Genomic DNA, 72,089 nt, shown 5'->3' with positions numbered 1-72,089 from the left:
TCAGATGAGGATGACAGCAGTGGGGATATCAGAATAAATTTTACACTCAAGAAAATGGAATTATTGCTGTTTAGTTCAGAAAGCATGAACCAGGAGACCAGAGGATGAAAAAATACCAGACTTCTGTTACCTCCAGACGCACACATACAGTGAAAAAGCGAAAGTCACCTAAATCACCTTCAAAGAGAAAGCTGGGTGAGTGTATGACTTACTCAGTGGTTTCTAAGTGAAGAACATGGAGTAAACAAGAAAACAGAATGATTTCTAATCATGCAGCAGCCAGTCTGGTATTCAAAACGTTATTTACATTTCAGGAATTTTTTTCCTCCAAGTGTCTTATGTTTGTTTGTCCTAAAGAAATCACCATCATCAAAAATCTGGGGGGTCTGTCTACAGTTAGGGAATTGCATGTCTGAGGAGTACATGCATGCCTGTTGTTTGCATGGACGTGTTGAGTCTTTGACAGAGTCAGTAAAACTGGGAAAAAAGAACAGAGGCTAATGAGAGATGCCAATTTTATATCCCTGTGCTGGCGTTCAAAAGTCTTGATATTTCCACGTGTATTTGAATCTCCTGCTTGTTTTAATTATGTTCATTCAGTTCTAAGTGATGCATGGTATCAAGCATGACCAGGAATGGAAATATTTCTCTGTGGAATTTTTTAAATCTTGATTGCTGCAAGGGAAAGTCCTTTAAGAAAACAATTTTTCCAAACACAGATGAGATCCCTGTAACTAAGACCATTCTCAAATGGAATCATATGAAGTTTGTGGCCTATCTGCCCAACTCCTGTTAGTCTCAATGATATGCTCCCCAAAAAGGCAGAAATCTGAGATAATGCAAGAAAGGGGTGCAGAAAACAGAATCTGGCAAGCAGTGAGTAGGACCCCAGAAGTGTTTTTCATGTCTTGGTTTGTGAGAAGAAAGAGCTGTTTATTCAAAGTGCTGCTTCAGGGGACAGGAAAACACAGAGGAGGACGCCAACCTAGTGACCTCCATGAATTGCTGGCTGCAGCTCAGCCTCCCAGCCTCGCCTGCAGGAAGCCAGCATCCAGACTCCCAACTTCCAGCACTAATCAGGGTGGGTGATGGGGCCGGCCTCTGGTGAGCAAGTCATGAGAATGCTATTAGCCACATTCAAAGTTCAGGGCAACTGTTTCCTCCTCAAGCATTCTGAGAGCAGCAGGCAGAAGTTCAGAGGCCAAGGGGCCAGGCTGCTGCTCAGAGGGCTGGGAGGCGGTGACATTGCTTTTCTCCCCGCGGAAGTTTGATGACAGTGGGTGGTCAGCTTTGGCCCAGAGTCCTGGCTTAACAGGAAATCCTCCTTTCTTCAAGGTCACAGCGTCTCTGTCTTAGAATCACTACTTTATAGTCTCTGCATCCATCCTTTAAGCCTCAGGTAAGGCCACCTTAACCAACCTATGATGTTAGCATAATGCAATGCCCTGTTATGCTGCATTGCCCCTGGCTGACCATCCAGGTGACTCACTGGGGAAAATGGCTTTGACACACACAAATTGTCCTGACCTCAGTATAATGAAGTACCAATCGACTGTTAGGAGGACATGTGTTTCATTAGACATTTCCTGCGGCTGAGACTGCTTCACTCACATCCACTTGTCACCCTCTTTTAACGCCCAGGATGACTTGCCCATGAGAACTTGTCTGGGTTATATGGCACCAGTTATAATCTGGGAACTAAATTCATATCTCACCCAGCCATGCCTTTAGCTATAGCATGGTTGATGTTGTGGGAGCAGTGGATGCCAAAAGAATTGGGTTTACAAGGCACCACCCTGGCTGGGTCCAGGAAATAAAGAGAGAGGGTGAATGTTTGGGCCACAGAATAATTAGGGTTGTGCTTTAGGAAGACTAAGTCTGGTCACCTCTATAGGAGACATAAAGAGGAGACCTCAAACATTAACTGCAAATGATCAGCCTGAAACAGAAAAGGCTGAACCTGGAGAGAGGCAGTGTCAGCCTCTCAATGGGAAGAGTGTCACAGAACACGCAGATATGTTTCAAAACCACCCTAACTTCTTTTTGTTTCATTTCTCCTCTCCACATCTTCCTCTCTTTGATTTCTCTGTTCATATCCCCCCCTTCCTCCTTTCCTCCAGAGGATTCCCTTAACTTCCATTAGCCAAACAAACTATTTAATCATTCTATGCACATTCCTGCACGCTCAGATATGTCTGACTTTTTGTGACCCTATGGATTGTAGCCTACCAGGCTCCTCTGTCCATGGGATTCTCTAGGCAAGAATACTGAAGTGGGTTGCCATTTCCTCCTCCAGGGGATCTTCCCAACCCAGGGATCAAACCCATCATTTTTGCTGCTGAGCCATCAGGGAAGTCTTACGAGACATGGCCTTTCCCTCAAATAGTTTTCATGAGCTCCTGGAGCCCTTGCAGAGGTCTTCCTTCAATCAGGGGTAACCAGGATTGCAGGGCTTTGGCCAGACCACTGTGTGGAAATTTCAGACATCGGTTCATTATTTCACAGACACCATTTTAAATATTGGGTTAGCCAAAAATCTCATTTGCATTTTCCTGTCTTATATAAAAACCTGCACAAATTTTTGGCTAACCCAATAGTTCATCTTTCAGAAGAGGAGCAAGGAGTTCATCAGATTCAGGTGAGTCTCTTAAGAACTTCAAATTTAAAGGTTAAGTGACTTTTAGGGAAATAAAATCACAGAAAATGCATTGGCTATCCATATAACCATTGCTTGATGAAGGAAATTACAGTTAGGGAGGCTTCTTTTATAAAATACAGAATTATGAACTTCCTTAATTTTAACAAATATAAACTAAGTGGCCTTGTGGACTCCAGACATAATCTCTCATCTGATCTCACACGACTTACTTCTGTTGACATTAGGATCCCTCACAAAATGAAGGCTTGTTCAGTCCTAACATGGAAAGTGACATAAAAAAGTATGTTAAGAAATGATAAAGAAAATTCTTTTTAGTTAAATGAACATAGGGAAATGTCACCCTTAATGAGGTCAATCACAAACTTTATAATGCAAATTAATTGGAGTGGAAAGGAACTAAGGAAAAATTCACAGTTAATCTCAAAATGTTCTTCCATCCCTAATACTGTGTGGTTCTCTGGTGGCTTGCCCTTGAGCCTGTGATTATAACCTGAGGAGTATTCCAAACACTTGCTTTGATACGAGGCACCAGCTGAGCCCTATGTTAAATGAAACTCTTCTTTCCTACTCTTCACATTTCTGTGTAGAGGGGCCTCCATCAGAGGACACTCCTGCTCTCTCTGCATATTATGTTAATTCTTTTCCAGAGGACAAGTGTGCATAGTTATGTGTGACAAATATTGGTCCTCATTTCCCAACTAGGCAGAGAACATAAACACATAGGATCCTATCTCTTTTCTTCTCTCATGCCTCACTCTTTTCACCTGCATGACATATCTTACCAGTGTATTTTGAAGAAGGAACTCAACATTCTACCACAGGTCCTTCATTTTCTTCCTAAAGACTTCTGTTCTGACCTACTCTCTGCTAAGAGGAAGCAGTCTACCTTGTGAGGGAGGTCTATGGTTTTGGAGTTGTGCCAGTAGCCTTGTAAAGTACCCTGAATTTCAGATGAAAATTTAGCAATCCCATTAGGCTACATACCCCAAGCTACCTTTCCCCAATAATCCTCCCCCCACAGCAAAGAGGAATTATTTCCTATACATCCACCTGACTTCTGAGTCTATCTTCCAACCGAGTTTCATCACCAATAAAGTGTTCATATTTGGAACAATAGTAGGATTCTAGATGTTTTTCTTCTGAAAGCAACCATTGCAAATGAAATGAGTCTTTACAAACCCAGGCATATATAAAAAAGTAGATTGGTCTATATTCCCTTCTATTGCTTTATTAGATATTATTTAAAGTTAAACTGTAAACACAACTAATCATATATGTGTGTCAAGATTTCTTCCACCAATGCTATTATTTACTAATCTTTACTCTCCTGGTTCTTGACTCTATAAACCATGGGCTGTATCAACTGCTTTCCAATCCTTAGTAATCTCCAGGAAATCTAGTAAGTGTTTTGAGAGTGCAGTCAATATACATTGTATATTTAAATATACATTGTAACTTGCACAATATAAATTGTAACTTGCACAATAGAAGTCTAGTTGAATCATAGTTGTATCTAGTTGATCATGCCCATATTCTTACAGCCACTTTCACCCTATCACACTTTATACAACAATAACTTTAACCCCAGAATTGTCTAGGACTGTGTGCTTTACAAAGTGCCTTTCCACTCATCTTCCCATTGAATTCTCACCATAACTCTAGAAAGTAGGCACAACAGTACCAATCTTCCCATTTTACAGAGGAAAAAAATAAATCTCAGGAAGTCACAGTGTTTTGCCCAAGGCCACACAGCCAAATGGCAGACCCATGACTGTAACTTCAGTTTCCTAACCTTTAGACAGTCGTTTGGCAAGGCTCCAGCCAGACCTCATTTCCTAGGTTGAGCTCTCTCCATGAGACATTCAATCTGGCCATTCCCAGACTGGCTGGTCAAGAAAGTGGCTATGATTAGACTCACACATCACAGATGGCAGAATAACTGCTTCAGTCTGTCTACAGTCAAATTCCCTTAAAACGTCCAATATACAATTCAACCTGAAATCAAAAGGCCCTGAAGAGCTCCAGCCAGCAGACAGGAGCTCAGTGGTGAGAGAGGAGAGCATAGACCACTTTGGACCCTGGAAAATGATGCTCTTTGAGCATCCCTGTTTTGTAACCACAAAAGTTCCATGGCAATAAAATATCTTTTAAAAAATGAAAGACAAACAAAACAAAGGAAAACAATTATGTCAATACAATGATAGTGCACTGAGAGAAAGTATGAAAACTTCAACTCTTTTATTTCTTTAAATTATTCAGACAAATTTCACAAATACCTTAAAATTTCTGGAAAATTTCTTTTTAAAGTGCCAAATCTGTAGAGTAGAGTGAATTTCTATTTTTCATCCAGATAATTTAACTTTGTTTAAAATAAAGCAATCTAAAAAGGGAGATGTATATATAAAAAATTGTTTAATGTATAAAACAGCTTGATAAAATGTTTCATTTTCTGCTGTCTTTTTGGAGGAAAAAAGACAAAGAAGATTTTTCCCAGCTGGGGAACACTTTAGAGAGGTGACAGCTCTGATAACAGAATAAGCTACAAACTATTCCACTGCACTGAAACAAACCACCCAGAAGCTAAATACCATGTTGCTCATATGAGTAAGAAAAAGTAACTAATGACTACACTCTCAAAACACTTACTAGATTTCCTGGAGATTACTAAGGATTGGAAAGCAGTTGATACAGCCCATGGTTTATAGAGTCAAGAACCAGGAGAGTAAAGATTAGTAAATAATAGCATTGGTGAAAGAAATCTTGACACACATGTATGATTAGTTGTGTTTACAGTTTAACTTTAAATAATATCTAATAAAGCAATAGAAGGGAATATAGACCAATCTACTAGAACATAGGTATTCCATCACATGACTTTCAGTTCAGTTCAGTCGCTCAGTCATGTCTGACTCTTTGTGACCCCATGAATGACAACACGCCAGGCCTCCCTGTCCATCACCAACTCCCGGAGTTCACTCAGACTCACATCCATTGAGTTGGTGATGCCATCCAGCCATCTCATCCTCTGTCGTCCCCTTTTCCCCCTGCCTCCAATCCCTCCCAGCATCAGAGTCTTTTCCAATGAGTCAACTCTTCGCATGAGGTGGCCAAAGTCCTGGAGTTTCAGCTTTAGCATCACTCCTTCCAAAGAACACCCAGGGCTGATCTCCTTCAGAATGGACTGGTTGGATATCCTTGCAGTTCAAGGGACTCTCAAGAGTCTTCTCCAACACCACAGTTCAAAAGCATCAATTCTTTGGCGCTCAGCTTTCTTCACAGTCCAACTCTCACATCCATACAGGACCACTGGAAAAACCATCACATGACTTTATGCAACCCATAATTACCAAAATGTTCTTGAAAATTAAAGAATAATTAAAAAGCACTATAAGGTTATGAAAATAATAGGACACAAAATTATATATAAGATATAGGCTAAATTTTGTAATTATATGTATAAACATGGAAAAACTATACAAAAAAGATCTTAATGACCCAAATAACCAATGGTGTGGTCATTCATCTAGAGCTGGACATCCTGGAGTCTGAAGTCAAGTGGGCCTTAGTAAGCGTTATTGTGAACAAAGCTAGTGGAGGTGATGGAATTCCAGCTGAGCTCAGCTATTTTAAATAAAGTGCTGTACTCAATATGCCAGCAAATTTGGAAAATTCATAAGTAGCCACAGTGGCCACTGGAAAAAGTTAGTTTTCATTTCAATCCCAAAAAAACACAGTGCAAAAGAATGTTTAAACTACTATATAACTGCACTCATTTCACATGCTAGCTAGATTATGCACAAAAGCCTTCAAGTTAGGCTTCAGCAGTACGCAAACTGAAAATTTTCAGATGTACAAGCTGGGTATAGAAAAGGCAGAGGAACCAGAGACAAATTGCCAAAATTCGTTAGATCATAGAGAAAGCAAGAGAATTCCAGAAAAAAATCTACTTCTGCTTCATTAACTACACTAAAGCCTTTGACTATGTGGATCACAACAAACTGCGGAAAATTCTTAGACAGATGGGAATACCAGACCATCTTTCCTGTCTCCTGAGAAACCTGTATGCAAGTCAAAGCAACAGTTAGAACCAAACATGGAACAACAGACTGGTTCAAAATTGGGAAAGGAGTGCAGCAAGGCTGTATATTGTCACTCTGCTGATTTAATTCATATGCAGAGTACATCGTGTGAAATCACAAGTTGGAATCAAGATTGCCAGGAGAAATACCAATAATCTCAGACACGCAGATGATACCACTCTAATGGCAGAAAGTAAACAGAAAATAAAGAGCCTCTTGATGAGGGTAAAAGAGGAGAGTGAAAAAACTGGCTTGAAACGCAACACTAAGTTCCATCACTTCATGGCAAATAGAAGAGGAAAAAGTAGAAACAGTGACAAATTTTCTTTTCTTGGGCTCCAAAATCACTGCGGATCGTGACTGTAGCCATGAAATTAAAAGACGCTTGCTCCTTGGAAGGAAAGCTACAACAAACCTAGACAATGTATTAAAAAGCAGAACAAACTCTTTGCCAACAAAGGTCCATATTGTCAAAGCTATGGTTTTCCCAATAGCCATGTATGGAAGTGAGACTTGGACCGTAAAGAAAGCTGAGTGCCAAAGAATTAATGCTTTCTAATCGTGGTGCTGGATAAGACTATTGACAGTCCCTTGGACAGCAAGGAGATCAAATCAGCTAATCCTATTGAAAATTACCCCTGAATATTCGTTGGAAAGACTGCTGCTAAAGCTAGAGCTGCAATAGTTTGGCCACCTGATGCAAAGAGCTGACTCACTGGGAAACACCCTGATTTTGGGAAAGGCTGAAGGCAAAAGGAGAGGGGGGCATCAGAGGATGAGATGGTTAGATAGCATTACTGACTCAATGGACATGAGTTTGAGCAAACTCCGGGAGATAGTGGAAGACAGAGGAACCTGGCATGTTACAGTCCATGGGGTTCCAAAGAGTCAGACATGCCTTAGCGACAGAACAACAACAACACATAAGCATTATATATGTATAATACATATATGCATATCATAGAATATATAATGGAGAAGGCAATGGCACCCCACTCCAGTACTCTTGCCTGGAAAATCCCATGGACGGAGGAGCCTGGTAGGCTGCAGTCCATGGGGTCACTAAGAGTCGGACACGACTGAGCGACTTCACTTTCACTTCACTTTCATGCATTGGAGAAGGAAATGGCAACCCACTCCAGTGTTCTTGCCTGGAGAATCCCAAGGACAGGGGAGCCTGGTAGGCTGCCGTCTATGGGGTCGCACAGAGTCAGACACGACTGAAGCGACTTAGCAGCAGAATACATAATATTTATGATACACATATAAACTATATATTAAGAGTGGAAGGCAGTATACCAACATTTTAGTAGTGTTTAATCTCTGCAAATTTTGATTGTTAGGGATTTTTATTCTTTTCTTCATAAATTCACTGTAAAAAATATTTATTTATTTGGTGGCAAGAGATGTCAGTTGCAGCACACATGATAATCTTCATTGCAGCATGTGAGTTCTTTAATTGTAAACTGTGGACTCTTAGCTGTGGCATGTGGGATCTAGTTTCATGAAACCAGGGATCAAACCTGGGTCCCCTAAATAGGGAGTGCAAAGTCTCAGCCACTGAACCACCAGGCAAGTCCCAGGATATTTATTCTTTTCTTGTTATTTTCTGAATTTTTTAAATGATATACAGAGAATACATACTGATAGAATAAATACATATAAGTATAATAGCAGTATAAAAAAGAAAATAAACTTGTGGTTCTTGCTACTAAATTTAACCTCACATTCAATACATTTATAAAGCTAACGATCTTTTATCCTGCAATCTATCAAACTTTCCAGTGTTTGTGTACAGTGATTTCCTCATATTCAGATAGTTTTATGAAAGCAAAGAAATTGCTTGCAGTGAAGATGCAATGAATATTGGGTTCATAAGGCTTTTTCTTTCTGCTTACCAAGGATTAAGGAAAAGGGACACCTTGATGCTTCACCTAAATATTATTTATTTTATTAAATTAGATATTAGATGTACTTATAGAGATACATTTCTGTATAGTACTCAAAGAAAAATGCAATGTTAGGGTAATTTACATCATAGAGATTATTTAAAACTATACAACAATAATCCTATTTATCAATAATCTTTTGGTATCACTTAAAGGAGCTTCCCTTTAGGAATCATTCACTTCCATAAGTCATTAAAGGTGAATTACTTATCCTCAATTCCAACTCAAGCCACCTTACTCCAGATTCATCAATTTGCTCATCAATTTGGCTCATCAGAGAGCCACAGAAGGAAAATCCTTTAGCTCTATTGACAATGTTAGCTGGCCCAGATACAGAAAAAGGATCACTCAACCAAACTAGATAAGAGAAAAGAGAGCTTATACTTTCCAAGATTTCTGAAAGTTCCCCAAACCCAGTAGTCCTATATGGATGTGATAGTTGGACCATTAAAAATGCTGAGTGCTGAAGAATTGATGCTTTTGAACTGTGTTGTTGGAGAAGACTCTTGAGAGTCCCTTGGACTATAAGGAAATCAAACCAGTCAATCCTAAAGGAAATCAATCCTGAATACTGATTGGAAGAACTGATGCTGAAGCCTAAGTTCCAATACTCTTACCACCTGTTGCAAAGAGTTGACTCATTAGAAAAGACCCTGCTGGGAAAGACTGAAGGCAGGAGGAGAAGGGGACGACAGAGGAAGAGATGGTTGAATGGCATCACCTACTCAATGGACATGAGTTTGAGCAAGCTCTCGGAGATGGTGAAAGGACAGGGAAGCCTGGCATGCTTCAGTCCATGGGGTTACAAAGAGTTGGACACAACTGAGTGATTGAACAACAACAACTCCAAATTTTAACTCAGAGGTGGATGATGGGAGCCATGGAACCTACACATCACCTTCCCAGGATAGCAAATATTTTCCAAAGAAAGACTTCCTTAACTAGAATAGGGTGTTTGCAATTTAAGTACTGTCCCACAGAAAACAAACATACAGCCCTGGCCTAACCTAAAAGCAAAATGCCTACCCATCTGTGCCCCCCCAGAGAGAAGGTGGTCCTGTTTTCCAGCAAACAGATGGCCAGCTGAGGGCCAGGAGCCAGGCCCTTGGGTGCACGTGTGCAGGATTTCAGTTCCACTTCATGAGAAGTAGGTTACTGGGCTACCCTTTGCTCCAGGAGACAGGCAGAGATATTTTCCTGTTGATTTATATAGGTGATGCTCTCTAAATAAGACATGAGACAGCTGCTTGGGAGAAGGCACTGCCTAACATGCATTCCTAATCTCAGTGTTGGTGTTGGCTCTGCAAGGAGTAAGACATGAGTCCAGTCCAGTTATCACAACAAGCAGGGAAATCGGGGACTGGAAACCATGCCAATAGGAAAGGCAAATCCTTTGATTTCCGTCCCCCCTTCCCCTAGCCATCACACGATCTCATAAAAGCAACTGATCCTGGGTCGTGCATTCTTCCTGATAATGTTTCTGGTCCCTTGAAAGACGGCATTCTAGGATTTTCAAACTTTTCAGGAAGGTCGTTTCTTGAACCACATTTTGCAGATTTCTGCACTGCTCTGCTCCATGGTATGTATAGCTATTCATATTTGAATGTTCTTCCTGCCTGTTTGGGGTCCTCTAAAATAAATATGACTTGCCCCAACTCTTGTCCTGCTTCTTCCTTCCGGGATGTGGCTGGCTGCCATAAAGTCAAGAGTCAAGATCAAAGGGAGGTTCATCCTACGCAAGAGAAAACAGCGATTGTCAGCTGTACTTTCTCCCACTCCGTGAGACCTCGAGATTCAGAGGAGGGGGGGAAGCGAAGGTTTGGGGATGCTCTCCACAGATTAATGGTCTGAGGAAACAAGGCTGGTTGCCAGCAGAGGGAAGGAAACCATCTTCTATTGAGATTTATGACCAGAGCTCAGTGTAGCCTGCTGGAAAATTACTAAAAGACTGGGTGTGAATCACCCACTTCGAAATTTCCCTGTTCCCTTTTGATAAACCAAAAAAAAATCAGAAATCCAATCTCACAGGATCCCTTCAGCATACAGTGCAGCAAAGCAAGAAGGAATAAAGCCACTCCACTAAAGTCCTTCCCAAAGCCACTGAAATCTCCAATCTTATGAACTATAGGAGTTCACGCTGTATAAAAGGGCCTCACCCCAAGATCAATTCTAATTAAAGGTATCTTCCTTTTAAGAGCTAAGAGAACACACCCATTACAGGCAAATTTTCCTTAAATAGTTTTCTCTATCCTATACCTAAGGTGGGGCTTCCCAGGTGGCTCAGTGGTAAAGAATCTGTCTGCCAATGCAGGAGATGCAAGAGAGGCAGATTCAGTCCCTGGGTTGGGAATATCCCTTGAAGTAAGAAATGGCTACCCACTCCAGTATTCTTGCCTGGAAAATTCCATGGACAGACAAGCGTGGCGGGCTACAGACCATGGGGTCACAAAGAGTTGGATGCCACAGAGCACACACCCATACACACACACATACATCTAAGGCACAACACTTGTTTCCCTCCAGGCTTCTTCAGTTTGTACAAATCTTGAGAAAGAGACAGAGAAATGATGAGATGGAGACAAAAAAGATAAGATTTAATTAATATACCAAAAAATTAACAAAGATCATGCATGTCCACCAACAATGGATCCACATTTAGGAAGCCACAACATACACTCTTTGAAAGAGGGATTGTTAAAAACACAAGTACACACTTGAAGGTATACCTACTCATACTTCTAGCCCAATCTGGAAGCCCAGTTCTCCAAACAATCTCTCCACTTCTTACTGACTTACTTTGTCAGTTGTGTTCCAAAACAAATGTTTGGGAGAAATAAAATTATTCATCCTCATTGAAAAATAAGAAGCAGTAACTGCTTCAAATATGTAATGTGTGTCTCAGTTAAGTAATGATAATTGAGCCTGTTCAATTGTTTAATCAACAGCTGCAGTACTCAGAGTAACAGGGATATTAGTAATGGCATTGATGCTGTTAGACACAATGAAAGGACAGCTTATCTTCAACTAAGTAGCTCAGATTCTTTCTCTATTGGACAACCATATTGAACTGGAACTGAAACTATAGCTTTACCCTAACAGACTGCATAAAATATTGGCAACATTGATCCCCACTTTATTCTAGAACTTGGTCACATCAATCAAAAGTTCATACTTCCAACTAGAGTTAAATATTTTACTCTGTTCCATTGAGAGCTGGTAACTCTTTTTATTTGTATAAGCATGGCTTTTGTCCATGAAAGAGGCTTAGTCAACAGAATCAAAATTTTATTTTCAGACAAGGTTCTTCTTAAGCAACTCTTCACTTCTCATTTTCAGAGCTTAGGTCAGTCCTGGAATAGACAAAGACCTAATAAATGTTTCATAGCTGATTGGTAGCCCTTAGGACATGCCAAATAAGCAATCAACTGACAATGTATTTTGTCAATAGCCACAATTTAATTTATCTTAAAAGGTGGGAGAAAACAACACTTTTTATTTTTTTTAATATATTTTAATTTTTATTTCCAAATTTTCCAATGTGTTCAACTTATTATTTTTTTGTTCAGTCACTAAATTTTGTCTGACTTTTTATGACCCCATTGGTTGCAGCACGCTAGGCTTCCCTGTCTTTTTTTTTTTTTTCACTTTATTTTACTTTACAATACTGTATTGGTTTTGCCATACATCAACATGAATCCGCCACGGGTGTACATGAGTTCCTAATCCTGAACCCCTTTCCTACCTCCCTCCCCATACCATCTCTCTGGGTCATCCCAGTGCACCAGTCCCAAGCATCCTGTATCCTGCATCGAACCTAGACTGGCAATTCGTTTCTTACATGATATTATACATGTTTCAATGCCTTTCTCCCAAATCATCTCACCCTCTCCCTCTCCCACAGAGTCCTAAAGTCTGTTCTATACATCTGTGTCTCTTTTGCTGTCTTGCATACAGGGTTATCGTTACCATCTTTCTAAATTGAAGTGTTTTTCAAAGACTGGATGAATTTAGTTCATGAACAGGAGTGCCTTTTTTTTTTTTTAATTTAAATTGGTTTTGCCATACATTGACATGAATCCACCAAGGAGTGCCTTTTTTTATCTCATCGCTGTTGCTCTGTGCTTATTTCATGATTCTTTAAAAATGTTTTGGTTGTGGTAAAACCACACATAACATAAACTTTGCCACGTAATAATCTTAAGTATATAGTTTAGTGACTGCGCACTTAGTGTTATGCAACCATCACCACTATCTAGTTCCAGAACATCTACGTCATCCAAACAGGAAATCCGGTACTGTTTTGCCCCCCAATCCCTTCCCACAGCCCACCCGACTCCCAGCCCTGGCAAACACAAATGTGCTTTTGTTTCTGTGGACTTGCTTATTCTGGACATTTCATATAAAGGAGTTGTCACAGTATGTGCTTTCTGTGTCTAACCTCTTTCACTTAGCAAAATGTGTATATTTCATTCTTCACAGTAAGGATCAATATCATTTTTGCCCTCACAATCAAGTTCTACATTTGACTTCCTCTCTGAATTTATGGGTGTCTCCTCTAATTTCTGATATTTAATCCAGAACTTTTTTTTTTTTCTTTGATAGGGCTTCTTTGAGAGAGCTTCAACTTGTATCAGAGCCAAGAGGATCAGTTTTGCTGAAGGTTTCAGAGCATGACATCATGCTTTCAATGGTGATATTACCCTGGTTTCATGCTTAGATCTGTTGGAATGTTTTTCAACTACAAGTTGCAGAAAACCCAAATAATGGTACATTGGGGGTTTATTAGGGGTACAAGAAGGGGTTCATTATCCCATATAATTTTTCAAAAAAAACAAGGAAATGTGGTTCTAGGATAATTAGTCCTTCAATGAATGTGTTTGTGTCAATTTTCTGTCCTCAACTTGTTAGAACTGCCACTGTTCATTTACCCACTCTTCATTTCCCGCCAAAAGTGGCAAGACTGGTACAGCAGCTTCCAAAGTCACCTCATCACAGAAGCTTGTCCAGAGGTGGAAAACGATGGTTATTTCTCCCATATTGACTTTTCACAGAGCACAAAACTTTCTCAAAACCTCCAGCCAATTCCTTCTCCAGACATTTGACTCCTTATGTCACATGTCTGAATCCATGTATTCTTGGAACAGGCAAGGGAAATAGACTTGCAGTATCAATGTTCACTCCGGAGGCTGGGAAGACCCACCAAGCACATTGGCCCCAAATACCTCAGTCTGCTGGGGTTCTGTGAGTGTGGAAGTCTAGGGAAACGAGAGGGTAATAGGCTACCTACGTGTCTGCAATAGCATTTCTGTTGGTTTTAAATCACTTTTCCAACCTGAGTGTTTCCCTCAGGTCGGATCGCTTATGACATCATATCCGAATAACTTGATGAACCAGGAATTCAGGGGTTGTTATGACTGACCTCCCCAAAACTCACATTTTACTGACACCTCATAGCTGGTTAATGTGCTTCCCAGGGGGCGCTAGTGGTAAAGAACCTGCCTGCCAATGCAGGAGACATAAGAGACATGGGTTCGATTCATGGGTTGGGAAGATCCCCTGGAGGAGGGCATGGCAACACACTCCAGTATTCTTGCCTGGAGAATCCCATGGACAGAGGAACCTAGTGGGCTACAGTCCATAGGGTCGCAAAGAGTCAGACATAACTGAATTGACTTAGTATGCATACATACATAGCTGGTTAACAGAAAATAATAGACAGGTAACTATACTTGGCAGAAACAAGACTAGAATTGCTATGCCATAAAAATAGGGGGTGAAAAAGACACCTTGTCAAGGAGATATTTTGAAAAGGCTTCAGATTTCCTTTCCATCATACCGTCACAGAATGTTCCTTGGTTATTTCCTCACAGTTCAGGGGCCACTTGGACAGGTTCTAGTCAACTGAGCAGCAATCAGGTCATTCCTTTTCATCACCCAACTCACAACTTCCATCAGGGGCTAGACCAAACTTCCCAGTTAGTGTCATGTAGACAGAGCCTTAATTGAACCAATAAATCTAGGAACCCATCAATTACAGTCATGGCTTATGAGGGTGAAGAGCAGGGATCATTCACAATTCAAAGGAAAAAACAAAGCACAACACAGAATGGGAGTCGTCCTCTTCCTCCTCATCCTGTGGGAAGAGGAAAACCTTATGAAATGTGAGGAACTCTTGAGCCAAGAGAATAATGAGGCATAAATCCTGCTGATAGTGAGAAGCCCAGCTCAGGAAGTCACACCATTAAACAAAGGATCCTCTGGCCCTAGGAATAGTGATTAATGGTGTCGACGTGACACTGATTAGACACTGCTCTATGACTCGGAAAGAGTTTGCACTGTTGGTTTCCACTCTTAGGTTGAATAAACCAGGATCAATGTGGGTGACCAATGTCACTGATTGGCCAGTTTCCTTTGCACAGCAGCTAGGTTAAGGAGAAAGAAGAGACTTATTTACAACCTTTTCCCTCCAGACTGGAGAACCTGAGACTGTTATCTGTATGGTGGGTGTAGCTGGCTCCCCTCTGAAACTGGAGGATGAGCTGTTCATATTACAATTTATGGGGCGCTTATCAACAGATTTCAGCTGGCAGGTAGCTCTGGGCAATCAACTTCATTTTTATCAGACTCTGTTCTCTTAGGCTGTCATTTGCTGGTCGTGGATATTCACATAGGCAGAGAGCACTGCTGTCTCACATTTGAAATGAGAGTAACAAAAGTCTTGCAGACTGCTCTTTGGAAACTGAGCTTCTGTCACCTCTTCAGATGCCTGTCACGTCTCTTTATCACTGTTTTAAATCCCACGTATTTCTCAGAACACAGGAGAATTAAACAGGAAGGCCATTATCTTTTCAGGATGCACAGAACATTCCTGGAAAGATTGCTAGGATTTTTTAAAGTTTAACTTAGAGAAGTAGAGAAAGGACAGGTTTCTACCAGTTATGCAGCAACCAGCTGAGGCCAAAACAGATAAGCAATTTGGTTGCTGGAAGAATTTTAGTCAGAGAGAAAGCTATCTGTTTCTCCAGTCTTACTGTCAATGAATACATTTTCTATAATTTGTTACTTTTTAAAAATAAGCATCCCAAAGGACCATTGTGTCCCAGTGATTCCTTTGGTTAAGACTCTGCACTCCTAATATAAGGGGCCCGGGTTTGGTCCCTGGTGGGGAAACTAGATCCTGCATGCTGCAGCTAAGACCTGGCTCAGCCAAATAAACAAAAACTTTAAACTAGACAATTGGGAACTATGCTCAGTATTTTATGATAACCTCCAAGGGAAAAGAATCTGAAAAATATACATATATATATATTTGTATATATAACTAAATCATCTTGCTATGCACCTGAAACTAATACACCATTGTAAATTTTTAAAAAGGTGGAGGGGGGGACATTGAGGGGAAAATATAAAAATTTAAATTAAAAAAACTCTACAATTATTCTACTGTTACTGTCATACTTAAAATTTTTATGGAACTACACCCTCACAGCCACTCACACATAAGAAAATTAGGCTCATTACTTTAAACCTATATTTCATTTAGGGAATAAAATAGAATTCTCTAGCTTATATATTCACTTTCCTCACTAGTCTTGTTTCTAAATGCTATCAGTCTAAAAGGATACCTTAGAAAGACCAATATTTGGCCCACAAAGAATATTTGATTAATGTAGTCATCAAGGGCTATTTTTACTTAGAAGTCAGAGTTCTAGAGATGTTCTTTTCAGTAGGAACATAGAGGTAATAATGCAATGTTAATTTTTTAATTTATTAGTTTAGAAAAAGTTAATTCATTGCTGTATCATGATGTCTTTTAGTTACAGTGAAGCTTGTTGCTATTAAATTCCTTCTCTCAATGCTATCAGTTCTTCTCTCAATGCTATCAGTGCTACCAATTATCCTCCACTATCAGAAACAACCAAAGTCAAATAATTCTAAATGTTGGGACTTCCCTTGTGGTCCAGTGGCTAAGACTCTGCACTCCCAGTGCAGGAGGCCGAGATTCAATCCTTGGTTAGGAAACTAGATCCAGCATGCTGCAACTAAGCCCCAGGGCAGCCAAATAAATAAGTAAATGAAAATAAATATTAAGTGTGTATATATATATTTATTTATATATTTATATATATGTATAATATATGTATGATATATTTATATATATATATATTTCTACATCTTGACAGTAAGATCCAGGGAAGCCAAATAAATAAATAAAAATTTTAAAAAATATTTCTACATGTTGATACCATGGATGTAATCACTATACTATTAGAATATTTTCCCAGCTTCTTGCCTGTGACTTCTTTACATTAACAACAAGTCATTTATAAGTGCTACATAAAAATAGGGTCATGATAGCTGAGCCAGAGAAAAAAGCTATTAGAAACACCCAAAAAGTCCACTGGTTTTTAACTATGTGTGTAAACATGCAGTACAGAGTTGGGTTAAGAGTTTGGAGTCTGGAAGTCAGATAAGGATTCAAGTCTTGACTGTGCCACTGCTAGGCGTATAGATTTTACCACATCACTCAGCCTCTCTGAGTGTTAGTTTCATCATCTACTTAATGGAGATAACAACAAGGTGCACTACCTACCTCATGTTGTAAGGACTACATTAGCCAATGTAAAGCCCTTGAATCCTTCTGGGTATGTGAACACACAGAAATCCTAGTGCTTTTTCTACAAGTACACACAAAGCTGGAATTCTGAATGAAACATCCTTCTGATGAGTGACTATGTTCTTTACTTGCTTAAACTACAGTAAAATGAGTGAAGTGAAAGTCATTCAGTCATGTCCAACTATTTGAGACCCCATGGTCTATACAGTCCATGGAATTCTCCAGACCAGAATACTGGAGTGCGTAGCCTTTCCCTTCTCCAGGGGATGTTCCCAACCCAGGAATCGAACCCAGGTCTCCTGCATTGTGGGCAGATTCTTTACCAGCTGAGCCACAAGGGAAGCCCAAGAATACTGGAGTGGGTAGCCTATCCCTTTTCCAGCAGATCTTCCCAGCCCAGGAATCGAACCGGGGTCTCCTGCATTGCAGGTGGATTCTTTACCAACTGAGCTATGAGGGAAGCCAAACTATAGTAAGCTGAGTTTAAAAAATGGAAATTTGAGAATTTGGAAAGAGATTTTGAAATCTTGCATGAGACTTTATCTTTTCCTCCTAGAAATTGCCTCTTAGCCAACTAGAGTATTTTCTTTGCATGTGATGCACATAAATCTGAGATCTGTTTGTTTGTCATAAATCAGAGACTCAGTCTAGCTTAGAACACGCATTCAACAAACATCTAAAGATGAATGTACGGGGTCATCTGACTCATCGAAGAATAGAAATACAGCTTTCTATGGGTAAACGGCTGCCTACATACTACAGAAATCAAACAACACTGAAATACTGGGTTGGCCCAAAAGTTTGTCTGGGTTTTTCTCACAGAAAACCATCTTACAGAAAACCAGAACAAACTTTTTGGCCAATCCAATAGTATGACATTAAAACCCACCATTTGTATTGATATTGCCAAAGGAATACGCAAGGAGTATGGGTTGAAAAGGAAAGGTGAGAAAGGATAGTCTTTTCTTGAGGCAAATAATCACAGTTTGCATCCGCTGCTAGCCTGATATGTGAGTATATGGGTAAGGACAGGTTTGGTTGCTGTTAGAGAAAGATTAAAACAACTAAGGCTTTAAAAAGCCGGTCGGTTATTTCTCTTTCACATGAAAGTTTGGGAAGGCAATCCAAGGCTGGAATGGAAGCCATATAATCATCAAAGATCCAGGTTATTCTTTCATGGGCTCTGTCATCCTCCAAACAGTTTCCATCTCATGGTTCAAGCCAGTTGCTCTATCACAACTACCTACTGGCCTGCAGAACAGAGGGCAAAAACAGGTCATGGCCTTGCCCCTTAAGGACAGGAAGTACAAAGGAGGAAGTGGTTCACCTCCCTTCGCTTGTAAACCGCTGGCCTGTCTTCGTCACATGGCCACGCCCAGCTACCAGATCCCCAGCTCGGCCAGTAATTCAATAGTACGGAGAAAAAAAAAGGGCCGAATATACAGTGGGAGAAAACTTGCAGCCTAGTTCAGGTGGGTGGAAAATTAATCATTCTTTAAGGATACCAAGAACTGGTTCAAATGCTGCTGCATAAAAATGTAGCAAACAGCACTTTTCTGGAGGTCCAGTGGTTAAGACTCGATGTTCCCAATGCAGAGGGCATGTGTTCAATCCCCAGTCAGGGAACTAAGATCCCACATGCTGCACAGTGTGGCAAAAAAAAAAAGTAGCAAACACCATTGTTTCTGTGCCTTCCATTGTTTATTACTACTACTGCTGCTGCTGCTAAGTCACTTCAGTCATGTCCGACTCTGTGTGACCCCATAGATGGCAGCCCACCAGGCTCTCCCATCCCTGGGATTCTCCAGGCAACAACACTGAGTGGGTTGCCATTTCCTTCTCCAATGCATGAAAGTGAAAAGTGAAAGTGAAGCCGTTCAGTCGTTTCCAACTCTTAGCGACCTCATGGACTGCAGCCTACCAGGCTCCTCTATCCATGGGATTTTCCAGGCAAGAGTACTGGAGTCGGTTGCCATTGCCTTCTCCAGTAGTTTATTAAGGAGGCATTAAACTGGAAGGCATCTCTTATTACAGAGCAGTCTGGTTGCTGCATAACCATGTTGCCTCTGCACTTTCAGATGCTCTCCCTGCAAATACTTTAAGCAAAGTTTAATTTCCTCTGTCTATTATGCATCAGGTGTTTCCAGAGGCTATCATTGGAAAGTCAACTTTGGCTGGGACCTCCCTCTGGGGTCCATCTTTGTAGCAATCACTGAGTCCCCAGTAAAGATTTTCATCACAGAATCATCCAAACCTACAAACCCATCAGCCTTTAAAGTAAGAACTAATAAAAATTTAAAAAATAAAAAATAAAACAAAGTAAGTACTGAGGGATTTCCCTGGAGGTCCACTGGTTGAGAATCCACCTTCCAATACAGGGGATGTGAGTTTCCTCCCTGGTCATGGAAATAAGTTCCCACGTGCCATGGGGTAACTAAGCCCCTGCACTGCAACTAGAGACGCCCCTGCACCACTACACGAAGCCAGTACATTGAAACAAAGACGCAGGGCAGCTATTTATTAAAAATAAATGAATTCAACTTCTTAAAAAAAAATAATAAAATAGCATCAATATTGAAAAATGAAATCAATTTGAATAATAGGAACAGAACTCTATACCAAAACTCAAGTAGAGACTGGCATTCATTCTAAATTATATATTTTCTTTTTTTTTTTTTTTTTTGGTAAAATCCCTTTATTTTTCAACTTTGACACCATTACCCCTAATTATTACTGAAATCATGGGCACCCCAGCAAAGCCCTCAGGTAAGTCCCTCACTCCCTTTCAGTCTCTCAATAGACAGATTTCAGGCTACCCCTTGCCCAGGGTTTCGATTTCATTTCTGCCCCGTTCACAGCTCATCTCTAGAGTTACGGGATTGCTGGACCTGGATTCAGAAAGAAGGGAGTTGTCTCTGAAAGCTGAGTGTGGAATCTGCCACCCTGGTATTTGTGAGCAACTCACATTTGCTCTTAGAATAGGCAGTAGGTTGTGAATGGTGTCAATGTGGACAAGAGGCTGAAGCACCTTGTTCTCATCTTCCTGGTTGGCGAGGGGAGATCAGTTAGTTTCAGTAATCTTTCTCTGTGCCAATCCCTTTAAAAAGGGAATTCAAATCTACATAGCAGAGTTAAGAGATTAACGGCCTGAAGCAGTGTGGGGAGGGGGTGGTGGTGCTGAGGGTGGTAGGGAAGGGAGACTTAACAGAAGATAGAGCTTTGAGAATGGGGGGATGCGACTCAATACCCAAGAACGATTGCCTTTCTAATCGGTATTTAGATAAGATTAATTTCAAATACAGAAACACATTTCCAGGGAGGATTAACCCTAAATTGACCTCCATTTTTCACACCTTGAGTCTACACTTTGATCACCCAAGGAAATCCAGATCTCCCATGGACTTCAATGAAGGGAATTCGTGCATTCACGTTGAAATAATTACAGCAGTGGTAATAATAACATACCTGAGCTCAACACCCCTGGGGTGCTGAAGAGAGGGAGGGAGGCGTGACTCTAGCCCAGATTGTCACACTCACACACAGGGGACAGGAAAACACTGGAAATTGTCTTTTTAGCCCAATTCAAAGCCATTTATCCTATTATGTAGTCCACAAGGGGAAGTCTGAGAATAAATATCTTTCTACCACTCCCGAAAGCTTCCCCTCCCCATGCTTTTTCACTGTGTGTGTGTGTGTGTGTGTGTGTGTGTGTGTGTGTGTGTGTGGACATGCACATATATGCAAGCAAACATGCATGCTATGTGTTGGGGGGAGGAGGCAGTGCATGGCTAATATCTGCCGGTCAGAAGAAAAGCCTCTTTCTCCTTAGGTTTCCACACTGTTCTTACCCACGCAGACCCTTCTGTCCTTTCCTCTCTCCCCTCCACAGTCCACTTCTGCTTTAGTGAGGGCTCCGTTAGCTCCAGGGACTCCCTGCTAAAGGGGCGATGTCAATCCTGTGCAATAGAGGAGGGGTGGGGGATGGAGGCGGGGGAGGGAGACCTCCCAGGGGGCTGCCCTCAGGAAACAGCATCTGCACAATATGAGGCCTCGTCATAACTCCCAGAGGTAACAACCCTGTAAGCAGCCCCTGTATGCTGTTACTCTGAAAGAATATCTGTAGCACTCTTACTATGTTTTATTGAAGTATAGCCCATTTACAATGCTGCATTAGTTTCAGGAGTTCAGCAAAATGATTCAGATACATATTTTTTTCTTTTTCAGATTCTTTTTCATTTTAGTTTATTATAAGATATTGAATATAGTACCCCTTGCTATACAGTAAGTCCTTGTTGATTATCTATTTTATATGTAGTTGTGCATATCTATTAATCCCAAGCTCCTAATTTATCCCCCCCTAATCCTTTCCCCATTGGTAATCATAAGCATTTTTCCTATGTCTGTTAATCTATTTCTGTTTTATAGATAAGCTCATTTGTATCATTTTTTAGATTCCACATATGAGTAATATTATATATTTGTCTTTCTCTGACTTGCTTCACTCAGTATGACAATCTCTATGTCCATCCGTGTTGCTGCAAATGACATTATTTCGTTCTTTTTAATGGTTGAGCAGCATTCCATTGTATATATGTCCCGTATCTTCCCCTTTTATAAATTGTATTTATTTTCGGCTGTGCTGGGTCTTTGTTGCTATGTGTGGGCTTTCTCTAGTTGTGGAGAGTGGGGGCTACTCTCTAGTTGCAGAGCCTGGGTTCTAGGTGCTCAGGTTTCAGTAGTTGTGCCACAGGGGCTCAGAAGTCACGGTGCAGGGGCTTAGTTGCTTCATGGCTTGTTTGACCTTCCCAGAGCAGGAATAGAACCCATGTCCCCCTGCATTGGCAGGCAGATCCTCAAGACCACCAGACCACCACAGAAGCCTTTTACCATATCTTCATTATCCATTAATTTGTTAATGGACATCCAGGTTGCTTCCATGTCTTGGCTATTATAAACAGTGCCACTATGAACACTGGGGTTCAGGTATCTTTTCAAATCAGAGTTTCTCTGGATATATGCCAAGAGTGGGATTGCAGAGTCATATGGTAACTCTATTTTCAGTTTTGCAAAGAACCTCCATACTGGTTTCCATAGTGGCTGTATCAATTATATTCCCACTAACAGTATAGAAGGGTTCCCTTTTCTCCGCACCCTCTCCAGCATTTATTATTTTGGACCTTTTGGTGATGGCCTTCTGATTGGTGTGAGGCGGTACCTTATTTGTAGCTTTGATTTGCACTTTCCTAATAATTAGCAATCTTGAGCAACTTTTCACGTGTAGGATTCCTATTATTATTTCTCCTGTCACTGTTACTGTCCACTGTCGTTATGATTTACTTCTGTATTCTGTTCCAGTCCCTTCGCTTTATTATCTCCTTTAATTCTCAAACTCCAGCTAAGTAGGTCCTGGTATTGTTGCTGTTGTTTCTATAATAATACTGCTGTCTGGAGGACTGAGCTCACTTGCATCAGATTGCACAGCTGAAGAGGGGCAGCGTTGGGACGTGACACACCAGCGTGAGTCTGAAAAGTGAGGCTTCCCAATTCCCTGGAGAAAAAGAAGCTAATCAGGGCTGGGCTGTGCAGATAAGACATGTGTAATCGTTTTGTCGTGGTCAGCTCTGAGGAAAGCCAATCTCCCTCGCTTAACACTATTCTTTGTCACCTACTGTGCTCCGATGACTGCACACTCTTTCATCTCACTTACAAAGGCATTGTGATTGGCCCCCTGCTTGCTTCCCCAGCCTCATCTCTCAATGCTCTCTGTCTTCTGTGATCTGACTTTGGGCAAAATCTTCCTAGAAACCCACTCACTGGAGAAACTCACTGAACTGTGTGTTCAGTGTAATCTTCAGCCTTCCCATCAAACAACCTGTAAACCCCTGGAAAGCAAAGAACATGCCTTCAATCTACAAATTCATTAATTCCTACTCTGACACTGAAGGTCCAGCTGGATGAGGAATGTTTGAGGAGGTTCTCAGACCTCTCTGAGTCACAATTTGATACTGTCAGTGATGAGGAAAGTGACAGTTGCTAAGTCAGCCCCTAAGAGGGGCCCCTAACCCAGACTTGGAAGACCCGAGAGGGCTGCCCTGAAGAAACAATGGTAAGCAGACACTTTCGGGATGAATTAGGGTTGGTCAGGTAAGGGACAGCAGAGGCTAGGGAGCAGGGAGCCATGCTCCAGGGTGAGGAGCAGCACACAGCAGAAGTGAAGGCCAGACACTTCCCTGGGGTCCCGTGGCTAAGACTCCGCATTTCCACTGCAGGGGACATGAGTTCAATCCCAGACCGGGGAACTAAGATCCTGCATGCTGTGAGGCACGGCCAGAAAAAAAAAAAAAAAAAGTGGAGACCAGAAAGAGCTTGACTGGCTGCAAAAACTGGAAGATGTTCCATGGGGAGGCCTGCAGGGAGTGGATTAATGAAGCTGGAAAGGCAGGGAGGGGCTGAGCATGAATGTTCTCAAACTGGAGCGTGCACTTTGTCCAGGAAGCAACAGGCCACTTTTAATATTAAAATGTCTTTGACATGGGACTTCCCTGGTGGTCCAGTGGCTAAGACTCCACACTCCCAATGCAGGGTCCTGGGTGCAACTCTTGGTCAGGGAACTAGATCCCACATGCCACAACTAAGAGTTTGCATGCCAGTTATAAACCCTGCATGCAGCAATGAAGTGCCAGAATCCTGCGTGCTGCAACTAAGATTCAGCACAACTCAATAAACAAATTAAAAAAAATTTTAATAAGCAAATAAAATTAAATGTCTCAAGCAGAGGAGTGGCATGATCAGAAGGGCATTTTTTAAAACGATCACCATGTTCTCTATTTCTGTTGCATATTCCTTCAAGCTGTAGAGTAGAATTCTCTGCAAAGGGATTTGAAAGGCATGGTGCTTAAGGTGCTGCCATCCATGGGGTTGCAAAGAGTCGGACACAACTGAGCGATTGAACAACAGCGAAGATGTCACTAGATTTCTGAAGGAAGATTCAGTGTGTAATTTTCCCCCTCTCAGGTCTATGTAGAAAGAGGCCAGAAAGTTGCATTCATTGCTATGGAAGCAGTCCTCTCCAGGAGTCAGCAAAAGCTCCCAGAAGCCACAGCATCTTCCCTGTGCATTTCACTGGGCAGTTTGGGAGGTGAAAACATTCAGCCTTTTCATGTTTGGATTCAGTAAGGAAAGCTGCAGGGGCCACGTACATCCTGAAGACACTGGCTTCAACAAGGTAAAATAATGACTTATTGTCAGCCATGTTTAATCAGCCTCTTGAATAGGGGTGCAGGAAAAGCGGGGAGAGCTTTGGGTCCCCTGAGGAGGGTGATGTGTTAATAACAGCTACAGGCCAACAACAGAGGAACACATAGAGAAGATATGGCACGTATATACAACGGAAACCTACTCAGCCATTAAAAGTGCTCGCTTTGGCAGCACATATACTAAAATTGGAACGTTATAAAGAAGACTAGCATGGCCTCTGAGCAAGGATGACACGCAAATTCATGAAGCATTCCATATTTGAGGGGCTTCCCTGGTGGCTCAGATGGTGAAGAACCCATCTGCAGTCCAGGAGATCTGGGTTCAATCCCTGGGTCGAGAAGATCCCCTAGTGAAGGGAAGGACTACCCACTCCAGTATTCTTGCCTGGAAAATTCCATGGATAGAAGAGCCTGGTGGGCTACACCCTGGTGGGCCGCATAAAAAGGAAGGAAATTGGGTCATCTGTAGAGACTTGGGTGGAACAAGAGACTGTCATACAGAATGAAGTAAGAAAGAGAAAAACAAATATTGTAAATTATCGCCTATATGTGGAATATAGGAAAATGGTGCAGGTGAACTTATTTCCAGAGCAGGAATAGAGATACAGATGGAGAGAACAGACATGTGTATATGGAGTGGGAGGGGGGCTGGGGAAAGAGAGGGTGGGATGAACCGTGAGATTAGGTTTGACATATATACACTGCCATGTATAAAGCATAACTGTGGGAAGCAGCTGCATAGCACAGGGAGCTCAGCTAAATGCTCTGTGATGACCTAGAGAGGTGGAATGGGGGGAGGGAGGCTTAAGGGGGAGTGGATATATATGTACATAGAGCCAACCCACTTCATTGTACAGCAGAAAATAACACAACATTGTAAAGCAATTATACTCCAATTTTTCCAAAAAAAGCTACATATGTATACAATTTATTATGTGCCAGGTACTATCCTAAGGATGCTACAGGATATTAGCTCAGTTAATCTAAGTCATAACCCTATGACAGAAGGACCTTTCAAACCCCATTGTCCAGATAAATAAACTGATGCATGCTGCTGCTGCTGCTGCTGCTGCTAAGTCGCTTCAGTCATGTCCGACTCTGTGTGACCCCATAGACGGCAGCCCACCAGGCTCCCCCATCCCTGGGATTCTCTAGGCAAGAATACTGGAGTGGGTTGCCATTTCCTTCTCCATAGAGATGTCAAATACCTTGTCCAGGTCAGCCAGTTGATGAGTGACAGTGCTGGAATTCATGTCCTATCCCTCCAGAGCCAACCACACCTTTTCCTCCACCCCCTGTCACCCTAGCTTGAAATCTGGGTCACGGCTTCACAGGAACTGGGGGTATTGCCACCTCTTTACCCCTTCTCAGATCCAGTAGCCCAGCCACAACTCTGACATTAGTCCCCTCCATCCTCATGGCTACAGAAGATCTCTAATTCCCTGGTCTCTCTGTGATTCCAGAAGTGGGGCTGTGATCCCACTTCTGGGGACAACCTCCATCCTGATCTGGAAGGAAAGAAAAGAACTCCCTAGTTTTAGTAATAAATCACACACATGACTTGTTCACGCCTCATTCCAAGTGCTCTATTGAAATATCACCTCCTCCTAGAAGCCTTCCCTGATTCCTTATCAATTAAGCACAAACACGTTACTCTTTAGTCCCTGGTTTATTTTACTTCCCAGTACCTATTACCAGTTGAACTTACATGGTCTATTTATTTGTTTAATGAGATACCTGGTTATTATCTATCTCTAGTACTGGAATATTACATTTACAATATTAATTTTTACTCTACAGAAAAGTGACTCATATGTATACATTTATATACATTCTTATACATATATATATATACACATTCTTTTTCCTATTCCTTTCCATTATGGCTTATCACAGAATATTGAATATCCTTCCCTGTGCTACGCAGTAGGACCTTGTTGTTCATCCATCCTTTACATAATAGCTTATATCTGCTAACCTCAACCTCCCACTCCATCCCTCTCCCAACTCCCTGCCCCTTGGCAACCACAGGTCTGTTCTCTCTGTCTGTGAGTCTGTTTCTGTTTCACAGATAAGTTCATTTGTGTCATATTTTAGATTCCACATACAAGTGATAGCATATGGTATTTGTCTTTCTCTCTCTGGCTTACTTTGCTTAGTATGACAACCTCTAGGTCCATCGTTGTTGCTGCAAATGGCATTATTTCATCCTTTTATTCCACTGTATATATATATGCCACATTTTCTTCATTCAATTTATTCATAAATTCCATGATAGGAGAGACTTGGTCTTTCACTAATGGAGTTTTGGCTCCTAAACAATTGTCTGGCAACAAAAGGGGGCCCCTGGAATATATGTATATTTTTAATTCAGTCATTGCAAGGTGAATAAAGTTATTACTGACCGACTTCCCAGCCTCACCTCTGCTAGGACTGCTTTTCTCCATGGAGGCATGAGTCCTCTCCCTTCTTACCTCTTTTTCTCCTTTCACTTCTACAAGCTCTAAAACCACAAGTTTTGTTTTCGTGTGTTTTGGAGTTCCTGCTGTGTGGCATTCCTCCTCACCCTGTGAGTCTGTGCGGGGTTTCCCTGGCTGCCTTCTTTCTCTGTAAGGGGAAATGCACATGTCTACCTGCTGGGGTGGGGACGGTCACTGAGAGAGTCTGCACATTGCGGGGCACCTGACTCCCAGCCCATGGCAGGTTTCCCTTCCCCCCTTCCCCACAGAAGGGAGCTCTGTCTTCCCAGCCCACCACGAGTGGTGGCGAACTTTGTCTTCTGAAGTTCTGTCCAGTTTATGGCAGGGAGTTTGTCTAACGGGTAGTGGAAAGATTGGGAGATTGCAAATGACTGTAAACCCTGAGGGAAAGAAAATCTTCTGACCTCACGGAGAATTAAAACGGCCCCATGTAGGATGTGCCCGGAGGCTCCATGTCCTGTGGTGAATGAAAGGCAGCTTCCCTGAGCAGGAGAGGACGCTCTGTTCCCCCATCATCCCACGGCCAACTTCAGATACAGCTCAGGGTTAACCGTCTTCTCCATTCCTTCACCCCAAACAAAATCATGGAGGCAAAACAGGGTAAGAAAGATCGGCCAACTGGAACCTGGCAGCAAAGCAAATCCAGTGAAAAATCCTCAAATGAAGGAGGATGCGTTTCAAATTGTCTTTGTTTTTCTAATTCTGGACTCCCCGCCAACAAACTTTGTTCACTTAAAATGGAAAAACAGCCAGGCATTATCTTTGTGTAAATATTGGAATAAAAGAGATATTCCCTAGAAGAAAGGAATCCTAGTAGAGGAATCTAACTTGAAAACATTCGTTTAAGAATAATCAGTGGGGGACTTTCCTCCTGGCTTAGTGGTAAGGAATCCCCCTGCCATGCAGGAGACACTGGTTCTATTCCTGGTTTGGGAAGATCCCACAAACCCCAGAGCAACTAAGACCATACGCCACAACTTCTGAGCCTGCGCGCTAGAGCTCTGGAGCCACAGCTACTCAAGCCCACACGCCTTAGAGCCCATGCTCTGCAACAAGAGAGACCACTGTAAACACAAGGCTGAGTTCCTCAAATGGAGAGCAGTCCCTCCTTGCCCCCACCCTCTCTCCTCAGCTAGAGAAAAGCCCTCACAGCAACAAAGACCCAGCATAGCAAAAAATAAATAAATTTTAAAAAATTTTAAAGGGAACCTATATATAAAAAAAAAAAGAGTCAGTGGTGACTTCCCTCGTGGTCCAGTGGTTAAGACAATGCAGGGGGTGCAGATTCTATCCCTGGTTGGGGAGCAAAGATTTCCACATGCCTTGCAGCCAAAAAACCAAAAATGTCAAACCGAAGCAATATTGTAACAAATTCACTTAAGGCCTGTCAACATGTGAACTTCAGAAATCACAGTAAATATTTAACACGTAATCTGAACAATGATCTCTAACACATGTTTTACCAGGTTAGGTGAATCACTGAACATTGTATGTCAATAGAAGGCTACTGGGGATTCCCTGGTAGCTCATCTGGTAAAGAGCCTGCCTGCAATGCAGGAGACCCCAGTCCATTTCCTGGGTCGGGTAGATCCCCTGAAGAGGGATAGACTACCCACTCCAGTAATCTTGGGCTTCCCTGGTGACTCAGTCTGGTAAAGAATCCACTTGCAATGCTGGAGACCTGGGTTCAATCCCTGGGTTGGGAAGATCCCCTGGAGGAAAGCTTGGCAACCCACTCCAGTATTCTTGCCTGGAGAATCCCCACGGACAGAGGAGCCTGGTAGACTACAGTCCATGGGCTTGCAAAGAGTTGGAAACGACTAAGTGACTAAGTACAGCACAGAAGGCTATGGAAATTCAATTTTTATTTCTACCTGAAATGTTTTAGGGTAGAATGAATTAATTTATTTGCTCAGATAATCACTTCAAATCCTTATTGTATACTTGAAGAAAATAGTTTACTCAGTTATCTATATACCTTTTTAAAATTTTGTATTGTTGATTTACAATGTTTCAGGCCTAGTGCAAAGTAATTCAGTCATACATACTTTTTTTCTTTCTTTTTCAGATTATTTTACACTATACATTATTACAAGACTCAGTTAACTTTACTCTTTTTTGGCTGTGCATCCTATGTGGCATGCAGGATTTTAGTTCCTTGAACAGGTATCAAACCTGTGCCCCCTGCATTGGGAGCATTGAGTCCTAACCACTGGACCACCAGGGAAGTTCCCAGTTATCTATATTTTTAAAAATACTCTAAGGTCATTTAAGACATTTGGATATGTTGTCTTACAAATTTCCTTTCCTTCATCCACAAAATTCCTTTTTTCTCCATAATAAACTTTTCATCACCAGCAACAATTTTTACCAAATGCCTCTCTGCACATAGCAACACACCAAAAGCTTTATCTTGAATGACAACTATATAGGTCAACATGCTGTGGAACCTTCAAATTGTCATAAAAATCCCTTTCTCCAATGGGTTCTCCTGTTGTGTGCCTCAAGATATTTTTTCTTGATTCTTATTATCACCTGCCTTTGAAATACGAGATTTTCCTCAAAGCTTTGGCTTGCTTCCAGTCTGTAATCTTTTTCATTTCCAAAGCTTTTTAAATGATGCAATAGGGACCACATTAAGAAATATTTAAATTGTCAACACCCTTTAAAATTTTATATCTTCAAAATGGAGTCAGTAATCATCAAATCCAAAATATAGAAGTCTCATTTGCATCTTTGAAATATCAACATTCCTTGAAAATATTTTTGTCTCAAGTCTCCTACCACTGGGACTTATTTAGATATAGCAATAATTTTCACCTATTCTTCTAAATTTTTCTAAGTCTAGGCATAGATTTTATGTCTAGACAAAACAGAATAATCCTCTATTCAACTCCAGATTTTTTTTCCATGCTGGACATCATTTGCCAGCAAGATGTGAGAAGGGAAAGGTTGCAAACTCAAGTTATTCTGAGGGTTTCAATCCAACTTTCATTTGCAACTAATTGGTGCAGAAATTAGGCATCTGATTTTCCCACCATGCTCATTTCTAGCCAGCGTCCTATACCAGCTGCTCAGTGCTGATGGAGGTAAGTGTGTTATGAGTTTTGTAAACTCAGAGTTGAAAAAAATGTGTATAAATATGAATAACTGCATGACCACATTTTAGATGGGATCTCTTTAAAACTCAGATCAGGAAGCTTATAAAACTATGATGATAACTGACCAATTCTTTTGAAAATAAAATAGTTTCAAATATTGGGGAAAGGAGCGTATGAGGAAAAATAAAAACTAAGGAAGACAAAATAGACAAGCTGAAAGATTCTTGCTTGTTCTTTTTAAAACAAATTTTATTTTGTCCTTTTGTACTACTTGAGTTTTTTTTTTATCATGTGCCTGTGTGTTTCCAAGTAAAAAAGAACCAAAACTTTTTAAATCGACCATTTATCTGAATTATTTAATTCAAGGGTTAGCAAAACAGAGCACTGGTGTCAAAATGGTCCATGAGAGGCACTGCTGGTGCAAACAAGGCCAGCTCCCCCTTGATTGCGAGACCTAAGCGTTTTGTTGGAAACCTCCCCTGGGACCACTGTCTTGCTTCCTCCTGATCGCCCAGGCACTCCATGTGTCACATGCCTCAGTCTCTAGTCCAGATATCCTTCCTCCTGTCAGCTGTGAGCAAATCCCCTTTAAGATGTTCAATATTTTAAGTACATAAATGTATGTTTCAAGCAATGGTAAACTCTGGAGCCCTCTTCAAGTGACTATAACAAGGAATGCCCCCCTCAAGGCAGCATTTCAGACCCCTCCTTGATCTTCTAGTATGTAAATCAGAGGCAAGGCAAAGACAGCGAGTGAACTTCTACTTCTACGTGTGTCAAAATATTATAGGGATGGTAGCGTTTCTCAATGATGACGGACTCTTCATTTAATCTGGCTAGGAGTTCAGGCTACCAAAAATAAAAATAAGGAATGAATGGAGCTAAGATCTCATCTTAGAGGATGCTCATGTAGAAGGCAGGCACATAAACAAACCATTGCAATTTCCTGTGATAAATGGCTAAAATAGATGCCATGGAATCCCCTAAAGAGACAATACCCATGAAGAATTTTAAACAAGAAAGCTATGTAGTCATAAATACCTCTCTGGCAGCACCATGGAAGGCTGGAAACCAGGAAACCAGAGGGAATGCTCTGACACAGCCCAGACCCCAGCAGATGAGGGCAGGAGGTAACACAGGGGCAGGGAAAGCAAGCAGACAGGGGCCCAGTCCTTCCTGCAGTAAGTTATATCAATAACAGGTCAGATAATGTTCACCCTCCGTGAAGAAAGAGAGAATGTGTGCCACCCTCTGGTGGCTGACTTCTCAAACAGAAGAATTCCTATTGTTGTAGACACACATACACAGTAAATCCCCTACATACAACTGAGTTCCATTCTGAAAGCATGTTCGTAAGTCCAATTTGTCTATAAGTCCAATAAAGTTAGCCTATGTACATGAGTCTGGGTGAACTCCAGGAGTTGATGATGGACAGGCAGGCCTGGCGTGCTGCGATTCATGGGGTCACAAAGAGTCGGACATGACTGAGCAACTGAACTGAACTGAACTGATGTAGCCAACTAACACAACTGGCTATAGTACCACTGCTTTTATACTTGCTTCCCAATATCCTGGGCTTGAAATAAAGATACTGCACTATTGTACTCTACCAGTGCTGCACAGGAAAGTACACAAAAGCACAACAATTTGTAGAGGATGGATGCACATGACAATGTACGTCAGACATGTGAACTAACTTTCATGACTGGACAGAGGAATGCATGTTCACATCTTTGTAAGTCCAAAATGTGAAGGTTTGTAAGTGGGGGATTTTACTGTACTTGTGTGTTGCTTTTGAGAGGAAAGGGGCAGCACAGCATGTGGGATCTTAGTTCTCTGACCAGGGATCGAACCTGAAACCCCTGCAGTAGAAATAAAGAATCGTAACCAGTGGACTTCCAGAGAAGTCCCTGCATCTGTGTATTGTTTACCACCACTCTGAAAGATGACTTTGCTGAAGATACTGTTAATCTTCAAGTGTGTAATTGGAAAAAATGGGAAAAAAAGTATTAACACAACCTTAGATCTGAAGTCTGTGTTCTGGTCTGTGGCCTTAAACAATACAACATGCATTTAAAAACACCATTGTCTGGGGACATGCCTAGTGGTACAATGGCTAAGACTCTATGCTTCCAATGTAGGGCACATGGGTTCGATCCCTGGTTGGGGGACTAAGATCCTGTATGCCGTATGGCACAGACAAATTTTCTAAATTAAAGATAAAAGACACTCCAAAACTGAGTGACTTGAAACAATCATTTATTATTAAAAATTGTGTGTGTGTGTGTGTGTGTGTGTGTTTCTCAGCTGTGTCTGACTCTTTGCAACCCCATGGACTGTAGCCCACAAGGCTCCTCTGTCCCTGGAATTCTCCAGGCAAGCATACTGGCATACTGGAGTGGATTGCCATTCCCTTCTCCAGGGGATCTTCCCGACCCAGGGATTGAGCTCAGATCTCCCGCATTTCAGGTAGATTCTTTACCATATGAGCCACCAGGGAAGCCGTATTAAAAATTAAATCACGTTAAAATAAAATAAATAAAACCACCAGGGACTGGCTGTAACATGTGGTTTCCCCTGCTGCCCTTCAGGCTTACTAAGGCACCAGAATGTATTGAGAGGGACTCAAAACCAGGGTTTCTTAGATCTACATCTTGCTCTGCCTCTAACAAGGCGTGAAATGGTGAACTGATCAGTTATCCCTTCTACGCCTGGTTTCCCATCATGAAACGACTTTAGGCTTCCTCCCAGGTCTAATGAGCTGTGGGTCATGCCATGCATTTCTCCTCCTTTACCTGATGGAAATGGACCCTTTCAGTAAGTGTGACCCTGGCCTCCTAATTTTCCTGAACCTCTCAGTCTTGAGTAAGATAGACTGCTTACTCGTTAGTGAACCCTTTGTGTTCAAGAATGGTAAATAATTACTATTGAAGAAATTCTTCAATAGCTATCACAGCTTTAGAAAGCCTAACATTTAGTCATAGAGAAAGTTAGTTAACATATCCATCTTGCAAAATACTTTCTCTATTTACCCACACATACCCTTAACAGTCTCACAGGAAAAAAAAAATTATTTTAATCCATCAACTTTTTTAATGATTATTTTACTGAAGTGAATTTAAACAAGAATAAAGGCGATCAAAAATGATTATTTGTTAAGGGAGATGGGGTAGGGGTTGGGAGGAATAGGTGAAAAGGATTAAGAGATACAAACTTCCAGTTATAACGTAAATGTCATGGAGATGTAATTAGTATACAGCATAAGGAAAAGTCAATAATGCTGTATTGTACGGTTACAGAGGGTTACTGGGCTTTTCATGGTGGTCATTTGGTAATGTATTTGATTGTCAGATTGCTATGTGTACACCTGAACTAACATACTATTGTATGTCAACCATTTTCTAGTGAAAGTCGCTCAGTCATGTCTAACTCTATACAGTCCACGGATTTCTCCAGGCCAGAATACTGGGGTGGGTAGCCTTTCCCTTCTCTAGGGGATCTTCACAACCCAGGGATCAAACCCAGGTCTCCTGCATTGCAGGCAGACTCCTTACCAGCTGAGCCATGAAGGAAGCCCAAGAATACTGGAGTGGGTAGCCTATCCCTTCTCCAGCAGATCTGCCCGATCCAGGAAGGCAACAACAAAAAAAAGATTATTTTTTAAACACCATGACAAACAATGACTTAAATAATGACCCCACTGTAAAAAAAAAAAAAAAGTATTTACATCAAGGAAAATGTGCCATAATATAGTAAAAGCAAGAAAGATGCTGGCATTATCATCTTCCCCACTGCAACCCAAGGTTTAGAAACATAATAGAGAATTTTCTTCCTTTTTTTATTTGTGCTTTTAGCGATAATTTGAAGTTCCATAGATACTTAGGTGAAGCATGAAAACGGCAGATCCCAGGCTAGCCTTACGATTTTTCTACCAATTTAAACCAGAAGGCTCCTCTTTTCTCCTTCATGTTTTATTTCGTTTCTTTGGTTTAATTCCTTAACTGAGAATTTAAAGAGAAAAAGGGATAAATATGAAGTTAAATTTCAACAATATTGCAGACCTGGTTTCTTTCTCCCCTTTAAGATATTATTCAGGCCTGCCGCTCGGGACCGCGCCCGGCGAGCCGCGGAGGCCCGCAGTTAGGCCAGCCATGTTCCTCTCCGCGGCGCTACGGGCCCACGCGGCCGGCGTCGCCGCCCACTGGGGAAAACATATAAGAAATCTGCATAAGACAGCTGTTCAGAATAGAGCTGGAGGAACCTTATTTGTGCACAGAGATACTCCTGAGAATAATCCAGAAACTCCATTTGATTTCACACCAGAAAACTATAGGAGGATAGAGGCCATTGTGAAAAACTACCCAGAAGGGCATAAGGCAGCAGCTGTGCTTCCTGTTCCGGATTTAGCCCAGAGACAGAATGGATGGCTGCCCATCTCTGCTATGAACAAGGTTGCAGAAATTTTACAAGTACCTCCAATGAGAGTGTATGAAGTAGCAACTTTTTATACAATGTATAATCGAAAGCCTGTTGGAAAGTATCACATTCAAGTCTGCACTACCACACCTTGCATGCTCCGAAACTCCGACAGCATACTGGAAGCCATTCAGAAAAAACTTGGAATAAAGGTTGGAGAGACTACACCTGACGAACTTTTCACTCTTATAGAAGTCGAATGTTTAGGGGCCTGTGTAAATGCACCAATGGTTCAAATAAATGACAACTACTATGAGGATCTGACACCTAAATATACTGAAGAAATTACTGATGAACTGAAGGCTGGCAAAATCCCAAAACCTGGGCCAAGGAGTGGACGCTTCTCCTGTGAGCCAGCTGGAGGTCTTACCTCTTTGACTGAACCACCAAAAGGACCTGGGTTTGGTGTGCAAGCAGGCCTTTAATTTATATTCGCTGTAAATATGTCAGTGGAGAAATAAAATATGAATCTCCTATCTACTTAAACTTTTTATATTACTTGTTCATTTCCATCTAGGTACACCTTGCTTGTAACCTAGCAACTTACAGCTGTTAAGTATCATGTCAGAACTTCAGAGCACCATTTTCAACTGCCTGTTCACTTTTATCAATATTAGGGTACTGTGAAATAAAAATTCTGTCAAATTTCAAGTAAAAAAAAAAAGATATTATTCACCAAGTTTATGAATAGAAGAGAAAATGTCATATCACTTAATTTTCTCTGGGGTTGTAGGGGAGCAATTAGCTTTCACTCTGTTTTGCCTTCTCTTAATTCTGCCAAATAGCCTGGACAGATGGAAGGTTATCTGGTTTACTTTTTAATAATTAAATAGAATATAAGATAATTTTTAAGTTTCCAACCTTGAAAGCCTCGGGTGCATGAAAAATAAAATTAGATTATAAATTGGAGAAGAAACTTGGGCTTGCAGAATCCAAAGTATATAAGGAATCATTTTGGGCAAAGAAGTTATTATTTGGATGCAGCAAATGTTTCAGTTAAGGAACCCCTCTCAGATTGCCATGTAACGTAGGTATAGAAAGAAGGGAAAAATCACATATAACATGTACATGAATAACTGGGAATTCCTGCCACTCATTGTTTGAAATGTGACCTTAGTCCTTGCAGAGAGGCCCAACTCCTTGACCGGAAAGAGATCCTGAGACGATGTACTGGAGCACTTTGCAAACTGGGGCCAAAATAAACTGGACTTAAATCCCATCAAGTATGACACCAATTTTCAGAAAATATGGAGACAAAGGAGCAAAGTAAATAGCCCGGGACGCAATCAGCAAAATCCAGATTGTGGGAAAGTCTATAGGAAGAGCAGCCCAGTTTTTTAAATACATAAATATCAAAGGGGGAGGAGGGAGACACAGAGGAAAGAATCCATAGATTCAAAGACTTTTTAGAGACACACCTATGTTTACATTTTATGTATTTTACTTTGAATCCTGAGTCAAACAAACTGCAAAAATGCGATGGGACCATTGTGAATATTTGTAACTTGACTAGATATTTTATGTGATTAAGGAATAATTACTGATTATTTTTAAGTGTGATCATGGTATTGAGGTTACGTTTAAGAGAAAGAATTCTTATCTTTTAGAGTAATATCCTGGGATGATAAGAGTTGCTTCAAATAATCTGGGGGAGATGGATGGGTATATATCAGTAAAGATGGGCCATGAATGGGCGCCAAAGAGTTGATGCTTTCGAACTGTGGTGCTGAAGAAGGCTCTTGAGAGCCTCTTGGACAGTAAGGAGATCAAACCAGTCAATCCTAAAGGAAGTCAACCCTGAATATTTTTTGCTGAAAGTAAAGCTCCAATAGTTTGGCCTCCTGATATAAAGAGCCCACTCATCAGAAAAGACCCTGATGCTGGGAAAGAATGAGGGCAAGAGGAGAAGGGGGTGATAGAGGGTGAGATGGTAGGATGACATCACTGACTCAGTGGACATGAGTTTCACCAAACTCAGGAAGACAGTGAAGGACAGGGGAGCCTGGTGTGCTGCAGTCCATGGGGTCACAAAGAGTCAGACATGACTTAGCAACTGAACAACAACAATATTTAAATGATGAAACATAAAAGTTTATCCTTCTATTCTATTTTTGTATACACTTGAAATTTTCAATTAAAAAAAGAAAGTTTTTTAGAAAAAGGAGATTGACAGAGAGTGTTAGGGAACATGAAGAGCAGCCAAAGTTTCCACACAGACACACAGAACATACTGGGGGGATGGGGCTGAGGGAGGTAAGGACTAGGAGTTTGGGATTAGCAGATGTAAACTAGTATGTATGGAACGGATAAACAACAAAGTCCTACTGTATAGCACAGAGAACTAAATTCAATATCCTGTGATAAACCATAATGGAAAAGAATATATATTCAAAACTTTGCTGTATTGCAAAAATTAATGCAACGTTGTAAATCAACTATGCTTCAATACATTTTTTTTTTTAAGAGAAATACCCAAGGAACAAATGTTTTCACAACATTTCTAATTTGTTCAAGGTGCAGAATTTTAAAGGGTTTGGAAAAAATGAGACTCAGAATCTTGACATCTGCCTAGAACTAGGTTAAGAAATCTGAGTTTCCCTTCCAATTCCTGTTGCAACTGTATTACAAGTTTTTGACTAGTATCCCAGAAAGCAACGGCTTAAATCTGACCAAAAAGGTAGTGTAGCAGCGCCATCTACTGAGCCCTAGATAATTTTACACAGCAACCTGGAAAATGTCCTATGATATACAAAAAGTAGGCTGAAGTCAAGCAGAGTGTTAACACAATGCCTTAGAAGAATTTGTACAATTATTTTATTCTATTTTTTCTTTAGCTAAAAATATGAAGAGGGATCATGTAACAATAATACGTATAAAGGGTGTATATCAAATGGTGAGGCTTTGTCTTTTGATTTTTCTAATTACCACACTGTCATATTAACTACCACACTGTCGTAACACTTCTCACAAAAAAAGACAGACTTCAACAAGCCTCTTGATGACAGTGAAAGAGGAGAGTGAAAAAGTTGGCTTAAAGTTCAATATTCAGAAAACTAAGATCATGGCATCTGGTCCCATCACTTCATGGGAAATAGATGGAGAAACAGTGGAAACAGTGTCAGACTTGATTTTTTGGGCTCCAAAATCACTGAAGATGGTGACTGCAGCCATGAAATTAAAAGACGCTTACTCCTTGGAAGGAAAGTTATGACCAACCTAGATAGTATATTGAAAAGCAGAGATATTACTTTGCCAACAAAGGTCTGTCTAGTCAAGGCTATGGTTTTTCCAGTGGTCATGTATGGATGTGAGAGTTGGAGTGTGAAGAAAGCTGAGCGCCGAAGAATTGATGCTTTTGAACTGTGGTGTTGGAGAAGACTCTTGAGAGTCCCTTGGACTGCAAGGAGATCCAACCAGTCCATTCGGAAGGAGATCAGCCCTGGGTGTTCTTTGGAAGGAATGATGCTAAAGCTGAAACTCCAGTACTTTGGCCACTTCATGCGAAGCGTTGACTCATTGGAAAAGACCCTGATGCTGGGAGGGATGGGGGGAAGGAGGAGAAGGGGACGACAGAGGATGAGATGGCTGGATGGCATCACCGACTCGATGGACGTGAGTTTGAATGAACTCCGGGAGTTGGTGATGGACAGGGAGGCCTGGAGTGCTGCGATTCATGGAGTCGCAGAGTCGGACACGACTGAGCGACTGAACTGAACTGAACTGAAACATATTTTGGGCTTCCCAAGTAAGCGCTAGTAGTAAAGAACCCACCTGTCAACGCAGAAGATATGAGATGTGGGTTCAATCCCTGGATTGGGAAGATTCCCTGGAGGAGGGCATGGCACCCATTCCAGTATTCTTGCTTCCAGAATTCCATGAATTGAGGAGCCTGGCAAGCTCCATAAGGTCGCAACGAGTTGGACATGACTGAGGGACTTAGTACACACTCAAGCAAAGATATTTTACTTCAGAATTGTGGGGCATAAAGAGGTCCTCCAGATTTCTAGGGTGGTGTGGAGCCCAGGTGAGCTGTGTTTGCCAAGGGCTGCTGTGATCTCAACCCAACAAGATGCCGGCCTAGTGCGCCCGATCCCAGAAGTGGAAGTGATGGACTCCCAGAAGCGGAAGCAGCTACAGGAGCTCAGGCTCCAGGAGATGACTTGGGCCTCCTTTACCACTTCACTTCTCTATGCATTCATTTTTCAGTCTGTGAAAAGGACAGTAAGTCATCACTAACAGGTTTTTTACGGAGATTTGAGAGCAGCAGCATCACTTCTTCAAGCCCTCCAGGAGGAAGGCAAGGGATTCCCTCAAGCCTCTCCTTTGTGCCTGAGCCAAATTGGGGAATATCCTCACTTCTGCCCAGGGGACCAAGAGAGGATGCTGATGCTGTGATTCTTTCACTAGTAAGTGTGCGGGGAAAAGTCGTGTTCGAAATCAGGAAAGAGAAAAGGAGTCATTTGGTGAGGAACATATAAGTTCTTCCTTGCAAGACTGTCTTAATCTTTTTCTTTACTGAGCTGGTCCACAAGGATGTCAAAACACCAAAACAGCCCCAGGATTGAAGGGGAATCTGGCCTGGCCTGGCCACATGCCTCATTGCAAAACTGTGTTTTCCATAGCGGGGCCAGAAAATGACTCTTAACTAGAAGGAAAACCACAGCAATGATGCTCAGAGAATTTTCACACTCAGCTTTATGTCAGGGGTTACATCTGGACAAGGAGAAACAGGCAGAAAGAAGGCATAGACCTTAGGGTTCTCATAATTTCCAAAGGAAGGTGTGAGCAGTGTGTCTTACAGATGGGGGTTCCCTGGAATCCTTGAAAGTGTGGCCTGAAAGCCTTCCAGGTGACCATCACATGGAGCCATAGGCGAGGTCTATTTATTCATTCTACTTTTAGTTGTTTGGTTGTTTCCAGCTTGGGGTTACTACAAATAATCTGCTGTGAATATTCTTATAGATGTCATGTTGCTTTATGTGCATAGGTTGGGCCCATCCTTTGGAGTGAAATTGCTGAGTCACAAATAGAGTGACCATGTATTTTAATCATCTAAACGGAGACACTTTTGAGAGTTAAGAGTGGTATTAAAAATAATTACAATGTAGGGTCTTCCCTGATAGTCCAGGGATTAAGATTTCACGCTCCCAATGCAAAGGGCAGGGGTTCTATCCCTGGTTGGGGAACTAAGATCCTGCATGCTGCATAGCTTAGCATAAAAAAAAAAAAAATTCCCTATTGGGCCAGTGGTTAGGACACCATGCTTCCACTACCAGGAGCCTCTGTTCAATCCTTAATCCAGAAACTAAGATCCTGCAAGCTTCGAGGTGTGGCCAGAATATAGAATAAAAAATAAAATTTATTTACCAGCCAACAAATTCAATAAATTGGTAGATCTGTATAGAAAGATGATTCAAAACTGATTTTCAAAAATAAAATCTCTTCTAAAATATTAAAATAATGTATACCCCAGGTAGCACTAGTGGTAGAGAACCTGCTTGCAAATGCAGAAGACATAAGAGACGCAGGTTCGATCCCTGGGTCAGGAAGATGCCCTGGAGGAGGGCACAGCAACCTACTCCAGTATTCTTGCCTGGAGAATCCATGAACATAGGAGCCTGGTGGGCTATAGTCCATGGGGGTCACAAAGAGTTGGACATGACTGAAGAGACTCAGCACAAACGCACACATACCCACGTATCTTAAAGTAAAATTCTAGAAAACATTCATATCCACATCTGAATATTTTTTAAAAAAAAACAGGGTAACTATTCTTGGTACATAGTCACATACATAAATTAGAGTTTTAGCCAGATCTAGTATTTTTTTTTCTGAAGAACATATATTTTAATACAGTCTTACAATTATGTTTTGCAAAATTTCATCAATATTGCATTTTATGCCTAATAAACTTGGCGATTGACACCTTCAGTGGATTCTTCTCTATAGAATATATATCTTAATACAACGCTCTTTCTATGAGAGAAAGCTCTTAGATACTGTGTAAGCTCAGAGCAAAGTGCTTAATGAAAGATCATCTCAGTTCTAGTTTCTATCACCTTATAATGTGTAAATATAAAGCCTAATATTTTCCATAAATACTGTCTTTTTTCTCTATTTAAAATACTTTTCTTCCAGGACAGGAATAGTGATGAAGATGTAGAGAATGAACATTGGACGCAGAGGGGGAAGAGAAGGGTAGGACAAACTGGGAAATTAGGACTGACATATACACACTACTTTTGAACTGTGGTGTTGGAGAAGACTCTTGAGAGTCCCTTGGACTCCAAGGAGATCCAACAAGTCCATTCTGAAGGAGATCAGCCCTGGGTGTTCTTTGGAAGGAATGATGCTAAAGCTGAAAGTCCAGTACTTTGGCCACCTCATGTGAAGAGTTGACTCATTGGAAAAGACTCTGATGCTGGGACGGATTGGGGGCAGGAGGAAAAGGGGAAGACAGAGGATGAGATGGCTGGATGGCATCACCGACTCGATGGACGTGAGTTTGAATGAACTCCGGGAGTTGGTGATGAACAGGGAGGCCTGGCGTGCTGCGATTCATGGGGTCGCAAAGAGTTGGACACGACTGAGCGTCTGAACTGAACTGAACTGATACACACTACTGTATTTAAAATAGATAGCTAGTGGGAAGCTGCTGTATTGCATAGGTTGCTCAGCTTGGTGCTCTATGATGACTTGGGATGGGATGGGATGTGGGGGTGGGCAGGAGACTCAAGAGGGAGGGGATATATGTATGCACATATCTGGTTCACTTCATTGTACAGCAGAGACTAACACAACATTGTAAAGCAATTATATTCCAATTTTTTTACAAAAACTTTCCTTCAGCAAATACTTTATAAGCAAAACTTAAGAAATACGTTGTCTGTCAAATTTCTTTCAGATGTTTCGCCACATATATTTATAGCAAAATTATAGGCCTTCTCAATTAAATTTACTTTTGGTTAGAATATAAATATGTCCAATTAAAAGTAAGAACTCTATCAAACATGTCAATATAGTTCAAAATACAATTTCAAAATTAAATCTGGTATAATATTTGAGATTTTTTCATTTATTTGCACCCTCTCCTGCTGCCAATTGCTTTTCTAGGGATAAATTTCAATGCCTTTCTCATTACAAACTCAGTTTTCAATAACTCAAAGTGGTAAAAGCTTCAAAAGCTGCAGGGTCTTTTAACATTTTGATGAATACTTTCAATATATTGTGAACAAAATTCAACCAAAATGTAAAGGACCCTCTTCTAATACCATTGCATGACATTAGGTATATTAACAAAGTAATATTAAAATGCTCATATATTTCTAAAACAATAATGAGTAGCAAATAGAAGATATATATGTATATATACACATACATATATGTGGGTTTCCCAGGTGGCTCAGTGGTAAAGAGCCCATCTACCAATGCAGGAGACTTGGGTTTGATCCCTGGTTTGGGAAGATCTCCTGGAGAAGGAACTGGCAACCAACTCCAGTATTCTTACCTCGAAAATCCCATGGACAGAGGAGTCTGATGGGCTTTGGTCCATGACGTAGCAAAGAGTCGGACACAATTGAGTGACTCAGCACTTTGTAGAAATATAAGACTCTTGTCCATTTTTTAACCTTTTTTTTGTCTTGTTAACTTGTAGGAGTTCTTTATATATTTTTCATATTAATACCTTATCAGATAAATGATTTGCAAATATTTCCTCCTTCTCTGTGGGTTGTCTTTTCACTCTTTTGATAGTGTCCTTGGATACGCAAAAGAAAAGGACATTTTTGACACATTAGCAAAGTGTATGTGCACTACAACCAATTCCAAATACATTTCTACTCCATGCTGCTGCTAAGTCACTTCAGTCATGTCCGACTCTGCGACCCCATGGACTGCAGCCTACCAGGCTCCTCTACCCATGGGATTTTTCAGGCAAGAGTACTGGAGTGGGTTGCCGTTGGCTTCTCCACTCTACTCCATAGGTTTCTTTATTTAATAATATTGTTTTATCTCAGTGCAATATTCTACCAAAATTCATATTCGTACTATCACCACAGAAATATTATCTTTAGTGTTGTTTCTTTTACGCAAATCCATAGTAGCATTCACCACCATGTCATACATTTTTCTCAATGGAATGAAATTTTATAATTTTTATAATTTTATAACTTTTACATTGACTCAATCAAGTGGAGGTGAAAATTCAGCTATTCAGCTATTGTGATTTTCTAGAAGGCAATGGCACCCCAATCCAGTACTCTTGCCTGGAAAATCTCATGGACGGAGGAGACTGGAAGGCTGCAGTTCATGGGGTTGCTGAGGGTTGGACACGACTGAGCGACTTTACTTTCACTTTTCACTTTCATGCATTGGAGAAGGAAATGGCAACCCACTCCAGGGTTCCTGCCTGGAGAATCCCAGGGACGGGGGAGCCTGGTGGGCTACCGTCTAAGGAGTCGCACTGAGTCGGACACGACTGAAGTGACTTAGCATTGCTATAAAACTGTTATCATTTAATAACTGTTTAAAAGTTCCTGTTCTGCTTACAGAGTGAGCCTATAACTTCATTTTGTGTCTGCACAAAGTAATTGATACCTATCACTTCATTTTGTGTCTGCACAAGATAGTTTGAAATTTTAAGATGAGCAAAATTAATTTGCAATTGTCATTTCATCTTAATGAAAAGTCATGCTTTATGAAATGACATGTAAATCCTCCTTTTGTGGCTGCTTACAGACTTCCTCAAATCACTACTGCCTTAATGTATGTGCAGACATTTCTTAGGTCTGTTTGTGCCATTTGGTTCTCACATGGTCAGTGATGTCACCTTGCCCCAGGATGGATAGTTGATATCAACAATTATTTTGTGAAAATAATATATCATCATTTTCCTTGAGAAACTGCAGCAGTACTTTTCTTATTACATATACACTACCATCATTTGAGCCCACTACTCCCAAGAAAATTTATTGTGAAATAAAGCATTGCCAAATAACAGCATAAGTAAATAGACAATTGTATATTTATATCAAGCAATACATAGCAAAACCACTGTAGTTAAGAGTATTTAGACTCCAGTGGCTCAGACGGTAAAGCGTCTGTCTACGATGTGGGAGACCCGGGTTCGATCCCTGGGTTGGGGAGATCCCTTGGAGAAGGAAATGGCAATCCACTCCAGTACTCTTGCCTGGAAAATCCCATGGACAGAGGAGCTTGGTAGGCTACAGTCCATGGGGTCGCGAAGAATCGGACACGACTGAGCGACTTCACATTCACGTTGATTCACTCTATTTTCTCAGCCACTATTTCCTCCATATATTTCAAATACATCTAACATAATTTCTGAACTTTCCCACTGACTATACCAGCTGGCAGCTTACTGGCTCTATGCGTCTTTCAGGCCAGTGCATAATGGTTTTGGCACAACAGGCTGATATTACACCAAATGGCCAGCAGGGGCAGCAGTGTCAAGAGCTTTCACTACAAGTTAAACCTGGAAATATCTTAGCTATCCCTGGGACTTAAGTGTTAGAAGTGTGTTATCTTTGGTTGCCTTAAAGATTCAACAGTGTGTTACAGTAGAAACTATCTTTAGTCATATGTGTCCCAGGCTACAATGCAAAAGCTGGATGAATAAAATAGAAGTCCATGAAACTTTCCCTGACTTATTTGAGTACAACAATCAATAACATTTTGTTTAAATGAAAAAGTCAAGGACAAATGCTAAACTAAAAGCATTCTGAAAAAATATACATGAGTCACAACTGTTCACAGAAAACCAAGACAAGGCTCCCTGACCATAGGGAATGGCCACCTTCCACTGGCGATTCCCCAAGTGATCATTGGAATTTACATCCCCACCAACAGCATAAGAGAGATGCAATGATTCCACTTCCTCACCAACATTTGGCACCATTTGTCTTTTAAGTTTTGACCATTTTGGTATTTATACAATGGTACTATATTGCGGTTTTGATTTTACTTCCCCTGTTTAATGAAGAGATGAGCACGTGTTTATTGGATATAACCTTTTTTGATGTGACTGTCCAAACCAGCTTGTCTATTGGGTTGTGTATGTATGTGTATTTTTCTTATTGATTTGTAGCAGTTCAAAGAATCTGCCTGCAATGTGGGAGACCCAGGTTCAATCCCTGGGTCAGAAAGGGTCCCTGGAGAAGGAAACGGCAACCCACTCCAGTATTCTTGCCTAGAGAATTTCATGGGCAGAGAAGCCTGGCAGGTGACAGTCCATAGGATCACAAAGAGTCAGACATGACCGAGTGACTTTCACTTCATTTGACTTCACTAGCAGTTCTTAATATTTTGATAAATAAGCACTCATTAGCTATACATGTTGTAAATATCTTATACTACCCTCAGGTTTGCTTTTTGGCCTTCAGATGATTTGTTTGGGAGAATGAAAGTTCTTAATTTTTGCTGTTTGCCATATCCTGTTTGATAAAACATTCTTTTTTCAAAGGTCATGAAGATATGTTGTTGTCTCAAAGCTTTTTTTTAAAACCTGTCATATTTAGATATACAATCCTGCTGGAATTGATTTTGAGATAGTAAAAAATAGGGATGATGGTTTTTTTCATGTTGATATAGACTTGATTGAACTTTTTTTTTTTTCCAAAAGTGTCCTTTTCCTATTGAGTTTCAGTGGAGATCCTTCAGAAATCAGGTAATCACTGTGTTTAGGTCTGATTACAGAATCTCTTGAAGGCAATGGAAACCCACTCCAGTACTTTTGCCTGGAGAATCCCAGGGATGGGGGAGCCTGGTGGGCTGCCGTCTATGGGGTCACACAGAGTCGGACACGACTGGCGCAACTTAGCAGCAGCAGCAGCATCATAGAATCTCTATTCTCTTCCACAAATCTGTTTGACTAGTACCCTCTGCCAGTACCATCCCCCATCTTGATATTATGATAACCCTACAATAAGTTGATTTCTAGTGGTATGAGTATTCATTTATTTACTTATTTTTAAAGTCTGGCTTGAAGATCCTAGGTTCTTTGTATTTCCATATAAATTTTAGAATCAGCTTTTCACTTCTCACCAAAACTAAATTTTGCTCAGATTTTTATTGGGCTGCAGCATGTCTATGGACCAATATGGGGGGAATTGATAGCATACTGAGTCCTTGAGCCATGAAAATGGCATATTCTTCTATTTCTTTAGATCTTATTTCATTTCTTTTGGCAGTACTTTGTATTTTCCAGTGCAGACATCTTGCACTCTTTTAGATTTATTCCTATATATTTTACAACTTCGTGTTAGTGTAAACCCTATTTTAATATCATTTTCTAATTGCTTATTGCTGTCATATAGAAATGCCACTGTTTATATTCTGAACTTGTATCCAACAACCTTGTTAAATTCACCTAAGTCCAACGAGCTTTCTATACATTCTTGTAGATTTTTCTGATACACAAAACCCTATAATATGTGAGTAATGGCAGCTTACTTCTTCCTTTATAACCTTCATACCATTTTTTTATACTTCATATATTCCTAGTTGCATTGGCCATGACCTTCAGGATTTCTATCCTTCTTTTTATAATTAGATTTTAATTTGCTAGAGTTTTGTTTTGGATGTTTTTTCGTCTGTGCTCATGAAAGCGATTGGTCTGTAATTGTCTTTCTTCTAAAATCCTCATCATATTTAGTATCAAGTTTATACCAGCCTTGTTTTTTTTAGAAAAAAAAAGTGGAAAACATTTCTGCTTTTTCTGGTCTCTGGTAGGGTTTGTGTAAGATTAGCATTATCTGTTCCTTAAATGTTTAGAAGTCACTAGTAAAACTGGCAGGGATTCTTCTTTGTTGGAAGGTTTTAAATGATAGATTCCATAGATTCAAATCACTCAACATATATAATGCTAATAAGTTTCTCCATTGCTTATTCCATTAGTTTGGGTAAGTTCTGTTTTTCAAGGCATTTGTCAGTGTCACCTTATTTGTTGAATTTACTGGCAGAAAGTTGTTCATAATGTTCTCTTGAAAGAAAGTGGAAGTCACACTAATATGAGAAATAAAAAGAAAACCTAACTATAGCTCTTACAAATGATAAAAAAAAAAGTTCTCCTAGCATCTTTTTATCATTTATAAGATCTATAGTTAGGTTTCCATTTAATTTCTCTTATTAGTGTGCCTTCTCTTCCTTTCTCTCTCCCATCTTTTTTTTGCTCGATCTGCTTACCAGAGATTAATACATTTTGTTTGTCTTGTTCTTTATTTCAGTGCAGTTCTGCTGATAGCAAGTTCTCTCCAAAAATATCTTTATTTCATAACAATTTTAGAAGGAAATTGTTTATTACATATAGTGTTCAAAGTTTTCAGTTATTTTCTTTCATCACCACGAAGATGTTGTTCATTGAATTATGGCTTCCATTGTTTCTGTTTTGGGGTCAGCTGTCAGTCTTATTGTTCCTTCTTTGCGGTTATGTTTTATCGCCCTCCAGCTGCTTTTTGGTATTTCCCTTTGGCTTTGTTTTTTTCAGCAGTTTTACTATGCTCTGCCTACATATGGTTTCCTTTATATTTACCCTGAGTTGCGATTACAATGCCTCTTGATCCTGATGCCTTTAATGGAAACTAAAATTTGTTTTGCTTTCTTTTAAATTCCTCTGGTTTCGAAGGTAATAAATAATCAAATATTTCCCCGATATATAAATTCAAGAAGTAATTAAGAATGCATACAATAATCACACATATGAGATCAAAATGTTAACTTTATTCCTAATAAGTTTAGAGTGGAGGAAAACGAGAACTAAGACGATGAGCAGCTCTCTAATAATCCACCTGAAGACCAGACTCCAGAGCAGCTCTCCCAAGGATAATCCACCTGAAGACCAGACTCCAAAGCAGCTCTCCCAAGGATAATCCACCTGAAGACCAGACTCCAGAGCAGCTCTCCCAGGGAGAATTTTCATCTGCAGAGCAGGCATCTTCTCTCTCTGAACAGCAGCCTAACACTTATCAAACCACCCTAGTAAGAAAAGAGGGAAATGATCCCATAATCTAGAAGGTGGAGCATGTACGCTTCAGTTCAGCTCAGTTCAGTCGCTCAGTCATGTCCGACTCTTTGCGACCCCATGAATCGCAGCACGCCAGGCCTCCCTGTCCATCACCAACTCCCGGAGTTCACTCAGACTCATGTCCATCGAGTCAGTGATGCCATCTCATCCTCTGTCATCCCCTTCTCCTCCTGCCCCCAATCCCTCCCAGCATCACAGTCTTTTCCAATGAGTCAACTCTTCACATGAGGTGGCCAAAGTACTGGAGCTTCAGCTTTAGCATCATTCCTTCCAAAGAAATCCCAGGGCTGATCTCCCTCAGAATGGACTGGTTGGATCTCCTTGCAGTCCAAGGGACCCTCAAGAGTCTTCTCCAACACCACAGTTCAAAAGCATCAATTCTTCGGCACTCAGCCTTCTTCACAGTCCAACTCTCACATCCATACATGACCACTGGAAAAACCATAGCCTTGACTAGATGGACCTTAGTCGGCAAAGTAATGTCTCTGCTTTTGAACATACTATCTAGGTTGGTCACAACTTTTCTTCCAAGGAGTAAGCGTCTTTTAATTTCATGGCTGCAGTCACCATCTGCAGTGATTTTGGAGCCCAAAAAAATAAAGTCTGACACTGTTTCTACTGTTTCCCCATCTATTTCCCATGAAGACCAGATGCCATGATCTTCATTTTCTGAATGTTGAGCTTTAAGCCAACTTTTTCACTCTCCACTTTCACTTTCATCAAGAAGCTTTTTAGTTCCTCTTCACTTTCTGCCATAAGGGTGGTGTCATCCACATATCTGAGGTTATTGATATTTCTCCCGGCAATCTTGATTCCAGCTTGTGTTTCTTCCAGTCCAGCATTTCTCATGATGTACTCTGTATATAAGTTAAATAAGCAGGGTGACAATATACGGCCTTGACGCACTCCTTTTCCTATTTGGAACCAGTCTGTTGTTCCATGTCCAGTTCTAACTGTTGCTTCCTGACCTGCATACAGGTTTCTCAAGAGGCAGGTCAGGTGGTCTGGTATTCCCATCTCTTGTATGCTTACCTCATGGAAAACTGAGGCTGAAATCTATAAACATTCTCTGTGGACAAATAAGCCAAAAAAAAAAAAAAAAAAACAGGAAGGAGCCAATTTTACATGTTCAATTCCTTCTTTTAGTCTCAATGATCAGATAAACCACTTCCTCTCTCAGGTGAAGGGACAGGAAGGGGTTTCTCCCATATTTTTCCCTCCTGAGGAATCAAGTTAAAATTCCCCCCACTCCATGGTGATAAACTGCCTGAGATTAGCATTTCCCATAAGGTAGATAATACCTACACTAAGCAGCATTTTTTTCTCTCTGGTTCCTGATCCAAAAGTTTAATTAATTTTTTAGTGCATAATTTAGATTGTATAGAAATTCCTAAAGACTTCATCCATTTTCCTTTAGCTTGTGAAAACTTGCAAAAGTAAATACAAGTATATTCAAATTCAGTGAAAAAGAACTCATGGTTAGAGAGATAGTACAAACTGACAAACTATGATTTAGTCAGCAAAAAGAATGGAAAGTAAGAATGGCTGAGCTGAATTATGAAGAATAAAATAAATATTCCGAATCCTAGCATGGACACAGAGGTATAACAGGGTGAACTTGGGCAATTCGTAACTTTTCTGCTTTACACTGCTTACCAATACAGTGAAAGTAGACTCAGTGGCCTAACATTTCTTCTAGCTCTAACAGCTCATGTTCCTGATGGAATAAGCCACGGTATATCCTAAAGCTCTATAAAGTACATATTCCTTCCATGGATAATATTATGGACAGAACTGTGTCTCCCCAAAAGGTGTGTTGAAGTTCTAACCCTCTAGTACCTCAGACTGTGACTGTTTTTGGAGAAAGTATCTTAAGAGAGGTAATTAAGTTAAAATGAGGCTGTTAGAGTGAGCCCTAATCCAGTCTGATAGGTGTCCTCATACGAAGTAGAGATCAGAATTTATAGGGAGACACCAGAGGCAGGCTCTGGGATGCATTAACAGCAGGAGTATGGCCATATGCAAGCCAAAATGAGAGACCTCAATGGAACCCAACCCCTCTGGCACCTTGATCTTAGATTTCTAACTCCAGAATATAGAGAAAATAAATTTCTGTTATTTAGCTACCCCACCCAGGGTATTTAGTTATGGTAGCCTCAGCAAACTAATACACGGGGCAGGGGGCAGGGGGCGGGGGGGGGGGGGGGGGGGGCGGCGGGCCCCAGTCAAAAGCTCATAAAATCAGGCTACCTTGAAACTGGTTTTAGCAGGATGACACAGTGAGAAGGAATGTCTCCACCTCCAAAAAGCCTCAGAAAGTAAAGTAAGTCTTTCTAGAATGTCTCCTAAGGAGACACGAAAGGAGAAATTACATTGTACAACACACAGGAAAACTTCCTAAAACTTGTGTTAAGCCACTGCTTTCCCTAAAATTCCACATCTCATAGCAACTGCTTACCATCTCTCCATTTCCTCCTCTTCCTCCTTCAAAATAAAAAATGAAAAGCTCCTCCAAGCTCTTCTTCTAAAATATTTTAATCTTACCAAGATTAAATGCATTTCCTTATATAGCTAAACTGAAACTTCTCTAGACTTCTCCCTGGAGAAGGAAATGGCAAACCACTCCAATACTCTTGCCTGGAAAATCCCATGGATGGAGCAGCTTGGTGGGCTACAGTCAACTGGGTCGCAGAGAGTCGAACAAAACTGAGCGACTTCACTTTCACTCACTTAGACTTCTCCCAATCCTCTCTACCTGTCTTGCTATTAGCATAACAAAACTCAGTAGTGAATCCATGCAATCCTTAAATCCTTTCTCCTTCAAAGCTGGGAAAATAGAGAAACTCTAACTCATATATGTGAATATATTTAATGTGTCTTTTGTTATTTCTAACATATGTTATTTCAACCATACTAGAGTTTATGTTCGGAGAAGGCAATGGCAACCCACTCCAGTACTCTTGCCTGGAAAATCCCATGGACGGAGGAGCCTGGTAGGCTGCAGTCCATGGGGTCACTAAGAGTTGGGCACGACTGAGTGACTTCACTTTCACTTTTCACTTTCATGCACTGGAGAAGGAAATGGCAACCCACTCCAGTGTTCTTGCCTGGAGAATCCCAGGGACGGTGGAACCTGGTGGGCTGCTGTCTACGGGGTCGCACAGAGTCGGACACGACTGAAGCGACTTAGCAGCAGTAGCAGAGTTTATGATAATGTAGTGATTTTTGGAAAGCACCTAAAGATGGAGGCTGGTTGCCAAGGGAACCAATGATGGCTAGAAGGTTGGAACTTAAGCCCCCACTCTCTGATTTCTGAGGAGGGGAGAGGAGCTGGAGGTTGAATCAATCACCTGTGGCCAATGACTTAATTGGTTACGCCTATGTAATGAAACTGGGTTTCCCAGGTGGTGCTAGTGGTCAAGAAGCCGCCTCCCAATGCTAGAGATGTAAGAGACGCTGGTTGCATCCCTGGGTCAGGAAGATCCCCTGGAGGAGGCAACAGCAACCCACTCCAGTATTCTTGCCTGGAGAGTCCCATGGACAGAGGAGCCTGGCGGGCTACAGTCTATAGCGATGCACAGAGTCAGACACGACTGAAGCGACTTAGTATGCACACATGCGTGTAATGAAGCCTCCCTAAAACTCAGAAGGACACGGTTTGGAGAGCTTCTGGGTGGAAGTGTGGGAACATGAGGAGGCTCTGGAGGAGTGTGAAGCCTGGAGAAGGCAAGGAAGCATCAGGCTCTGTCCCACACATCTGCATCTTTTCCATCTGGCTGCTCCTGTGTTCTCTCCTTTTATAATAAACTAGTGATCCAGTTTATTATAGGGCTTCCCTGATAGCTCAGTTGGTAAAGAATCCGCCTGCAATGCAGGAGACCCCCGTTCAATTCCTGGGTTGGGAAGATCCACTGGAGAAGGGATAGTTTACCCACTCCAGTATTCTTGGGCTTCCCTTGTGGCTCAGCTGTTAAAGAATCTGCCCACAATGCAAGAGACCTACTCCAGTATTCTGGACTGGAGAATTCCATGGACAGTATAGACCATGGGGTCGAAAAGAGTTGGACACAACTGAGCAGCTTTCACTTTCAATGATATAATATGTAAAGTGCTTCTCTGAGCTCAGTACGCTGCTCTAGCAAATTTATCAAATGCAAGGAAGGGGTCACTGGAACCTCTATTGCCCGTCAGAAGCACAGGTGATAACCTGATGTCTGAAAGGGGTTGGGGGGATGGGGCAGTCTTGTAGGACTGAGTCCTTAACCTGTGAGATCTGCCTCTCAGCAGATAGTGTCAGAGTTGAATTATAGGATACTGTGTGGTCAGGTCAGTTAATGTGGTTGCTCTCTTGCTCTCTATACATCCCCTGCCTGATCAGTGCCTGCTTCACCTACACCTGCTCACACAACTGACTTTCCTGGTACTTGCCCCAGGTCCCACCAGCTGGTGATTATTCTTAATCAAAGGGAAGGTGAAGGGTGTGTTCCTCAAATGGTTTCCCTGGTAACTAATGATCCCACCTGAGGTCAATTTCCCTGTAACTGGTAATTCCCCACACTCTCCTACCCATCCTACCCACCTTCCACCTTTAAACAGTGGGGTTTTGCTCCAGGACCTTGCTTCAGATGGGCAAGATCCCTCCCCACCCGTTAAATCAGTGATGTCTCTATTGCTGACTTCGGACTTTCTCTTCAGTCTTGAAGCACAGCCTTGAGATTCCCAATTGTTGTCTGAGAATGCATAGTGGTCAGGGAAATCCCCATGTCATAATTGGGTGCTGATCTTCTTTTATGTTCCATTTAGGAAAACTCAGTGATGTTTAGAAAGTAAAAATTTCAAGAAGCCAGGTTTGGGGGATGGTAGCATAAATTGCCAAAACAACAATTGTGCATTTCTTTGGTTTGTTTTCTTTGTTTTCTAATTTGCTTTCTTTTATTCACAAATTACCATCTGTATGAGTGAATCAAAACAGTTGTTTTGATTTCATATAGAATGAACTTAAATATTGAATCATCTAACAACAACAAAAATGTTACATAATTAAATTATTAAGTGAAAAACTTCAGTATGTTGATTTAAAAGGAAAACCCATGCTTTAATTTAGAAAAAAACAAACAGGAAATTCCCTGTAATAAAAAAAAAAAAAGAAATGTATTTTAAAGGACACACTAAATTCCCATGAGGCAATGGAAACATTTTGTGTTGTATAGTTTTCCAAAGATGAACTCTGCAATGCCAGGGCAGGCTCTGTTCTTACATGTAAGAAAGATGTAAGATCTTTCTTACATCTTCAGTGCCAGAAAGGAAGGGAATCAGCAATTATCCTAATATTAACAAGTGATTTTGCTTTGGCAAGTCTTCTCCAAAGAAAATAAAGGTGGTTTACATAAGGAAAGCCATCAAAACAAAAGGATCCATTCAGGAGAAATCAGCAAGAATTTGAGCAGCTACTGAAACTACTCTCAGCCAATTCCAGCAGGAAACTTACAGTGTTTTCCATTTCAGAGAAACACATCTTACCTCAATAATTATTTATCAAGACATGTGAAGTGAAGCAACTCTTTTAAGGATTCCATTTTATAAAGAAAAGCACAAGAGGAATTTCTGGAGAACTTAATGATCCTGTGTGTGCCATCATAAATTCCTTCAATTTTGTCACTTAATGACGGGGCAGGGGCCCAGGTGGGTATACAAGGAAATCTAAACCTACAGCACCAGTCCTCCAGACTCCTCGAGAATCAGGGCATTGTCTTATTCATCCTCAGGGACTCAGCTTAGTAGGTCATCAAGAAGCATTTGTTTCATTAAATTACATTAAGTCGAATGGTATTTTGAAAGCTACAGTTTCATTAGAAAAGAGCAGAAACTAATAATGACAATCTCCTTGTACTTTTTCTTTGATCCGTTGAGAAGCTTCTTTTGCCTGTCCCTTTCTTACTTTGCTCTACTTGACAGCAGACATCTTGAGGAAAAGGAACCTGCCTTACTTGTCTTCCTACTCTCAGCGTAGCATAATAAGAGTTCAGTAACTACTTTTTAAATGAATGAATGGTCAATAAATAGTTCTTTAGATTCCCTTTTATTAGAAATTGCAATACTATCCTCCTGCAGAGAATCTGGTTAAAGAAACTGTGACTCAGGGACACTGAAAAATAAAATCCAATATAGGTGATGGGATGACAATTAGAAAGTAGACTAAGCTTGCATGTCTTACCTCTGTCTAGTAAAAATTTCAAATCTAAAATAGATATTCTGGGATCAGCAGAAATGCAAAAGACCAATAGAATAATACTAATAAGGAATGAATTATGTGCATCAATATACAGTCCAAACTTTACAAGTTTTAGTATTAGGAGACGACATAAACCAAATCAGAAAAAGCAGTGTAAATGCTAAGTGCAAAACAAATGGTCAAGATAAGCAGTGACAAAAGGGACATAATTAAAGTGATGATAATCTTGCTCTAGCTGCCACCTTGACCCCAAAAACTTGCATTTTCTTCATGGATTCCTGAATTTCCATCAACTTGGAAAAGATAATAACAAATCCTTCTTAAAGATTATTAACGGTCTGCATTTGTCATGTTGATCCTCATAAAACCCTAAGAGGGAAATATCATTAATCCAGTTTTATAGATGAGCAAGTTGAAGTTCAGGTCCACCTGACTCCAAAACCTATGCTCATCTTTATTTTTTAACTGAGATATAATTATATATAATAATGTGCATTTAGGTGCAAAATAATGTAGTTTAAGGTGCATTGATTTGATATATTTGTATATTACAATATGATTACCACCTTAGTGCTAGCTAATACCTCTAGCATGTAACATAATTATCATTTCTTTTTTGTGGTGGGAACAATTAAGATTTGGTTTCTTAGCAACTTTGGAAGTTTATAGTACAGCATTGTTGACTATCGTCTCTACTCTGTGCATTAGTCCTCCAGGACTGATTTATCTACCAGTTTTAAGGTTTACCCTTAAAAAACATCTTTCTTCTTCCCCCTCATCCCTACCCCTGGTAGCCACCATTCTGCATCTATGTTATTGCTGTTATTTAATTGCTAAGTCGTGTCTGATTCCTCTGCAACCCCGTGGACTGTAGCCTGCCAGGCTCCTCTGACCGTGGGATTTTCCAGGCAAGAATGCTGGAGGGGGTTGCCATTTCCTTCTCCAGGGGATCTCTGCTTCTGTGAGTTTCAACTTTTTAGGGTTTTTTTCTGCTTCTATGAATTCAGGTTTTTTAGATTTCACATGTAAGTGATATACAGTACGTGTCTTTTTCTGCCTGACTTGTCTCAGTTAACACAATGCCCTCAAGTTCCATCCATGTTGTCACAAATGGCAGCACTTACTTCTTTCTCATGGCTACAGAATATCTATCTATCTGTCTATATCACATCTTCTTATCCGTTCATCCATTGATGGACATTTGGGTTGTTTTCATATCTTAGCTACTCTGAAAAATGCTGCAGTGAATATGGGGGTGCAGATATCTCTTCAGACTCCTGATTTCATCTCCTTTGGATAAATACCAGGAGTGGGATTGCTGGATTATATAGTAGTGCTATTTTTAATTTTTTGAGGAAACTTTATGCTGTTTTCCAAAGTTAAACCCATGTTCTCTATCACCATCCTCAATTACCCTGTATCCTTAGTAGTTTATTGACATCTGGAGCACAAATTGATCAGTTTTATAAAGGTAACAGGGTCTCTCACAGACATAGAGAACAGACTTATGGTTGCCAAGGGGGAGGGGGTTGGGGGAAAGATGGGTTGGGAGTTTGGAATCAGTGATGCAAACTGTTATATACAGAATGAATAAACCACAAGGTCCCACTGTATAGCACAGCGAACTGCATTCAATATACTGTGCTAAACTATAATGAGAAAAAATAAAGAATGTATATTTATGTATATCTGAGGCCCTTTGCTGTACAGCAGAAATTAACACAATACTGTAAATCAACTATACTTCATAAAATTTTAAATAATAATAGAGTCTCACTAGTTGCAGATCCAGGGCTTGAATTCACCTGTTTATATATTTAATTCAGTATGATTCCCATGACACCCCTCTGCCTCTCCATTGCTAGATGCTCCCTTGCTTCTTTCTAAACACATTTCCTCATCTTTTTCTAAGGTGAGTCATCCAGTCCCTTGTCCTTGTTGTTGAGGTTATAATAGGTTCTGCCTCTCTGCCCCTGAGTGCCCATGTCATTTCACTCAGGTTATTGCAAGCCCAGTCACTGCCTTGTATGGAACAGGGACAATTGCCAGTTCTAAGAACTTGACCTCTACTATCTGCTCCTGCTGCAGACATCTCCCCCTCCTGCTATATCACACCCATGCACACACACACTGCATCGCCACCACCCAACTATCCTAACTGCCTAGTAACTGCAGACTCTGTTTCTTGTTTCCACCCCCTTGTGCCTGACCCTTTCTAGTCCAACTGCCCTCCTTGTTTATTTCCTCAATTCCTAGGTCAGCCTTTAAGAAGTCCATAGTGCCCATCACCAAGCAAACATCAGAATTTAAAAAGAATGGATCCACAGAATCAGACTTCAGTTTCTGGAAAGATGATATAAACAAGATAGCCTGAAACATTCAATCTAAAAATGCTAGGTCAAAAAAAATAAAATAAAATAAAAATAAAAATGCTAGGTCAAATATAAAAATCACCCTTTTGTGTGCACAAATCAACTCAAGATAATGAGGTGAATTTCTAAGACCAGGAACAAAGAAGAAATACAAAGCCATTTAGGGCAGGTGGACACTGAGGCCATCTGTTACCTTCGGGCCCTGACTGATAACAAGTGACTCAGAGGTGCAGACAGTGACTGCAGCCACGAAATTAAAAGACACTTGCTCCTTGGAAGGAAAGCTATGACAAACCCAGACAGTGTATTAAAAAGAGACATCAGTTTGCCGACAAATGTCCCTGTAGTCAAATCTGTGGGTTTTCCAGTAGTCACATATGGATGTGAGAGATGGACCATAAAGAAGGCTGAGTGCCGCAGAACTGATGATTTTGAATTGTGGTATTGGAGAAGACTCTTGAAAGTCCCCTGGACTGCAAGGAGATCAAACGAGTCAATCCTAAAGGAAATCAACCTTGAATATTCATTCGAAGGACTCATGCTGAAGTTGAATCTCTGTACTTTGGCCACCTGATGCAGAGAGCCAACTCATTAGAAAAGACCCTGATGCTGGGAAAGATTGAAGGCAGGAGGAGAAGGGAGCCCTAGAGAATGAGATGATTAGACAGTGTCACTGACTCAATGGACATGAATTTGAGTGAACTCTGGGAGATAGTGGAGGACAGAGGAGCCTGGCATGCTGCAGTCCATGGAGTCTCAAAGAGTCGGACACGACTGAATGACTGAACAACAGCAATAGAGCAGGGAAGGTGAATGACAAAGCTGGGAGCTCTTGCAAAATAGGAAGTCAGGTCACAACCTTCCCCATCCCTGCTCATTGGTTGCGCAGTGCTAAAGCCTCAGGGAAGGTGTCGGTGAGAAAAGGCATTGCCCTGGCAGGAGGATTGTGAGGGACATCAAGGGGTGGATGGCTCCCTGTCATTGTGGCCACAGCAAACCTTGCACAAAGGTGGGACATAACTTCACTGCCTTTGCAGCCTAAAAAACCATAAGCCAGGAACTTTCTTCTAGAAATGCACCAGCAGAAGCAAGTGTAATTTCTCTCAGCAGTGTGGAACCCTCAGCCCATTTTGACACCTAAGAGACCACAATCTGAGATTTTATTTTAAAAGCAGGTCAACTAATTGAAATAGTCTTGCTGTGTTGCCTGAACCATGGAAGACCTCATTTGGCTATGGTTGAACATCATAGGTCTCCTAAAAAACACAGCCCCTATAGGCAACTGGACACCAAGTTGGAATAGATGTTCTTAATCCTTGCAGTCTAGAAGAATCACTAGTGGCAATCATCATGTTGCATTCAAGTTTTGATATCTATCTGGGGATCTACAATTCTTTTACAGCCACACACAGATCCAGATCTATTTATAATCAGTATTCTGAAAATGAAGTTACATCATTAATGTCTTATTTTAAATGCTTTTACCTATAAGAAAGAAGGAGCCAAGGAAAACAGGTGGCATGATTTATTCCTATTTCCTTTGTTTTTATTGGAAACCTGAACTCAGAAAGAAAATGTATTGTTTTTGTATGTGATTATGATTTTGTTATCTTAGTGATTTTATACTTTGCTTCCCATCCCACCCCCCTTTTCACTCATAAGGAATAGAAGCATCCTCTGTAACATGTTTTGAGCAGATGAAGGAGAGTGGTACTCAACAGCATCCGTCTCTGCAAAAGGCCTTGACAGAGAAGTGTGGGAGGGGCTTTGGGGGCCCCATGTGAGTCAGTGGCAATGATGAGTGCTTGGGTACAGCCCGTGTGTCATCGCTAGGGGACTTTAGCTTACAGGAATGGAACGAGAGGAAAAGAGGAACCTAGTCCGTCCACTATCTTGCTCCATAAACACGTGACAGGTGGGAGCCCCCAGACACACGTCAGAACCAAATGACAAAATGTCCAAATAGCAGTCAGTGCTCACCAACGGTTCCCAATGGTAGACACACATCAGCAACAACTGGCAAAATGCCCAAAGAGCACTTGGTGCTCAGAAGAGCAGGTAGCCTGGGGGCAAACTGGTGGACTTACCTGGTCTCGGAACTCGTCAGCTCGCCCACATGCATGCTTCCATTCCACGAAGGAAAAGTGTACATTGACAGTCAGTGCCAAGCAGTGGAGAAACAGGGAGGGTCCCCGAAAGAGATGGTTTCGGCAGCTGCCAGGAACAGCCCCCTAAGCCCCTCTCTCAGAGCCAGGTAGCCTCAAGCAGCAGCTCCTCGCAGCCATCCTGGGGTGTCGTCCTGGCGGCTCTGCTCAGCGAAAACCCCCCGGGAGCCAGATATCGCGAGAGCACGCTGGGAGCGCGAGAGCAGCCCCACGCTGGGAGCCAAAAACCGTAAGCAATGGTGGGTCCAAGGACTTCCCTGGTGGTCCAGTGGCTAAGACTCCCAATGCAGGAGGCATGGGGTTTGATCCCTGGTCAAGGAACTAGATCCCACTTGCCGCAACCTAGGATCCGAGTGCCTCACCAAAGATCCCACATGTGGCAATGAAGATGCCACGTGCTGCAACTAAGACCTGGTACAGTTAAAAAAAATAATAATAACAACGTAGAAGTTCATAAGTATAAACATCATTTTAAAACAAAGTGGGTCCAGCTGCTTGCCACTCACAAGCCAATAAAGAGCCAATAAAGAGTCAGTCATGTCTGACTCTGAAACCCCATGGACTATACAGTCCATGGAATTCTCCAGGCCAGAATACTGGAGTGGGTAGCCTTTACCCTTCTCCAGGGGATCTTCCCAACCCAGGGATTAAACCCAGGTCTCCCATTGCAGGCGGATTCTTTACCAGCTGAGCCACAAGGAAAGCCCAATAAAGAGGCAAGTTTGATGAAAAGTTTGCTTTCTTTCAGAGGCCAGCAACCTGGGGCGTAAGGAGCTTCTGTCCAAAGGCCAACTTCCACTGCCCCCGACAAATGACAGTCAGTGGGCAAGAGCTTCTATAGATGGGTGAGGGTGAGGGGCGGGCTACATGCATATATAGCACAGTCAGCTCTGACAGTCATCTTGGAATTGGTCATCGGTGGCCTGACCAGCGTCATCTTGATTGTCTTAAGTACAGTTAATGTTCAGTTCCAGGGTTGGTTTGTTACTATTTCCTTGAGGCCAATTCTCAGAACTGTGTCAGCTTATGTGATGAAATAGGAAATGGCAACCCACTCCAATATTCTTGCCTGAAAAATTCCAAGGACGGAGGAGACTGGTGGGCTATGGTATAAAAAGTCGGCCATGACTGAGCGATTGAGCACACAGATGTCATGCTACAGTCTGCTCATTATGTGGTTAACTGCTTCCAGCTGGTGGGGCTTTCAGTATCTGTAAGACAGCTCACAAGATATGGCTCACAATATTGCCTGTAGTCCTTGCTGCTGCTGCTGCTGCTGCTAAGTTGCTTCAGTCGTGTCCAACTCTGTGTGACCCCCATAGACAGCAGCCCACCAGGCTCCCCCGTCCCTGGGATTCTCCAGGCAAGAACACTGGAGTGGGTTGCCATTTCCTTCTCCAGTGCATGATAGTGAAAAGTGAAAGTGAAGTTGCTCAGTTGTGTCTGACTGTTAGTGACCCCATGGACTGCAGCCTACCAGGCTCCTCTGTCCATGGGATTTTCCAGGCAAGAGTACTGGAGTGGGGTGCCATTTCCTTCTCCAATGCATGAAAGTGAAAAATGAAAGTGAAGTTGCTCAGTTGTGTCCGACTCTTTGCGACCCCATGAACTGTAGCCTACCAGGCTCCTCTCTCCATGGGATTCTCCAGGCAAGAGTACTGGAGTGGGTTGCTATTTCCTTCTCCAGGGGATCTTCCCGACCCAGGGATTGAATCTGGGTCTCCTGAATTCCAGGCAGACGCTTTAACCTCTGAGCAGCCCTTGAGGAGGAACTAAAGGTCCTTGACGTTTGCTTACTTGACTCAACTATTATTTTATCCTGTTTGACTGCTCTTATTTGCTTATGCATTTTCTCCCTTCTCTGATTAAACTTTTTGTCTGGCTAAAGTTTCTCTACAGACAAAAGACAGACAAAGGCCACAGGGGAGGGACCCCCAGGGTGCTGCTGCATTTCATCTGGGGTTGTATACAGGATAATTGTATAGATTTGGGTGGAAGCATGACCTTGTCATTGTCTTTATGGTTTAAGGGGATGGTTATGGATGTTCGGTAGACAAAGAATGCAACCCACTCCAGTATTCTTGCCTGGAGAATCCCACAGGCAGAGGAGCCTGGTGGGCTACAGTCCACGGGGTCGTAAAGAGTCGGATACGACTGAGTGACTTAACTTTCTAACTATGGGTGTTCGGTAGACAAAGAATAGACTGTGATTATTGGTTTTATGTGTTGGCTTGGTGAAGCTACAATCCCAGTTATTCAAATATGAAACTAGGTGTTGCTGTGAAGGTATTTGAGGGTGTGACCAAGATCCATAATCACTTGACTTTAAGGGAGGTTATCCTTGATAATTTGAGTGGGCCTGATTTACTCAGTTGAAAGGCTACAAGAACAGAACTGAAGCTTCTTTAAAGAAGATTTGCCTGTGGAGAGAGCTTCAGCATATGCCGGAGGGTCCCACCCTGCTCTTCTGGATCTCCTGCCCTGTGGATTTCAGCTCTCCTCCAGAAGCTGACTCAGATGGAGGTTAGAATGCAGAAACTGCATTGGGGCTGTAACTGTACATAACACCTATTAGGAAGGAAACGGGAGCAAGATTGGACAGAATATATGAGTCTACTGGACTCAGGTTATAACCCTCAGCCTCTCAGGAAATTTGGAGGCTGGAGAGAATTTGGACAGCAGAATACTTTGAGGTGCTAGCTGACATGCATAAACGGAATAGAATAAATCAGGTACAGAGGCCAACACAATATTGTAAAGCAATTATTCTCCAATAAAAATCATAATTAAGAAAAAGAAAAACTGTGCATTGAAGTTCCTGTAAAAAAGTAAATCTTGTAAAAGAAGAAATTAAATAGGAAGCAGTATGTTTAGAATGACTTAGTAAGTTTCTAAGTAAATTTCTAAGTAAACTAAGTAAACTGCACACACACTCTTGTTGTCTTTTTAGAACATAATTCTTAACATTAGACCAAGGTAGAGGGCAGGATTGCTTCTTGAGGAACAAAAAAAATCATACTTTTTAAATGTATAAACCAGATGTACATAAAGTACATAAACAGATATATGATATATCTGTTGGCATTAAAATTTCATGGCAGGAGTAATCTGGAAAAGATGTCTTAACAACGCTCCTTGTGTGCTAAGTCGCTTCAGTTATGTCCGACTCTTTGGGACACTATGGACTGTAGCCTGCCAGGCTCCTTTGTCCATGGAATTCTTCAGGCAAGAATACTGGAGTGGGTTGCCATTTCCTCCTCCAGGAGATCTTCCTGACCCAGGGATTGAACCTGGGTCTCTTACATCTCCTGCATTGGCAGGCAGGTCCTTCACTACTCTCGATGCCTGGGAAGGCCTAACAAGGCTCCTTGCTGCTAAGTTAAGTTGCTTCAGTCGTGTCCGACTCTGTGTGACCCCCATAGACAGCAGCCTACCAGGTTCCCCCATCCCTGGGATTCTCCAGGCAAGAACACTGGAGTGGGTTAAAGTGAAGTTGCTCGGTCATGTCCGACCCTCAGTGACCCCGTGGACTGCAGCCTACCAGGCTCCTCCGTCCATGGGATTTTCCAGGCAAGAGTACTAGAGTGGGGTGCCATTGCCTTCTTTGAACAAGGCTCCTTAGGGAATGGTAATTAAAAGAGGTTGAGAGACACTGTTTTAGAATGAATTTTTAAATACCATCTTTGTGTGCTCTTAAAAAAATCATGGAAATATTGGAAATAGTATTGTTGGATTTTCTTACTAAAACAATAATACATTAATGTTTGTTAGGAAAACAAACATGAAAAAAGTCACTAAAAATTACACCATCTGGACATAACTATTATTACACGTGTAGGGATGTGTGTGTGAACACATACACACTTTTTTAATAGATATTTTTACTTTCACTAAGATGGAATTATACAATGATTGCCATTTTGTAATTTTTTTCCACTTCATATTATAGTGATCATATTTAGAACAAAAATAAATTACAGCATAATTTTAATGTCTGCATGATATTCCATGATATAATTGTATTATAATATTTTTAACCAATCTCAATTAATAGAGCTTCATGTTACAGCAACATGTATAACAGTAAACATTGCTCTGCTGAACATCTTGGTCTTTTTTATTATTGTTGTTTGAAAATACATTCCTAAGAGGAAGAGTTATCGTCTACATACTATCTTTGAAGCGTGGATATATGTTGCCAAGCTACATGTATCTTGTCACATCAATGATTAGATTTCCATCATTCTGTTAATGTTTTCATAGCATTACATTGTATAAGAATAACATAACTGATTTAATAATGCAATATTTAAGCTGCTGCCTTTTTTCCCTTTGCTATTATAAGCTGTAAAAACAATGTAAAAGCTGTCAAAGTAATGCAAGTCTTGAGTGATTGTTTTTGCAGGAAGAATTCCCAAGTGGAATTACTGGACCAAGAGCAAACAATTAGTGCAATGCTCAAATGTGTCTGACTCTTTGCAACCCCATGAACTGTAGCCTGCCAGGTTTCTCTGTCCATGGAATTTTCCAGGCAAGATTACTAGAGCAAGTTGCCATGTCCTCCTCCAGGGGATCTTCCTGACCCAGGGATCAAACCCGTATCTCTTTCATCTCCTGCACTGGCAGGCAGGTTTTTTAACCACTGTGCCACCTGGGAAGCCTCAACAATTAATGGATATTTATCAGTTTCATACTTCTGGGAGTCATGAGGGACTCCCAGAGGAGGAAAGCTACACTCAAAGGTACGCAGACCTTCATTTTCAAGGCAAAGTGGAATTTACATAGCTTTTGGCTCTAAGCATCTCTATTTCAATGTATTCAAATATGGAATATTCCCAAGTTTCTTGCGCTAATGAAATAAACGTACTAGAATCCTATTGTATGTTCAAAAAGAAAAAAAGAGTAAACAAAGCACTCACACCAAAGTTTTAAGGTCCTTGAAATACTGTTCCAGTTCAACCTCTCTTTTAAGGCAACTTACCATTTGCAAGACACAGAATTTCTGGCCTCATGGCTCATCATGCATGTATGTCTCTCATAGAACCAGCCTCATAGGATCTACCTAAAGTCCCACCTGGTTCCTGTTCTGCCTCCTTGTGGGTCATAAGGAGAGCAAAAGGTTTCTTCCAGTCCTAACACCTGAGGCCTCTGCTGTTTCCAGTGTTAGGGTCAGGCCTCAGGCTGGAAAATCATAGCTCCTCTCTAAAAAGCAGCTTCCAAAAAATAGGGTATAAGAAGCTTTGTACTGGTTTCAGGGTCTACTGTTACTTTGGTTTATTTTGTTTACATTTTTAGCTTTGGACTTGCCAGGATGAGACTACTGTGTTATACACCACCTGTTGACACAAAACTTGGAAACTTATTTCTGGCTAAAGTCCTTGATCCTGCTCCCAGAGCACTCACTAGCTTATTTTTGCTTCTGTTTCACAGTGAAACCACCAAGGGGCAGGATATCCAATATATGAGCCATCAGAGTCTTTATGAAATCATAATGAGTCTTCCTGTTATCCAGAAAGGCACGGAAAGTCGCTCCAAGTTACATCATTCTGTTGTGGAAAGTCACGCTAGACTGCTTTTTTGTTTTAGATTTCAAAGCGCCTTCCCCATCTGTTTCCTACTCCTCTCACACAGAGCCGGTCGGAGGGAAGAGAAGTGAGGCTACTAGCTCTGGGCCAGAGGTCTGATTGCCTGAAGTGGTATAGAAGAGCTGGTGACAAGCTCCTGTGTTGGTGTTGGTCAGAGCTGGTGTTGGAAGCATCGCTTGGTAGAGAAACATCTCTGCTTCTGGGCAGCCAGCTGGGAGTCAGAAGTGTTACATCAACATTCACTGACTTCTGAATCTCATCTCCTACCCTCTCAAAATCTCTCCTCAGGTTAGCTCATCTAATTAAAGAATGAAAGTAAGAATCAAAGGTGACTCATAACTTTTCTTCATACGTTTTTAAACTGTGGCCACACATACATAAAATTTACCATCTTAACCGTGTTTGCAGTGTGCAGATCACCTACATGAAATACATTCACGCTGTTGTGGTCCTGTCATCACCATCCATCCGTGGAACTCTTTTCATCTTGCAAAACTGCAAGTGTTTACCCATTGAACACTAACTCCCCTCCCTACAACTCATTGGTTTTTGTTTGGTTTTGTTTTTAAAAATTTTGTTGGAGTATTTACCATGTTGTGTTAGTTTCAGGTGTACAGCAGAGTGAGTCAGTTTTACATATACATATATCCACTCATTTTAAGCCTCTTTCCCCATATAGGTCATTACAGAACATTGAATAGAATCCCCTTTGCTACACAGTAGGTCCTTATACTGAGCGACTTCACTTTCACTTTTCACTTTCGTGCACTGGAGAAGGAGATGGCAAACCTCTCCAGTATTCTTGCCTGGAGAATCTCAGGGACAGGGGAGCCTAGTGGGCTGCCGTCTATGGGGTCGCACAGAGTCAGACACGACTGACGCGACTTAGCAGCAGCAGCAGCAGCAGCAGCAGCAGCAGCAGGTCCTTATTACTTATCTATTGTATTTTGCATATAGTGTGTATGTAGTGATCCCAATCTTCCAATTTGTCCCTCTCCTCCTCCTTGCCCACCAGGAACCATAAATTTATTTTCTACATCTGTAACTCTATTTCTGTTTTGCAAATAAGTTTATTTGTAGCCTTTTTAAAAAAGGTTCCACAGATAAGTGATATCATATGGTATTTGTCTTTCTGCGTCTGACATTTCACTCAGTATGACAACCTCTAGGTCTAGCTATTTTGCTGCAAAATGGCATTATTTGTTCTTTTACCCTCAGAACGGGAGAAAATATTTGCAAATGAAGCAACCGACAAGGGATTAATCTCCAAAATATAAAAACAGCTTATGTAGCTCAATAGCAAATAACAACCCAATCAAAAAATGGGCAGATGCTCTAAATAGACATATTTCCAAAGAAGACATACAGATGGTTAAAAAGCACATGTAAAGATATTCAACATCACTAATTATTAGAGAAATGCAAATCAAACCTGCAATGAGTTATCACCTCACACTGATCAGAATTGCTATCATCAAAAAGCAGCTCACTAGGGACCTCCCTGGTGGTCCTTGCCGTGCAGGGGACACGGGTTCGATCTAGTCAGGGAGCTGAGATCCTGAATGCCCTGGAGCAGCTAAGCCCATGTGCCACAACAGAAGATCCCTCGTGATGCAATGAAGATCCTACATGCCACAACTAAGTCCTGAAGCAGTCAAATAAATTAAGCACCTAAATTTTTAAAAGGGACTCATTAGTTTTAGTCTGAGTGACAGAAGAGAGGCTGGTCCCCACTCTTTTCCTTTACACATGATTGCCACTCATCTTTTGATGGTAGCTCCTTTGGTTTGACCACACTATGCTTCAGTGCTTATTTAAAGCTCATAGAAGTGTTGTTAGCTGGAGTCAGACATAGTGATTTACATGTGTGTGTGTGCTCAGCACCCAGTTGTGTCCACTCTGGGACCCCGTGGACTGCAGCCTGCCAGACACCTCTGTCCGTGGGATTTTCCAGGCAAGAATACTGGAGTGGGTTGCCATTTCCTCCTCCAAGGGGATCGTCCCTGGGTTTACTTGGAACAGCCACCTAAATACAACTCCTGGTGGTTTTTTTTTTGAAGGATTTATAAGTGATTTATTTTTTTTCCAGAAAAATTACATTCTTTAAATAACTAAGTTCTATACATACAAAGTACTCGTTCTTCATCTAGTTTTGATTTACATCTTAGGAATTTCAGATTTTACAGATGTCTACTCCAGGGTGCTGGTATTTCTAATCTCCCAGTAGCCAATGTTTAGAGTCATCTAAAGAGGGCATCTAATCCCTAAATTTACTGTGAAAGTCATGACTTCCATGGATGTGACTTGGAAAGACAAAGGAAATTTGAAATAGTAAGGAGTTTACGGTCACTGTTATTATATGTTAGAGCTTTCAGGTTGCTGAGTACTTTTATTTCATGTATAGTCATATTTTGTCACCTCCACAAACTCTATTTTCATCCCATTGTTCAGAAATGCAGAACATAAGTCTGAAAGAGAAAACTTAGCAAAAATCATGCAAATAATCAGGGTCTCTGCCCCCAGTTGTCCCCAAAAGGGAGAAGTTCTTGAACTTGTAGAAATTCCAAACTGAGTACTGTAATTGCTTCCTTGAAAATTAGTAATCCCATGAACAAACTAACCAGTTGAGTTTTGGCTACTATTTTAATTTGGTTGGGGGAGATTCAAATCTAAATTTCTCATCTCAGTTTCATTTATTTGGGTCTTTGAATTACTGCCATCTTGAAAATTTGCTTAAATATTCTCATTTCTTGTCTCACTTATTCTCTTACCATAATGAGGTGTATATCATCTTCACCTTCATTCCTCTTCATAAATTTGACTGCTCACTGGTCAGTCATAGAAAACTGATGTTCCATTTCCTCTTAAATGGTCCTAGTGCCTCTCAGATTCTCTTCAGTTTACCCTCATCTTTCTGCATTTCTGGCACCAAAGTAAATAAATGTACCTATGTTAAAGTGGCAAAAAATCTCACTCTGTCCTTGTTCCTCTTCAGATTTTCCTCCAGCCCTCTTCTTTTTTTTTTTTTTGCCACCCCATATGGCATGCAAGATCTTCGTTCTCCAGCAAGGGATCGAACCCATGCCCCCTGCCTTGAGAGCCAGAGTCTTAACCACGGGACCACCAGGGAATTCCCCAGCCCCTGTCTCTTTATAACTGGCCACTTTTCAGCTCTCAGGACCTCAGCACAAAGGTTACCTTAGGGACAAGTTGAAACACTGGAAGAACTTATCTTTATCATCGTCTTCCCTCAACTGTACTTTTTACACTGATCAATTTAGCTTGAGGGGTTTTCCTGGGGTTTACGCCTCAGCAGCTGGACCGCAGTGTCTGTAGCGGGGCTGTGTCTGCAGCAGCTCCTCAGGTCTGAGCCTCCCTCATCTTTCACCAGGACAGATGGCGCTCTCAGTGGGGGAGGAACCGAGCAGATGTGAGCAGCTATCTTCAGGCTGTGGGGGAGCTCCCGGAAAGGGAGAATGGCCTGTTTTCAAGTCCCAGAGGCCCCGCATATAGCGAAGGCTGATCCTGTTCTGACAAAGCCAGGTGATATGTGCAATTCTAGACCATGGAAAGGGGTGGTTTCCTCCTTGTTTTATGGGCCATCTCATCCATCGTTAACTTTGTAAGATTCTGTATGGAAGAGAAAGACCTTGGATCTTTGTGAAATCCCGTGGAAATCCTCTGTCCACTTTCACGCTGAGACTTTTTTCATCAAAGTATAGTTATTTGCAATGTTGTGATAATTTCAGCTGTACAGTAAAGTGATTCAGTTGTGTGTGTGCATAAATATATATATTCTTTTTCAATTTCTTTTCCATTAGAGGTTATTACAAGATATTGAGTATAGTTCCCTGTGCTATGCGGTAGATCCTTGTTTATTTTATAAATAGTAATCTGTTCATCAGTAATCATACTGATCATAACCAATTCATATAGTAGTCAGCATATCTGTGCATCCCAAACTCCTAATTTATCTCTCCTCCCCCTACTTTGGTAGCCATAAGTTTGTTTTCTCTGTGAGTCTACTTCTGTTTTGTAGATACATCCATTTGTATTTTTTTTTTAGATTCCACATAAAAATGACATCATATGGCATTTGTCTTTCTCTTTCTGACTTCCTCCACTTTGCATGATAATCTATAGGCCCATCCACGTTGCTGCAAGTGGCATATTTCTCTCTTTTTTATGACTCAGTCGTAGTCCATTGTATATATGTACCACATTTTCTTTATCCATTCATCTGTCAATGGACATTTAGGTTGCTTTTCAAGTTATTGCAAGATTTGGTCCTACTGACATATTTGGGTGCAGTGTGTTTTCTGGTTTTTTAGTTTTGTTTTTTTTTCTATTTGTTTTCTTAATGAGTTGTCTTTGAGTCTCCACAATTCAAGCAGAGAAAGACTTCCCTTCATCCTACATGTTCCTCCAACTGCTTTCCTCCCTCTGCTCACCCTCCCCTTTCTCTACAAAGTATCTTCTCTGCACTTACTTTTTCCAGTCTCCTCAATCTCTTTGACATGTATTACCTTGTCACCAAAAAGTATTTTGGTCCATCTACCTGAAAATCCCAGTGTGATGTTGTAACCATAATCCTTGCTGTTTTACGTGATACTCTATAGATAACTGATCTGCACAAACGGTTTTGTACCTCCCTCCCTTCCCCCCAGGCATGGACTGAAACTGTACCAGGGATGAAATCTATGACTTTGCTTTTCTTCAGCACCCAACACTCAGTCCTTGCTGTGAGCCTCCCATTCTTCTCATGTTCCTGCTTCTTTGCTGATAAGCTCTTCCTTCCCCTGTGATAGAAGCTTTGGAGACAGGAGAAATAGCAGTTTCCTGTTCCCGCCTGAACTGTTTATTATGTTTAGTTAACTCCTCTATGGTGATTTCTATTTTTATTGGCCAGGATAGCACTCATATTCAAGAATTCAGTTTTCGGCGATGGTTATATTCTACAGGATATAGAAGTCAGTCTATATACTGACTGGCTTGTGTGATTTACTCCACACACACACAAAAAGACTGTCCCCTCCCCTGCCTGGGAGGCACCCCTGCTGGTGGTGTATGGTGACCACTTGGGCATAAAAGACAATTAAGTTCCCGTTAGGGAGGTCAAAGGCAGATCTGGTCACTGTTGGTGTCTGTGATGCAGATGTATGTGTGACAAACAAAAAAGAGAGAATGATTGTAGATTAAATTTCAAAGCGTAATAAAAAGAGGATCTAAAACACAAAGAATTACCACGCTTTTAGGGTCTTCCTTCTCCTGGTGTAAAGATATGTCTCTCATACACTTATCCACATGGAAAATATCCTAAAACTGCCATCCTGAAAAAGTTCAGTCTTCTGGAAAGTTTTCTCCACTGTGATAACAGCCAGTCAATGAGCATCGGGAAGTTAGGTAAATGCCACTTCCTCCTGAGGGAAGCAGCAAAAACCAGTTAGACTGTGAGCACTCCCCATCTCTCTTCTCCAACTGCATAAGCCAGATTCTTTGGGTTGTAAGTTTAGAAAGCCCAATTCAAAATGGCTGGAAGAAAAAGAAATGGAGTTTATTCACTTAGCAAGTGAAAGTCCCTGGAAGATACTAGCTGGCTTTGTACTACTCTCTCTGTCTCTTACTCCTGCTTTGCTATGTTTTGGCTCCATTCTGAGGTTCTTACCTCTTGGTGCAACATAGCTGCCAGAGGTTGCCATCTTTTATCATCTTCTCTCGTTAATTCCAGCTGCAAAAGCTCTCCTCTCTCTCAAGAGTTTCAAATTCTAAAAATGTTCTGAAACTGATTCTGATCTGAACTGACTGAATCATGATTCCACCTCTGAACTGGCTAGATGTGGGGGGGAGGGTTTCCATGCTGACTGGCCAAACCTGGATCACATGTCTCCCCTTGGAACCTGACTGAGAGGAAAGTGAGGGTAGATGCTTTAGACAAGTATGAATTTCATTACCAAATGCAGGGAGCCTGGATGCCCTGCAAGCAAACCAATGACTGTGCACTGGGGTCGAGTCATAGCTGCAGCTGCCTCTGGAGAAGAAGTTTAATGAATACAGCTTTTCTCTAGAACTTTTTTCCCCCCGCTTATTTCACTATTGGAGTATAATTGTTTTCTCTATAGCTCATATCGTAAAGAATCTGCCTTCAATGCAGGGGACCCGGGTTCAATCCCTGGGTCGGGAAGATCCTCTGGAGAATGGAATGGCAACCCATTCCAGTATCCTTGCCTGGAGAATCCCATGGACAGAGGAGCCTGGCGGGCCATAGTCTGTGGGGCCGCAAAGAGTCAGACAAGACTAAGCAACTAACACTACTGCTGCTGCTGCTGCTGCTGCTGCTGCTGCTGCTGCTGCTGCGTCGCTTCGGTCTGCTACTATAATTGTTTTACGATGTTGTGTTAGTTTCTGCTGTACAACAAAGTGAATCAGCTGTTTGTGTACATATGGATGGTCCCTCTAAAGCCTGCCTCCCACCTCCCTTTTCTAGAATCTTCTGAAGTAGATTTTATTCAATTCATCCAACTACCATCTTCTTCCACTTCTTTCCTGGATGGCTGTGTCCATTTTTGCATGATTCTAACTCATGTATAATTTTCACTTGCGAGTGCTATTTCCCTTCATGTCAATGGGCAGTAGATCACCATCTCTCCCAGGTTTGAAAATCCTTAATTTTTATGTGCTCAGTGTCTGACTCTTTTTGACCCCATGGACTATAACCTGCCAGGCCTCTCTGTCCATGGAATATTCCAGGCAAGGATACAGGAGTGGGTTGTCATTTCCTACTCCAAGGGATCTTCCCAACTCAGGGATCGAACCATATCTCCTGCAGGTGAATTCTTTACCACTGCACCACCTGGGAAGCCCTTTATTCTTATGCAAGCTTTAAAACAACTAGACCATAACTTTTGGTGTATGGGTGTGTTTGAGGGCAAAAGTTGATAGAAATGATTTCTAACTTCAAAGTTAGATACACTGTCAGAATCACATTCAAGCTCTGTCAACCACAAGTACCTACCTGCTCTTGATTTGGCCCTCAGTTTAGAACATAAATTTCCAAAGACACCAGTAAAACAAAATGCTTTATTTTCTCTCCTGTATTCCAGTTTTAACTTGCAAACATTTTGTGTAATGATACTTATAGAAAAACCAATTCCAGATTATATTTCACTCTTTGTGGCTTTGTTAAGAGGAAAAGAATCTTCATACTTTGACAACTTGGTTATTTTTTTTTAATGTGAACTGGTAAATAAATTAATATTAAAGACCTCAGATTGCTTCCATGTCCTGACTATTGTAATTAGTGCTGCAATGACCATTAGGGTACATGTGTCTTTTTGAATTATGGTTTTCTCAGCCTATATGCCCAGGAAGAGGATTGCAAGGTCATATGGTAGTTCTATTTTTAGTTTTTAAGGAACCGCCATACAGTTCTCCGTAGTGGTTGTATCAATTTACATTCTCACCAATAGCACAAAAGGGTCCCTTTCCTCCATATCCTCTCCAACATTTATTACCTGTAGATTTTTAGATGATGGCCATTCTGACCAGTGTGAAGTGATACCTCATTGTAGTTTTGATCTGCATTTATGTAACAGTTGCTAATGTTGAGCATCTTCTCATGTCCTCCTGGCCATCTGTCTGTCTTCTTTGGAGAAGAGTATATTTAGGTATTCTATCCATTTTTTTATTGGGTTTTTTAAAATTGAGTTGCATATTTGCAAAATATACTTGTAAATATATATTAGAGATTAATCCCTTGTCAGTTGCTTCATTTGCAAATGCTATCTCTCATTCTGAGGGTTTTCTTTTCATCTCGTTATGGTTTTCTTTACTGTGCAAAAGCTTTTAAGTTTAATTAGGTCCCATTTGTTTATTGTTGATGAGGGTAAATGTCTTTCTCCTCCCTGATTTCCTCAGCTGGTCCTAGCCTGCCCACTGCTAAAGACAGCCTGGCCATTCTCCCACCCTGTTATGCTGACCTGGGCTCTCCCTCAAACAAGATAAGACAATGTGACAGGCCAAGGAAGGGAGCCCAGGGACTGCTGATTTCCACTCTCCTCCATGAAGCATCTGTCTTAGTCC

At 41.2% G+C, this 72,089-nt stretch overlaps 1 protein-coding gene and 1 non-coding gene across 2 annotated transcripts; both read left to right on the top strand.

Moving 5' to 3' along the window:
• The first annotated feature begins 24,716 nt into the window (after window positions 1-24,716).
• Window positions 24,717-24,823, top strand: LOC128058960 (U6 spliceosomal RNA). The gene has a single exon (XR_008200554.1). It is a non-coding gene; the product is annotated as a U6 spliceosomal RNA (small nuclear RNA).
• A 9,469-nt stretch (window positions 24,824-34,292) lies between these two features.
• Window positions 34,293-35,103, top strand: LOC128058489 (NADH dehydrogenase [ubiquinone] flavoprotein 2, mitochondrial-like). Its single transcript, XM_052650972.1, has one exon. The coding sequence runs from the start codon at window positions 34,293-34,295 to the stop codon at window positions 35,040-35,042; it is 750 nt and encodes a 249-aa protein (XP_052506932.1). The 3' UTR covers window positions 35,043-35,103.
• Window positions 35,104-72,089: the final 36,986 nt, after the last annotated feature.

Source organism: Budorcas taxicolor, chromosome 13 (assembly GCF_023091745.1).
Source record: "Budorcas taxicolor isolate Tak-1 chromosome 13, Takin1.1, whole genome shotgun sequence".
In the NCBI taxonomy this organism is placed as follows: Eukaryota; Metazoa; Chordata; class Mammalia; order Artiodactyla; family Bovidae; genus Budorcas; species Budorcas taxicolor.
The sequence above is the reverse complement of the archived record's forward strand: the minus strand, read 5'-3'. Positions and strand labels throughout refer to the sequence as shown.

What these genes read in the sequence shown, in the direction of transcription:
- LOC128058489 (XM_052650972.1), top strand. Translation starts at nt 34,293, where the DNA reads ATGTTCCTCTCCGCGGCGCTACGGGCCCACGCGGCCGGCGTCGCCGCC.